Below are 72,089 nucleotides of genomic sequence, written 5' to 3'. Positions count from 1 at the left end.
ATGTATTACCCCTACGATATGAGGGAGGAAAGTTAGGTGCGGGCTGTTTTCTGTTCACACCGCCGAGAGTTGCGTTCGGATCAGCAAAAACCCCGCGGAAGGTGCGGGGAACGGGGCAGCGCACAAGCGCATCCCGCGGGGAGCGGCTGGCCCGGAGCGCGTTAGGAAACCCTGCCGGGCACCGCCGGGGCGAACCGGGGGGGTCCCCGCGGCCACCGCGAACTCGGGGGGGGGCTCCTCGGGGCCCTCGGTGGCCACCGCAGGGGACACCTCGGCCAAGGCAGCGCCGCAGCCGCCGCCGCCACCGGCCCCGACGGCCGCGCTCCCCCGGCCGGGCGCTGAGCCTGCAAAGACGACACGAGACCGGTTCCTGGGTAAATGGTTTATGTAAGTAATAAAATATTTACTATAACATAAATAGAAACGTACCCTCGCAGTCTACATTGGTTTTGCAATAAGAGATACAAACAAAAAAAAAACCGAAACCCCAGGGGGATGGACCGGACTGAACCCACCAACGGGAGGGTGCGAGCTCCGCGCACGGTTAGAAATAAATAGAGACGGGCCGGGAAATGGTTTCGAAGCGTCCCCCCGGGCGGACCGGGCCGGGCAGAGCGGGAGGGGCCGAGCCGGGGGCGCCGCCGCCTCCCGGCCGCGCGAGGAAGGGAATAAATTAGAGATCGCAAACCTTTGGCTACTGCTGCGGCGGCCGCTGCGGCTCCGGCGGGCGAATAAATAGAGCGCGGGGCGCGGAGCGGGCGGCCGGGCCAGTCTGAGAATAAATTAAAACGCGTCCCCCGCTGCCCGCGCCCGCTGCGCCGCCGTCGGGGCCGCGGGGGGCCGGGCAGTCACTGCACGGCGCCGGGCAGCGCATGGTGCAGCGGCGAAGTGTCCGCCTGTGCGTAAACGTCCTCCATGGGGGGATGCGGGACCCCGGCCGGCGTCATCCGCTTCTCCTTCTGCCGCCGGTTGCAGAACCAGACCCGCACCACCTCTTTCTCCAGCTGCAGGGAGTCCGCCAGGGAGGTGATCTCGTGCGCCGAGGGCTTGGGGCACTTGAGGAAGTGATTCTCCAGGGCGCCCTTGACGCCCACCTCGATGGACGTCCGCTTCTTGCGCTTCCGGCCCTGCGCCGCAATCTTGTCCAGGTTGGTGGGGCTGCCCGTGCTGGAGTCCGTCTCCTCCAGCCACTTGTTGAGCAGCGGCTTCAGCTTGCACATGTTCTTGAAGCTCAGCTGCAGCGCCTCGAACCGGCAGATGGTGGTCTGCGAGAAGACGTTCCCGTACAGGGTGCCCAGCGCCAGCCCCACGTCGGCCTGCGTGAAGCCCAGCTTGATCCGCCGCTGCTTGAACTGCTTGGCGAACTGCTCCAGGTCGTCGGAGCTGGGCGCGTCCTCGTCCGACGGCTCGGGCGGCCCCAGCGGCGGCGGCGATGCCGCCAGCTCGTGGCCTCCCGCCTCCTCGGCGCCCAGCGGGTCGCGCAGCCCGTGGTGCAGCGCTGGCGCCGGCGGGCCCAGCATCCCGTTGAGGCCCGCGTAGGGCTGCGCGTAGAGCAGCGGCTGCCCCGACGGCGGGGACATGGGCGGCAGGTGGTGCGCACCGCCCTGCGCCCAGCCGCCCGCCGCGCCGCCCGCCGCCGGCTGGTGCACCAGGTGCGGCCGGTGGTGGAAGGCGGCGGCGGACAGCTCTTCGCGGGCGCCCGGCGGGCCGCCCTTGGCGTGCTCGGCGGGCGGAAGGTGCGCGCCCCCTCCGCCCCCACCGCTACCCCAGTCCGTGCCGGCGCTGGGCAGCCACTGGTGGTGCGCCAGCCCGACGGCGTGCCCGGCGGCGGGGGCCAGTCCCTGCAGGTACTCGTGGTGCATCATCTTCTGCACCTCGCGGTACGTGGTGCCCTGGTGCAGGCGGTCGCCGTCGGGGTGCATGAGCGCGGCGGAGCGCGGCAGGTACTGCGCGGCGGCGGCCATCGCGTGTGCGCCGCGCCGGCTGCGCCGCGCTTTAGAGCCGCGCGCCGGGGCGCGGGGCCGCCGCGCGCCCGCCCCGCCCCCGCGCCCCATTGGCCCGCCCGCCGCCGCGGGTGGCGCGCGCCGCCCCGCCATAGGGCGCCGCCGGCGGGAGGGGGAGGGGGGGCGCTGCCCCGCTCTCCCATCTCGCCATTGGCCGGCGGCCGCCGGGCGCTGCCCACGGGATTGGCCGGCGGCGGGCGAGGGGCGGGGCCACCCGCGGCGGAGCGGCCGCCGATTGGAGGAGCGCGGTTCATTCATGCGGAGCCGCCGCCGGCCGCGCCGGGCCGGGCCGGGCGCGGGGGCGGCGCGGACCTGGCTGCCCCTCGGATTTTGGCTGCGCCAAGGCAGGTGGGGAACCTGCAGCCCGTGTGTGAGGGTGCCCACTGGTGCTTAGCCACTGGACTGCGACGTAATCGAGACCGAGTTGGGACGTTAAAAGTCGTGATTGAGCTTTTTTGGCAAACTTGAGCCCTGGAAAGGTGGGAGCTCCTTCCTAAACGCTCCATAGGATAGAGCAGCAAGAGCCAAGAAATGAGGATCAAGAGCCAAGAAATGAGGGTCTGAGATTGTTTGGGCATCATGGGAAATGTGCGTCTTGGATGCTGCCTCAGAGGCAAGTCTCTGAGCCGGTTTGAGGGTTGGCACAGGATAAAGGGTGGAGGAATTTGTGGGAGAAGACAATGACAACAAGAAGCAGACATGTCTGGCAGTGCTGGGAGAGGGCAAGGGATGTCTTAATTAAGCCAGCTCCAGACTTCATCTGGGGCTTGAGGCCCGAAGTGAATCAGAGTGGGCACCAGGAGCATTCATCACTTCTAAAAATTAATCTTTGTCCGTGTGCTCCATCTCTAAGATGGGAGCAGAGACAGTGACCTTTGCCAAGGGCTTGGGTGAACAATGAACCGTTGGATCAATATGTGTACGAGGGTAACATGTCAATGGCCGCACACAGATGCCCTGCACTCTCCTCGGCTGGGCAGCGTGGCTTGCTGCTCTTAAGGACATTAGCTGCAGCCTCCTGAAAGGCTTTTTGCGAGGTGTGCCACATCCCTTCCCTGTGCGTTGGAGGCACTTTGTCATTTTGGTGTACTAAAGCACTGGTTTGGACTTGGGTCCTCCAGCCCTGCGTGCTGGGACTGTTGCAGCCAGCAGACAGAAGAACCGGTTTTGGCTTCTGGTTTTGGGGAGCCGAGCAGGGCTGCTGCAACACCCCACACTGGCACACGTGCAGAACAGTGCAGTGCCCACCTCCCTTCACTGGCCCTTGGTCCTGGTGGCCCTGTGGGCTGCGACGGTGCCACAGGGTGAAAGTGCTGCCCACAACCACCCTGTGATGACTCTGATTTGGCACATACTGACCCTCCTCCTGCTTCACCCAGCTCCTGGAGCAGCTGCCTGGGTGGGATCAGGGCTGGAAAAGTCCGTCCCCTCCTCCAGGCTTGCTGTGGGCGGGTGGCAACACCCAGAGCCACAGAACCACTCCTGCCTTTCAGCAGCCCAGGGCCAAACCTGCAGCCACGGGCTTGGTGCTGGTCCATGGTGGGAGCTCAGCATCCCATCAGGGGCCTGGGGGCTGCTGGGCCTTGTTCTGCTGAATCATGGAAGGAGCAGCTTCAGGAGTGACACACCTTGCTGCTGGTAGTCTCAGCTATCCACTGTCTTTGGCGACAAGTTTGGGACTGCACTGTGCATTTTTTGCTGTGGAATTACCTGGAATTAGTTCCTTTCACTGAACCCCGTGTCTCTTCTCAGGTATACAGCCCTAGAGAAAGGCTGGACTTTGTAGGAAAGATGGGTACTGGTAGATCATGGAACATATTTCATTAGGAGAATAATTTATCTTTCTTATTTTCCTGAGGAATCCTTTGCACACACTGCATACATTTGTAATGAATAGAAGCCTTTCAAATGATTCAGTGACATGCTGTAAAATATCATACTTGGTTAAGCATTTTCTGTGTATTTTTTCCGACCTAGACTCATATTCATGTCAACTCTCCATGATGCAGTGCTATAATATTAAAATTTTTGGTAGCCAATTGCTTTTGATATTTATATCCATTTTTAAGGGAATCACAATGAATAAATGTGCCCAGCTCTAACTTTATGCAAAATAAGCTGTGTATAAATCAGTAAATCATTAGTAGAATGAATCATTTCCAAAAGCTGAAGACTGGATTGCATTTCAAACTTTCATCTGTTCTATATGTTTCAGAAATTACCTGAAGAGAAAACATCGTGTGTGATAACTGAGGTCCCCATCACAGACTGTTTACACAGTAGTGCTGGTTTATGTTTGATCAAATGATCTTTGTAAACCAAGGCGTTGTGCACTGATTGTGCTTTGGGCTTGTTCTGCTTAATAGAAGTACAATTTAAAAACTGAGAACAGCGAACAGCAGAGGAAGATGTGAAATTCCCATTTAACTCCTCCCTCAGAGATTCCCAGCTCCAGAAGTCAGAGCCAGGTGGCAAAATTCTCTCTTTTATTAAACGACATGAAGGAGATAAAAGCAAAGGAGAGGGTGCTGACCCTAAGTGAAGAGGACAGGAAGGATTAAGGTGCCTGTATAAGCATTAACTTCAAGAGCCAGCCCCACATACTTGTGTTCCTGGTATCCCTGTCTTCACTGAGGTCTGGGACTGAGGAGTTGTGCAGCTTGAAAGACCCTGCCAAGATTTCATTATGTTGAAAGTGTCTTCCCATTTTTTTAAAAAGTAATTTTTATTATATCTATTCTTATTTTTACATAGCTTTTCAGAGCCATACCATCCAGCAAATCTCTGTAGGAGGGCATCCAGGTTTCCTAGCAAAAGCTAGTTCCTTCATTAAGCCTTGCCAGGGATATTGGCATGCAGTCCATTCCCTCTTCAAGGAATAAACAACCCCATGGGCAATGTTCGATATGATTCATTCTCTGTGTGACTGTGACAGCATCAGAACCTGCCTAATGCAGCTGGCTCTGAGGCTGGTGGGAGGACTGAAATAACGAGGAGGTTCAGCAGGGAGGGAGCAGAGCTGGGGCTGCTGTGCACAGCCAGGGACCTGCAGCAGTGCTGCCCTGCCCCGAGCAGCCCCCGGGCACGGGAGGCTCTGCAGTGCCTGGGAAGGGTCTGTGATGAGGAGCTGAGCTGTGTCAGGACATGTGGCCACGGGGAAACTGCCTCACATCTGGGCCTCCTGCACCGAGGGAACAGCTGCTGCTCCTGTCTGGGCCCATCTCAGACACCAGTGGAACAACTGGATGGAACATTGGAGCAGGGGCTCTGCACCGTTTCTGCATCAAGGAGAGGCACCAGCATTACCTGCCAGCTGAGAGGAGGCCAAGAGTCAATTCTCCAAGTAGAATCTGCCTGTAAGTGTGAAACTGCCCGGAGAAGAGGCAGCATTTCCCAGAATTTTTAGCATGTTGCCTTAAATGTCTTTCATCTAGGACATCTAGGAGCACAGATAAGAAATTCCTACAACTTTTTGAGTGGCTATACCTTTTTTCCAGAATTCTTAATTTGGTGAGTGACAGTTAACAAGTTACTGGCTAGGACAATAGTGAATTTAGCCGTAGAATTAGAGAGGAAGAGAACTACACAATGAATGACAGAGAACAGTTAATACAAACATTCGAGGTATGCTCACCATGATTAGCTGTAGTCATATACAGTCCTGTAATTAGTTGAAAATTGTCCAGGAATATATTCTCATGATACCAAAACGAATGCAAAAAATGCTGTTGTGATCTTTTATTGAATCGATGAAATTTAGATTCGGCAGTCACTAAATTCCTATTTACACAACAGGCCTTAATGGCTCCAAAGGAAGCACTCAAATGTAGTCGACGAATAATCCCTATTTAGGAAAGCCCCATAATATGCATTTGCATAATCCCCACTTTAAAAAGCTATATCAGCTCTAAAGTCCTTCAGCTCACAGATATGCCCCAGGGGATTAAAATGAATAAACAAAACAAAGGCAAAAAGATGTACACACACATCCACCAACGTGCACCACAGCCTTTAGGATTATCACACGCAGGAGCAGGCAGGGATAACCCAGCAGCTCTGCTCATCCCACTGCACCTCCAGCAGGGTCTGTGCATGTGCACAGGGATGGATATTGCACAGGGATGGATATTGCACAGGGATGGGTATTGCACAGGGATGGATATTGCACAGGGATGGATATTGCACGGGGATGGATATTGCACAGGGATGGATATTGCACAGGGATGGATGTTGCACAGGGATGGATATTGCACAGGGATGGATATTGCACGGGGATGGATATTGCACAGGGATGGATATTGCACAGGGATGGATGTTGCACAGGGATGGATGTTGCACAGGGATGGATGTTGCACAGGGATGGATATTCCACATTCCCAGCTCCACAAGTGTCTCTGCAGGCTTGGAGCACGTGTGGCACTGCAGTGTCTCTCTGCTTTACGTCTCTCCTGCCTTTCCTGGTCTGTCTTCACAAATACAATATTGGTTCATCCTGCGTGCCCAGGAAGTAGCACGGTGAAACAAACAGTCTGACTCGTGTTTTGAGGTGTGTTTGAGCAGCTTTAGAAAGCAGCTGATAGGACACAGAACTGGTGGGTTGTGCATTTAATTTGTACTCCATGACTGGACAGTTGCTGATATTCCCATGTGACAGACGTGGCATTTTGCTGTCGAGGTGCTGTCCTTGAGATAAGAGGACCTGCACCAAGAATGTTAATATTGCTGAAGGGTTTGAATTTTAAAAAAGCTGTTCTTTACTGTGGCAAACAAGCTGCTTCTGAAAAGCTAATTCTTTAGAAGAGTGAATTTTGGAGACTGATTTCTTACCTCCTGTAATTTTACCTTGTCTTTACAACTACCCATTGCTTAGGAACAAAATGTTATGAGTCTTGTCTGGTGAAGCCTGAGTTTTGCAAATCTTGTGCTTGGGTAAAATCTATATTTGATTCAGTAAAAGTAAGAAAGGGAAAATAGAATTAATTTCCAGCTTTAAACGTTTGCTGCCCATACATTCTGAATTCTCTGTGTGTCTTTTGCTTCAAACTCTTCAATTAGTGTTTATAGTATAAATGAGAACACAGAAGCACGGGAATATTGGTATTTTCCCTCAGTGAATGCCAGCTTTCAAGTGCTGTGGAGTTTTTTGTGCACAAAACTCATCCTTGCCCAGAGCTCCCATGTGGTCACCCAGCTGTGGCAATGCTGCAGGCAGAAATGAGGGTGATGGCTGGTGTGCAGCTGCATGGCCTGGCCTCCTCCCATCTGGCCCAGCCCTTCTCCAAAAGCCAAATGGGATTTTTCTGGTTTGTTGGGGTAGGGCAGGGTCCAGTGTCCCCTCTTCCCCTTTGCTGCTGCTGCTGTCCCTGCCCACCACCCCTGGAGAACTCTGCTCCCCTCACCTGGTGAATTCTCTCCTATCTCTGCATAATGGTCAGGAAAAAATCTTCACCTTAAACCCAGACTCATTCCTGAGTGAGGTCAGGAGTAACAGGAGGGCTTAGCACCAGGCTGCACCAGCTGCCCCAGGCACTAAGTGTTTCTTCCCAAAAGAACACTGGAGGTTGATAATTTCACTCTCTGTGTTCCCAGCTCGGTCCCACCTTTATAATGAAGCTTTTTGGTTTCCATTTAATGAGGATCTTTGCAGTTTACATAAAGCAACTGCATGAATAAATACCTAGTTTAGAACAGATAAGACCTGGGGGTGAGTTTGGTGGGGGTTCAGCAAGAAAGATTCTGCACTCAGCAGATAAAAGTGTCTATGGTTGTGGCATCACTTGATCTTGTCAATCTAATATCAACTCGAACAGAGCAGAAGCTGCTGTTATTTCACTGGAGTGCAGTAACAGGATCTCAGGAATCACCTCACCTGCACCTGGTCAGACTCAGGACCTCTCTTGGGTTTCTCCCTCTGCAGCCAGCACAGCAATCTGCAAAGACCGATTGCTGAGGAAAGGGAATTGTACAGAGAATGGTTAATTTTTACTTTTTCCAATCATATTTGGTGTAGGACCTGAGTATTCCTTTATTCACCCCATTTGACATTGATTACTCTAATGATCCACAGTTCCAGAGCTGTCTGTCCATATTGACAGGCCACACTTCCCAGGTTGGCTTCCCAAACTGAGATGTTTTGAGAAATATACAGATACAGAAAAACAGGGAGGCAGAAATTTTCTTTGTAGCAAGGCTGAGGTGCAAGTGTTGGGAGATGAAGGGATGAATCCCTGTAATTTTGCTGTTACTACAAATTATTCCTTGTTTAAACTCTCCATCTCAGCCTTTGATCTGCTGTATTGGTCCTAATCCATATGTTTATCTTTTACCAGTATGGATTTAAAGCAGTTTAATTCAAGTTATTGTCAAGACCAAGAGTACTTCCTATCTTCTGATAGGAAGACTGGCAGCCTGAACTGTCGCTGTGTCATAATTGTTGCACTTTTGGTGATTTTTTTTCAGCCCTTTTGTGATAACTGAGGCAGAAGGTAAGTTCAGAAGGAAAGATAACATCAATTTTTAATGAAATTAACTTCTCAGGTGATGATGTGGTTCTGGAGAAGAGGAATCAGGCACCAGCCTTCAGATGACTTTGCTTCTCCTGCACATGGAGTACCCCCTGAACCTGGCTCTTCTCACACTGGGAACAGGATCCTGCAGTTCAGCTGTAGGGAGCTGATGCTGCTGGTGGCTCTTCACTGATCCCATTCCCTTCAGAGAAAGGGAAGTGGTGAGCACCTAGGGTGGAAGATAATGCCCAGGACAGCATCTCTCAAAGTGCTCTTTTGTAACAACGATGCCACCAAAAAATTTCATTTCTTCATCTCTTTTTGAGCCAAGCTCAATGATGAAAATATCAAACCTTGCCAGTTCTGAGGCTCATCTTTGACCAACTCACCCAGTAACTTCTCTTCATGTGTTGCTTCTCAGCAGCCTACAAGTTTCTGCCCTCCCTTTGGCCATTTCATTTAAATAGTTCATTTGATCATTTAAATAGTTCTGTATATCTGTACTTCCTTCAGTCCCACAGAGAGACTTATGGGGGGTCAGCACCATGGAAACATCAAAACATAGCTGGATGTGTAGGGTCTCATCTGGAAGACAAAGTTTTCTGCAAACAGACAGCATTGCAGTGAGTGGGAAGAGCAGGAGCTGTAAGGGATAAACCTTTCCAGCCACACTGCTGGACAAATTCACTCTGCTGCTGTTGGGACAGGAGGAGCTGAGGATGAGGAGCCTGCTTGGTGCTCTGCTGTGTGTTCTATCTGTGAGTCACAGCTCTACAGGAGTCGAACCAGCCCCTTGGCCAGACAAGCTTTGCCTTCATTAACTCTTTCCTGTAGGAGACATAGAAGCCAATTAATTACAACTTGGACTTTATTCCATTAAACTCCTCTGAGCTCCAGGGGAAGAGCCTTAAGATTCTACTCTGATCCTGTTGCCACTGACGCCTGTAAAATCTCTCCACAGACTTGGATGGGAAGAGACATTAATTCCATGTTTGCTTTCAGCCTGGAGCATGGCCAGTGCCAAGGGAGCTGTGCCTCTGGATGCAGCCCCTCTTCCCAGTCAGCCCCTGCCACAGGGAGATGCATTGTCTTCAGAGAACAGTTTCTGCTGGTTCCAGTCACTATGGACCAAGTGGCCATTCACATCCACTGTAATTAATATCAAATTAATATCAAAACCTTGCTCCCCTGCCTGATCTCAAACTTCCATTCTGCTGCTTCCTTTAAAGACAAACCCTGAGCTGCTCACCTTTCCAACTGAACCGACTTTAGTTAATTGAATTTTCAAAGAGGGATCCTCACATCTGAAATGAGAGCTATCACACAGTTTTGCTTCTAGAAGAGAAATCTTCACAGGCAGAGACTCTTACAGCTCCACAAAGCTGGCAAGTGGGCAAGTCTTAGAAAAGAACTGTTCCTCAATCTCCTTCTCATAAACTATTTGTGCTTCAAAGAAAGCAGAGGACTAAATGTAGGTTCTTTGTCCCACTGGACTGCACTGTTGACGAGGCAGGAGAGGTTCCTGCTGTGTTACAGGAACAAATGCCTGGTGCAACACTACTGACATCTCTCTGCATGGGTTCTGAAGCCATGAGCCATTGTGCTCTGCACAAGCAGCTAGTATTTTACTCACAGGCAGATTGCTTGGGTATTTGGTGTGGAATGGGTACAAGGTGATGAAATTATTTGTACAGCATTTGAAAGTGCAACTGTTCTGTGTGCAGTTTTGGTCACTTCAGTATAAGAAAGATAGTAAGCTATTAAGGAATGTCCAAAGGAGGGCAGTGAAGAAGGTGAAGGGCCTTGGGGGAAGCTGTATGAGGAGCAACTGAAGGCACTTGGTCTGTTCAGCTGGAGGAGACTGAGGGGAGACTCATCCCAGTTGCAGCTTTCTTGTGAGGGGAAAAGGAGGGGCAGGTACTGATCTCTCTGGTGACCAGTGACAGACCTGAGGGAACGGCCTGAAGTTGTGTCAGGGGGGTTTTGGTTGGATATTAGGAAAAGGTTCTTCCCCAGGGGGTGGTTGGGCACTGGAACAGCCAACCCAGGGCAGTGGTCACAGCAGCAAACGTGACAGAGTTCAAGAAGTGTTTGGACAATGCTCATGGTGTGGCTCTTGGGGATGGTCCTGTGCAGGACCAGGAGCTGGACTCGATGATCCTTGTGAGTCCCTTCCAACTCAGCTTATTCTGTTATTCTGATTGTGCATGTAGGACAGCAGAGTTCAAAGTCAAATTTCTCTTTGTTCCTGTGTGCTGCAAGTAGCTTACTGGCACGGGCCCAGGACTTCTCAGACTGGTTACAGGACTGTCTCATCCACGCTCTGATCAGTGCCACAACTCGTATTTCTTGTATTTTGTTTAACTGTACTGTGGGCCATCAAACTCCCACTGCAGTCAACAGGCCCTCAGGATCTGGTCTTTCTCTCCAGTCATGGTGCAATGATGTGTCATCTCTTCACTCTGACTACTGTTCTGAACTCTTTTCTTCCCAGTCCCACTTATTTGGGTCAACATTTTCTACAACCTCCTCAACAAAATTGCAACACAGAAGACTTGCTTCCTACCTGCTGTAGTTGGCAGCTTGGATGTGTCCCAGTCTGTGATTGTCAGGAAGTGCTGATTATAGCAACACAGCCTTCCCAGTGGAAATGATACTGCACTGGCTTTTCTGACACCTGTGTATCCCAAAAATCATGGGTTCAGGGTCTCTGCCTGTTCCTGAGAGCACAGTGAGCACTTCCCTGCAAGCCTGTGCTGTTAACAGCTGCACCCCCACTATTGGCAAGGCTGGACTATGGGCAGGTTTAGACACCTGTTACAGTTCTTATCTGGGTGAGGCAAGGCTCACAAAACGGTCCTACAGACCTCAGCTGCCTCAGACAAAACAGCTGTTTATTCCAGAGTCAGCACACAGGGTGGGTGGAGCCCAGTGACATTATTAGAAGAATTTTCTTTCTGTACTAGGCAGTGGAACTGACTTTTGCTAGAATGTGTTCTTTTTTCTTTCAAAAGTTAAGTACAGTAACTTAAAGGTAGAACATTAGGGAGTGCACTGGTTGGGAGCTTGTGTGCCCCCTTTGCACTGCTTCAGAGCTGCCCCCCAACACTGCACAGTATTTTCATTAGATTCCCGACCTCTGGTTTTGATTAAATAACTTGTATAATTAGATTGAGACATCTGCTTATCCCTGGGGAAAGAAATCCCTTTCAGCACTGGACTAAGTTTGATTTGGTTAATTACCTTAGCAGTGCTCTATTAATACATAGTTTCTTGATGGCAAGGAACTGTGGTATTAGGTTTATTCCTCCTTGCTTTCACAATACCACAGTAAAACAGTTTAGGGATTAGGAATCAGGCACTGAGCCCAGTATTTCCCTCCTCTTTTCACTCATGTCAACACTCTCCCTCATTTTACTCTTTAAATATTCCCTGGTTTACCTGCCTGTGAACACAGTTTCCAGGTTCTTTGTTGAACACATAAGGATGATCTATTCCCAGTGACTGCTCAAAGCAATGCATCCTGTGGTACTTGTGAGTAATTAAAATTCTCGGGGTTCTTTAGCAATGTGAATTAATTTCTCTCTACAAATGATTATTACCATTGGCACTGCTATTTTCCAGTTCAGCCCCCAGAAGCAGAGCAGTCCACATGCAGATGGACAAGGTGGAGCATGGGGACAGCAATGTGGGGATGCTCTTGGGTTTGCAGATTCTGTCCTTTTCCTCCTGCCTCTTCTGAAGATGGTTTTTTCAAGATTGGATAAAAATCCCAGTTGCTTCTTTTTCAGCATGTGTTTATTCAGTTTTGGTCAAGCTTGACCAAAAGACAGAATCTGGGTTTCTTGCCATTGCAGGCGAGTTTTGCAGTGCAGTTGCCCACAGATGTTCAACCTTGCAGGTGCCAGAGGAAAAGGACAGCATCTGCAAACCCAAGTGCATCCCCACATTGCTCTCCCCATGCTTCAAAGAACCTGGAAATTGTATTCACAGGCAGGTAAAAGAGGGAATATTTAAAGAGTAAGGCCCTCCCTGCACACCCACCAATCTGCACCTCAAAATCTGAGCTGATTATTTAAATAACCTGGTCTGGGGGCCCAAAAGCACTTCTGGCAGTGGTGAGAGATGAAGCAGAAGCAGCAGGAACGTTATGCAATAGAACCTTTTTCTATCCACAGATGGAAATATCTAATATGATATAAATAATCTATTTGATAACCAAGCCATTATAGAATTAGAGATTCAGACTTCCCAGGGAAAATGAAATTCTCAGAACCAATAGTATTTACTGTTTATATGATTTGCCAGCTTATCTAAAGGCTTATCCTTTTCAGAATGCTCTATGGGTAGCCAGAAGGTGCTTTCAGAAAGAATTGTCCAGATGCTTTTCAAAGTAAAAAATATATTTAGTGCAGAATTTAATTGTAACACTAAATCTGTGATTTTTAGAAAATGGTAATCAGGCTGGAAATCATGGGTGAGGAGAGGCACAGGAACATAACATCAAATGCCCACAGGAGGTCAGAGGAAAAATCCTCTGTCCAGGAGCAGTGGTGTAGGGAGGACTGTCAGGACAGCACAAAGCTCTGCAGAATAGTCCCAGGGCCTGACAGCTTGCAGAGATCTCCCATGACACAAGTGAGGTTTGTTATTCAATAGCCACTAGCCTTTTTTAACTCTTCCATAACTTTGTCTGGTTTATTTATTTTTTTTCTATTTATGCAAACCTTCAGCATGCATTGCATTCTGCAGCAAAGATTTCTGCAGGTAAATGACACACTGTGCAAAGAGCCACCTTCTTCTGTTTGAAGAACCAGAACCAAGGAACAAGTCACTTCTGGGTGACTTTTTCATGCTACTCACAATTCCAGAGACTGCTCACAGTCCTGCAGTCACATCTTCTCATGCTGAGGAATCACAGTCTGTGGAGCTGTGCCTCCTGTGGATGCTGTTCTATACCCCACATCAACCTTGATGCATATTTCTGAATATTTTCAACTAGGACAGAGAAAGAATTGAACAATTTAACTAGATTTCTGTGACCTGTGTTCCCAAGACTACTGGGCCACCCAAAGCAGCAGTCAGGAGAGAAGTGCCTCTCAGGGGCTGACACTGCTGTGGGGCAAATACATTCCATTTGAAAATATTTAAAGGCAACAAAACTGAACAGTCTGGTTTTTGTTAGCATCTAAACTAGCCCTTTGCTGGGCAAATGGTATCAATAAGCTTTCTCACATTCCTTCTGAGCAAACCAGCAGGGGGGTGGGCAGGACTGTGAAGGAGGCAGAAGCAGCAGAGTGTTCATCACAGCCCCCCCAGCACATTCTCCTACCACACCAGCTCCAGTTTATGCCAAGGAACTTTTTGCCTCTTATTTTTAGGACAGAACGGGAGTACAGGTTGAATTTTATCCTGGGTACTTTTCATTCCTTGTAACTTTCACATGGAAGCATGAAATATAGCCGGATACATTTCAAGCAAAGCAATGGATTACCTTGTACCGACATGCAGGCCCAAGGTGTCCATTATTTATAGACCTCATTTTCTTGTAGCAAATTTGCATAGATGAGCTCCCAGTGGATGACAGGCCAGAGCTGTGAGGCTCAGAAGTCAGCACAGTTCCAGGGACTGGGATAATCCAGCAGCCAGGCATCACTTCGTGTTATGTTGCACCAAGACTGAACCAGCCTGGCCACAGGTTGTGGAAGAATCTGGAAAAAAAGAGACAGAGGAAAATTTTGCCAGGAAGCTGAGGCTGCTGAATTCTGGAGGCGATCTGTCGTGATTCCTCACATCACTTTGCCGTTATGACTGCTTAGCAAGTCTGGTGACCACATCCAGATCTGCCAGTGCTGTGCAGCATTATATCAAACAATGTGTTTGGGGGATTCAGGCCCTCTCAGGGGGCTGAGGTCTCATGTTGTCACTTGGGGTAACTTTCAGCTCGAGAGAAAGCAAACTGCTTTGTCAGAAGCTCCACAAACACTCCTAAACCAGACTGGAAACAGAGGCTGCCAGGTGTCAGCTGGGTGGATTGCTGCTGTTGTCATCAAATGAATTAAAGTATTGATCTGCCAGGAGCCAGAATGTCAAGGGAGACTTGTTTTTTTCCCTCAGTGGTGGCAGCTCAAAAATGGTCCTCTGGGGATGAGGCTTAGCAGTGCAAGGGGTAGGAGAAGGGTCTGGTCCCTGCCTGCAGCTCAGCTCTGAAGCCAGGGAGCCACCACTGCAAGGGAAAAGTGATCCCAGTGTTTACCTGTTCCTGAGAGAAAAGTGTCACAGCAGCCATATGAAGCCTGCAGCTCATGGGAAGGGGTCAGTGGCTCATGTTCACTTCTGAGAGTTTCTGCAGAGAGAAATCCTGCAGAGAGAAGAGAGCACGCTGTGGGAGGGAAGCGTTGGGCTGGCACAAACCGTGCCCTGCTGCCCTGTTCTGGCATTCCTGCTCCTGAGCAGGTTACACCAGGGTGGGACCCCACTCCTCTCCCTGCTCCCTGCTCCCTGCTCCCTGCTCCCTGCTCCCTGCCAGCTGCAGCACAGCCCTGTCACCAGGGAGAGTCTGAGCCGTGTTAGATCCAATTGCACAAAGCTGGATCATGTACCACAAAACCAGATTTGCTTAGCTAATCCTTTGATTGATTTTAAGGCTTTGCTGAGACTAAAAGACTATTAAGAGATTTGTGCTGGGGACACCTCCCAGCACAAGAACCTGATGTTTCCTGGCCATGGCCTGAGACCCTTCCCAGCACAGATGAGTCCTTAGCTCCCCAGTTTAAACTCTATCACCCTTCTCCTTGCCGAGGCTCTATCTGGAGGATGAGCACTCATGCACAGAGACCTCATAGGGTGCCAAGTCCCAGCCCAGCTCTGCAGGCACTGGCTGCAGCTGGGCATCCCACAGAGACACCCAGTCTGGTGTGGGATGCTGGCCCTGCCACTGAGGGGGCAGAGGGTCTCTCATCACAGCCCTCAGGAATTTCAGCCCCATGTGCTTGGCTTTTTCCCTATAATTTTCCTCTTGATCTTTGAATCTCACTGTTAGCAAATTCCCTTCCCCATCTCACAGAGCCTTGGTGTTGCCTTGTGCTCAGTCTGGCAGAAGCCCTGCAGCACTCCTTATTGTTCCCTGTTTCCCTTCTTCAACATCCCCAGCCCAGTTTGGATGGAGTACAATGTGCTGAGTGTGCAGACCTGAAACACTTGCTCTTGCCTTTGACTACTCATGTGCCTGCCTGTTTTTCCCAGCACCTGCCTCCTCATGTCCAGATTCAAACTCCAGATAATGTAGCCTGGCTAGCCTCCTGGGCAGGGCTGTGTATACTGGGAGAAATGCTGGCCTTGAAAATTGGGTGTGAGCCTGTGGGATTCCTCAGATACTTTCTGCCACTGGGATTGTCTGGAAGATGCTGAAGTCAGACTCTCCATTCCAGATATCTCAAGTTTACACCAGGAATTATACCCAGTGCCTGGCAGGCCACTGTCCTAGACATGGTACACCAAGACACAAGCAGGGATGTCACAGAAGCTCTCCAAGGAGAATTTTTAAGTAGCTCTGGTCACTGCTCCACTCCAGACTTTGCCCAGGGCTTGGGGGCCCTGCTGAGCCCCAGCAGGAAGAGCCACCCAGCAGAAACCACCTTCAGCACAGGATGGTGCTGGGCACAGATGCTGATGAATAGAATCTGGATATGCTTGGCTGTGGTGGACTAATCCTCAGGGAGACAGAAAAAGCAGATCCCAGCCCTCTCCCTGGTGCTGGCAGAGTGCTGCCCTGTGGCCCTGGCCCCAGCCTGGCATACAGGGCCAGGCTGTAAGTGAAGCAGGGAGATGCAGCCTCCTTGGCTATGCTCCAGCTGCAGACATGGAAGTGTTGGGCTGCATCCAGTTCATGGAGTCCTGAGCATCACCACCCAGTGTGCTCACCAGGCTCAAACAAAAACCAAAGAATGGTGCTGCACAGCTCCAGCAGAGCAGCCTGGTGGCATGTGGGGCACGAAGCTTTCAGTCACTCAGATGCTGCTGCCAGATCCACTCAGTGCTGCAGCCCAGCACGGGCCAGCAGCCTCTCAGCCTGCCATGTGTGCCAGGTGATGCCTGTCCCAGTCCCAGGGCACACCTGTGCACAGTGCAGGAGACCCACCACAGACTGCAAGCTGAGCCAGCTGAAAAGGAGGTTTTTAACAGCACCTTGAAAGAGGATGAAAAGCTCAGGGGAGGGCTTGTGAAGTGCCAGAGGCAAATGAAAAGATCCCAAACCAAGACATGATTCTAAAGAACCAAACTCTTTTTCTGGCTCCAATGCCACTTTTCTTCCCCTGCTACAGGGCTGAGAAGCATCACAGATCTGGTGGCTTTTGTTGATGTGACTTAAAGAGCAGTGCACATACTGAAAAGAAGAGCACAGAATGGGGATGAAGGTCTGGTAAGATTCCCAGAACTCCAGCACAAGCTTTTAGGGTTTTTCAAGGAGCACATGAAGCAACTTTGCTGCTTGTGAGGATGCTCAGGAAAGGGAGAAGCAAGAGATTGCAAACATTTCCTGCTGGTATCAGTTCCACGTTACACAGTGGAGTAAACAGTGTGAAACACCTGTGTAACAGGAGCCTAGTGAAAGTACGTTGTGCCAAACAATTCCAAAATACTGTTTCATCCGAGACAATGACTTTGCAGTTGCTAGGATTAATTTTTATTGCAATAAAACAGTTGATATAATGCTGCATAATGAGCTTAAAGCAGGGGACTCAGAGCACAGTTCCCAAAGGGCAGAGCAGCAGGGGCTGGTGAGCAGCAGGAGCCCAGGCTCACCATCAGGGGCTGCCTGCCCTGAGAGCTGGCAGTGCCCAGCCCCTGGTGGGGTGCAAACTGAACCCACAGACACATTCCCCTTGTGGGGCAGAGAGAGACAGCAGGGTTTGGGGAGCCTCTAACTTCAAAAGCTCGCTGGCCATGGCAGGCAGAGAATCTGCTGGGATCATACAAGCTGCCTTGTTCCTGCTGTTTTAAATAGTATGAGAATTGTGAAGCTGCAAGACAGGAATGTGGGCAGAGACCTGACGGATCCCTGTAGCTCAGCTGAGCAAAGCCCTGTTAATAACCTGAAACCCCCGAGGGAGGGAGGGACAGCCAGTTCTGGTTTTGCTTAACCAGGGTCTCCTGCCATTACAACATTATAATATCAAAGAACTTTGTGTTGAGAACTAGATACAACAGCAAGTGCACCCCCAAAAGGACCAGTCCTTAAGATCTCAGTGAAGTTTGCTGCAGGAGGGTAGAATTCAAATCATCGTTTGGAGAAGCAAAGACTCAGAGGACAGGATCAGTCCCTAATTAGCTCGCAGTTAATGTGAATATGCAGGAGGATGAGGAGAGGGAGGGACAGGAGACACAAGCATGAGAAGCAATGCTGTGGAGCTAGGGAAGGGAAAGTTTAGGTTAGATGCAAGGAGGAAAGAAAGGCCTTAAAAAACGACTGATGTAAGACATTCCTACAGGCAGCAGGCTAAAAATGTAGTCACAAGAAATATTTACATAAAAGTCAGATGCAGTTTGAGCAGGGAAGTTGCTGTGAATGATTCAGTGAAGGGCCTGGCTCAGGGTTCTGGCAGGACCCATGGGTCCAGCCCAGTCCACCCTGGGCAGGCACTGCTGTGCCTTCCAGGCAGCTCTGGGTGCTCAGTGCCTCTACTGGGAAAAGGAGTGGGCTCTGATCATGTAACCAAGAAACCATTTTCAGCAAGAATTCTTAGGACATTTAACATACTAATATTTTAAAAAGAACAGAGATGTGTCTTTTAGAAAACAGTCCAGAGTGCTAACTCTCTCTTTTTGCAGGAAAATTGTATTTGCAGCAAGCACCAGGTGCTGCTGTGTTTTAATCTAAGAGACTCCTGTTGGAGCTCCAGTACTGATTGCTGTCCATAAATCATGCTCAGCCTCACATCCCCTCCATCATATCAAGGAACCCCTCCATGAGCACATCCAGTCAGACATCCATCCACTCCATTGATCATGTTCACTCAGACTTCCACTCAGCCCAGCCCAGCCCAGCCAGCCTTCAGCTGCATTATGCTCCAGATGTTTACAGCTTTTATTTCCTATCATCTCAGCCTGCAAACAGAAGGTGGTTCCTAGATATGACAGATGAAATAATGTAGAAAAAGCAAATTCTGTGACCCAAACCCCAAGTAACAAAAGACGTGCTGAAATAAAAAAATGTTAATATAGAACCTTTTGCGTAATTAGGAATAAACTTATTAATAATTTGAATATTTTCCAATGAATTGTCTAGCCTATCTTCATGAGACTAACTTCAAACAGTTTGAGAATTAGAGCTTGGCTGCACTTTTTATGGATGGAGCCAGACAAGAACAAGTAAACCAAACAGTAACATGAATTTCAGTGAAAGCATGATTCTACTCTGTTAGTGACTGAATGGTTTTGGCTGAGAATGTACCAGAATGTCCCTTTGTACATAATGAGTCAAATCCAATTTCCTATCATCAAACTTGTAGATGGCTGCAAAGAAAAGTGTTCAATTGAGTTGAACTTCAATACTGAATTTTTAAGTTTGCTGATTGGGGATTGTTTCACTGCCCAGGTTTCTCCCCTAGTCTGAGGTCTTACTTCTGCATTTCAGGAATTAAACAAGATGCACATCTAGCAAACAGGTTATTTTGAAGGAGACTACACAGAAATAATTGAAGGAATTTGGAACTGGCCTAAAATCTCTGAGATTGGAGCCTCCTTTTCCTCACAGGATACAGAGAGCAGTGCTTCCATATTTATTTAACAGTGAGAATATATCAGTTTGTTCAAAAATATGGAAGTTCTAATAATCCCAAGGTTACACTTACAGCTGTGGTAGGCTTTAATGAGAAGCACTGTGTCCCATGGGAGATGAACTAGTGGTTCCAGCCACAGCAGTCTGATAAAAACTCCCACTAAAAATAAATATCTTATCTTTCCACCTGACCTTGTACTTAGCTACTTCCTAAAAGAACTGTGTAAAGTCAGGAGGACCTGCTTTGGACTCACAGCTCAACTTTGAGTTTCGGGAGTGGGGCTGTCCACAGCTGAGGAGAGTCTTCTGGTTCCTTCCCACCAAAAAACTTGTTTATTGTAGCCTCAGATGAATCTTTCCTATAACTGTGGTTAACCTCTTCCTATAGTTAGGCTTCTTATGATTCACCTATGCTAAGTATTTTGCAATTAAACTCCCCCATAGAGCAAACCAAGCCTTTATTACAGCTGCAGAAGGCTTCTTTGTCTGGCTGAACCGGGTCTTCTGCTTCTGTTCCCATGACTTTTTCCTAAGAAGTTTGCAAGCTCTCATCCCTGGATTGCTGCTGGGACCATGAGCTTTCATGAGATGGTTTTAAAGTACAGACAGAAAAGGTCGTGGTGCTGGTGATGGGGGGAGGTCTTTCAGTCTATTTCATAAAGGTCTCTATTCTTTGAGGTTGGTAATTTGTTCTTTGGTGAAAAACAATGATTTTATGGGATGGGTGAATTATACATTTCATTTTCCTCTTGCAAAATGAGCCCCCGAAGAAGAGCAAGGTACATATCTCAGGATGCAGCTAAAATCCCAAACAAGCAACTGGCAAAAAAAAGGACATCTATCTCAGTGGAAAAAAAAAAAATCTGTGCCATGCCAACAGCTCCAAAAATAAATGTGGGAAAACAAGGTCTGAAATGTTATGTCACAGTGAAAGACACTTCTGAGTAAAAAAATCAGTATTGACAATATCTAATTATTGGTGAAATCTATTAGGAAAACATTTTCTGTTCTGAAAGACTACTCACAGTTCAATAACAATCCCTCAGGTTTTCTATATGATGGCTTAAAAGCTTTTCAATAAATTCAGGGGAAGAAAAGAATGGTTTACTTCCAAGTCTAAGCCAAAGTTTGCTGTGTAGTTAAAAAGAGTAAATGAACTTGTGGATGTGACTCCTCTGTTTCCTTCTCACACAGTGTCTTCTACACTTGAATGACAGAGCACAGAACCTGAACACGAAGGCTTCATGTTTTATTAATGGTGTCCAATTCATTTCCTGTTTTCATGCTGATAACCTACTGAGGGAGAGGAAGGGAACTCAGGTGGCAAGACCTCGGATCCATTTTTCTTATACCCATGAACAGTTCACAAGTGGGTATTTCACTAGAAAAATCTCTTTATTGCATGTATTACTGCATTCTCTGGGAAGCCTCACTCGGACGGCTTCTCTGCTGCTGGCATACACCTCTGAAAGAATAAATGGTTTTGAGGCAAGTTCTCCTCAAGGTGAAAGCTTTTAGGCTTTTAGTTCAGTCAGTGCCCAGTTATTTTCACTCCTGTCCTTTCTACAGGACTAACCTCATAATGCACCAAATGACTACCCTGGCAGAAATCTCCTCGTAAAACAAAATCCTCATTAGCAATGCTGTTCTCTGTTTCCAGAAATGCCAATTTATCCCCCATTAAGACAAAGCAGCACAGTGGTCAGCACCATAGATACTCACAGAGATTTTTAAACTAAAATAATGTTACCAGTCCTGCAGAATGAAGACATCAGTGCTCAAGAAAGAATCCATGGTATCCTATTTCTCAATATATTCCTATTTCTGATAATACAACAAAGGCCTGAGTCTCATGAAACACTCCTGCAGTTAACATACAATAAATTCAGAGAAGTAAAACTCAAAATTCCCCAGTGATCCTTGTAGTGGCCAGAGATGCCCCAGTCTGTCTCAAAGTTTCTCATTCCCTCAGAGCAGCAAATGTTTGAACAGCAATGACTTGCCTCCAAGCAGCTGCTTCCTATAACATCCCTTGGCCACTTTCCCAAGGAGCAGAAATCCCTTTTCTGCACAGCCTGTGAGCTGCCAGTGTGGTCATGCTCCATGGCCGGGGGTGGGGCTCCACCACTGAGCTCCTGGGGTTTCTTTCAGGACATTTTTCTTTGAAAGATAACCAGAAGTGCAGTGAGATTGTAACCTCTGCTTCGTTGGCAGGCAGACGTGTGCCTGGAGGTGCAAGTGCAAGTGTGTGGTCTTGGGTGTGGGGAAGAAAGGAGAAGGGTGGTGACCTGAATGTTGGAATGGAGTTCAGAGCAGACTTTTTTTGGCTTCCTTTTTGGGGTTTTTTTTGTTTGTTTTTTGGTTGGGTTTTTTTTTTTTTTCATTTTTTGTTGGCTTTTTTTTTCCTTTTGTTTTGCCTTTTCTTGCATTGGGAACCCCAAGCATGCAAATGCAGGAGTTCCCTGTCCCAGCAATAATGGAATGAAAGCACACCAGTGATGTGTCCCCTTCTGCTTTAGGAGCCTCCTGGCTGGGGACAGCCACACTTTTAACCCTTCCTCTGAAACCATGACTAGAAATAGCATTATTTTTTTCAGTGAGAATGGGGATTCTCATGTAAGTGAGGACTTGTGGAGCTAGAACATACAGGGCTATCCAAATGCTGCAATAATAGTTTTAAAATATGAAAACTGGCAGCCTGATTTTCCTGCTATAAACATTGAGCTTGGACCTAATACACACAAACCTGTATGTCCCACTTGAGACTCAGTGCTAAATTTTTATGTGTCTCAATTATATAGACCTGGGATTCCAGGGCTGAAAGAGAGAGAGGACTGAGAGGACTCTTAAACAACAGGATTTTTTACATGTTGCCAATCTCCAGTGACAGAGATTCCACATGTTTTCATGTTTTCTATTTAGTCATCATTCCTGCTCGTTTCCAGATGCACAGCAGCTGGAAAAAGTCTCCCAGTTTTCACTGAAACAGTGGCTACTGTTCAGTGGAGTGTACAAATTACTTTGTGCTTTCAAATGATTCTCATGCTTGGACATCTGAGTACAGAATTTGATTTTTTTTTTCCAAAATCTAAATGAAAGCTTAGATTGAATTTTCAAGCAATGAAACCAAAGTGTTAGGCAGTGCACAGCACTGAAGGTCTGAGTGGGCACAAAGACAAGAAGCCACATTCCCATCTCTAGCACTAAGATATCAATTGAACATAAAACTTTGTGAGTGGTTGGCTCACCCAAGCCAGCTGGCATTGCTGACAGTTTTGTTCACTTTTTGAAGTTTTAGGTAATGATCATTTCCCCAGAGAGGTGCCTGGCACTGTATTTAAACACTGCAGACCTGTGGCTGTTGACTCCCCACCCTCACTGTGGGTTCAACATCAGCAAACAATGATGTCCTTTGTGGAGGCAGCACATACAATAATAGTAAAAGTAATAATTGGTAGGAGAAGTTTTCTGACTGAGGAGGAAAATTAATCAGTTTGGAATCGCTGACCTTTCTTTACAGTCGTCTGCCACTTTGAATGCTGATTATTCTCATGTTGGGCTGTAAGAGGGTGGATATTTACTCCTGAAAAGAGAAGAGCTACCAACTCTTAAGGCATCACCAGGTTCTGCAGACAGGTATTGTCATAGGGTGGCATGTTATGTAAGAACTCCTTAAATGCAAGTAACTCTACATTCTTGGCAGCAGACCACATAAAATTTCCCTTCAGATGTTGATGGGCTAAAAAAAAAAATTAAAAGAAAAAAAAAATATGTATGAAAATCACCTTATCATTTACAATGCAAATCTTGGAATGAAAGTTAGTAAATTAAACTAGAGATTCACCTAAATGAAGCTGGCATTCTGTTCTGGTGCTTCAAACTCTGAAAACATTGCTGTCTGACAAAACAAGCCCTGAATGATTAGCAAAAACCCTCCTTCAGAGGCAGCAGACGAGCAATCCCTTTGAACCTTCACAGCACATCATAAACGCTCAGCAGAGTTACAGTGTGGCAGTCCCAGTGCTATCAATTATTTACCCTTTTTCTGTTTACCTTCAGGCAGCAAGTAATTATTTTTAAATATTAATTTAGTTGTGTCATGTACAGTTTGTGGTTTAGCCCTGAGATCTGAGATATAGAAAAGCAAACTGCATCTCAAATCACATTTAGCTGGTGACGCATTGAGAGCTGGGTCCCCACTTCAGCTACTCAGCAGCTGCACTCAACTTCTCCCATCGTTAGAAACACAACTCTGTTCGTTGCAGGAAAGTGAAAGCCATTTTCTTAATAGGAAAAGACACTTTTTAAAGCCTAAAAGTATCAGAAATTGAAAAATCTATTTTATTTTAAAATATTTGGTTTTTTCAGATGAAGATTTTTTCTCTCTCCCTTTTGTTTCCCTCGGAATTTTCCCCAGAGTGTTTCTTTTTTCCTTATCCTCACCTAATTTAGGCTACAAAGAAGTTGGCTGTTGTTTCTTCAGCCCCAAGAGAAAAAGGTCTTGGAGACAAGGCTCACCTTCCTGCACTGAAATCACCACTCCTTGGAACCTGAAAAGAGAGGCTGCTGCTCGTCAGCTCATATGGACGCCTCTCCGCAGGGGACTGGTTCTTTCTTTTTAAAAGTTTATACTAGAAAAACAAATACTCATTTCGATGTCTCTGCATGAAGGCACAGATGTGCCCACGGAGAAATCAATGCAGTATCGAGTTCAGAGCAAACTGCTGCTTCCACTGATGACAGCAAGATTGGGATCTTCCTGAGGAAAAACATTTCTGAACTTCAGAGCGCTTTGGTTTGCACTTTCAGATTTTTCTGAGCCTAAGTTCTTGCAAAAAGCCTTGATTTGAGCTGTTTCTGAGACGGAATCGAGGAGAACTGGAACTGTGACAATCAAACTTGTGTAACATCACAGGCATTGCTGGTGTTCTGGTGGCACTTGTCAGCCCCAGCCACGCGTTTCCCATCCTGCCACATTCCTCAGGATTCCATCAACAGCTCCTGACAAAGAACAGGCACTCACAGCTTGAACTGAGGTGCTGCACCGAAAAACAAAAATGAGAGAAACCAAAAGAGGATTCAGGAACAAGTTGAGGTGTAACACCATTCCAGTGAAGGAATGCTTGTAGGATTATCTGGTGAATATTAATGTTCCATGAAGGGAAAATACACTTCTGTTGAAACCAAAGTGTCACAAAAGAAGTCATCAAACCTGCAGCAAAATCCTGAAAACAGAAACAGAAATTTAGTGTTAACTATTAAGGCAAATATGCTTGAAACTGTGAGGAGATCAGCTGTAGAATTCACTTCAGCCATGTGGTAAACAGTGTGGGCTTGTCACAACCTGTACTTTATTTTGCCTGTCTGTAGATGCCTCTACAACAACATGATACAAACTGGAGAGTTTGTGAGGCTCCTGACCATTATTTAAATTAATGAACTTCCATAATTTCTATCTGATCCATGGGCACTGTGTCAGTGTTTGCAAACATCTCTGAGCCAGAGAAATAACTTTAATTTTTTTTTGGCTTGTCTCCCATTTACCTCAGAAGCAGCAGTGACCAAAAGCTGCCTGGGCAGATGCCAAATTTCTCTTAGTCCTGGTGAAGACATTTAGATCACATCATTTAACTGAATCACTTGTCCAAGGTGAGTGAGGATAATGGCTGAAGAAGCAATTTGTGTGTTAAGGGTAACGATGGTGAGTCTGCTCTTCTCACCAGGTGCACCCTGTTCTTGAAACAGGCAGAAAACCACAGATCTCCAAAGTGAATCTGTTCTTTCAAAAGTATGAGCTGAAGCTGAAGCACCGTGGACCTGGAAGCTGCAAGGAGTATGAAATACCAGTCCTGTGTAATTTCTGAGTGTAACATACCTTATACATTGCCTGCAGTGTAAGTGCAGCAATCAGACACCTTGGTTTTATCAATTCAAGTTCTGTAGGAGCTTGATAAGACCCAAACATCCCTAACATCCCAATTCAGACTTCAGCCCAGCTCTCTTCTTTTCACAGAGTGAATCTCACCATTCGTTGATGTGATGTCATTGTGAAGCAAACAGGAATGCCTGTGATGCTTTGTAAGTTTTACGTGGTCACCTGCTATTATTGACACAACTTTCCACAGGCAATTCAAGCAGATGGAGGCAGAAAAACTTTCGTGCCCGAGAGCTCCTCAATTTCTTCATCTTTTAAGAGTAATTCACACATGTGAAGCTGTTCTGCTGTGTGTGAATTTGGTTGGTACCCAAAGCAGAGGAGGGCTGAGGAGGAGGAGGATGGAGGCTGAGGAAGGTTGAGGAGGAGGATGAGGGCTGAGGAAGGCCGAGGAGGAGAAAGGTTGAGGAGGAGGATGAGGAAGATGGGGCCTGAGGAGGAAGGCTGAGGAAGATGAGGATGGAGCTGAGGAAGGTGAGGAAGATGAGGATGGGGCTGAGGAAGGGCTGAGGAAGGCTGAGGAGGATGAGGATAAGGATGATGATGAGGCTGAGGATGAGAAGGATGAGGCTGAGGATGATGATGAGGCTGAGGAGGCTGAGGCTGAGGATGAGGATGATGATGCTGAGGATGATGAGGCTGAGGATGATGATGATGATGAGGCCGAGGAAGGGCCGGGCGCTGCCGGCGCTGTCCGCGGTGCTGAAGGCCGCCCCGACCCCCGGCCGCCGTCGCTCGGCCCCGGGCGCTCGGAGCCCGCGGGGACCGGGGCCGGAGTGGCCTCGGTTATGGCAGTGAAAGCGAGCCCTGCACTGGGTTAGGTAACAACGAGTTCTCTCTTTCAGTTTTTTTTTTTTTTTTGTTCAAGATGAATTCTGATTCCCACCGACGATTTTGAGGGACAATCAGGGCAGCCAAGAAAACAGTGACATGCAGAAATGGCTGATAAAATGACGATGAAACGTCTGTTGACATTGATTTTGAGCCTGCGGGCAGAGATGAATGATTGAAACACTAGACTTGTTATAGCTAGAATGCTTTTGATTTTTCTTCTCTGTGCTGAACGAGATTTAGCTGGAGGGAAGTTAACAATCTGCTAATTGACATTGAATTAAGCATGAAATGCAGTATAACTACTTCTCTTCTGAAATACTCTTCAACAATGTTTAAACAAGGCTTTTAATTATTGATTATTTCTTATAACACACAGTAGATCTTTTATTTGTTTTTAAATCTCATGTCCTTCAAAGGTATCAGCTTGAGTGCTCTGTAGTTCACCCATCTCCTAATGGGAACCAAACAAATAGTCAAAGAAAAACTGTAACTTCTTTCTGGCAAAGCATCACAGTGTAACACATCAGTTATCTGGGTCAGGTGAAGGAACAGATACTCCATAAGAATTTTAGGAAGTCCACTGCATCCCTCAGCAAAGGCAAAGGAAATTGAGCGAGAACTGTGGTGCATTTACAGAGAATCCACTGAACTGATGCTGCCTTTGGGACAGGCTGTGGTTCAGCCTTGGCAGGCAGCTCAGCCCCGTGCCACAGCTTGCTCACTTTGCCACAGTGAGATGGGGGAAACAATCAGAAGAGCAGAAATGTGAAAACTCATGTGTTGAGATAACAACAGCTTAAGAGGTAAAGCAAAAACTGTGTGTGCAAGCAAAACAAACCCAGGAATTCATTCCCCACTTGCCATGGGCGGGCAGGTATTTGCAATCCCCAGGACAGTAGGGCTCTGGCACACCTCAGAGTGGCTTGGGAACACAAACACAATTTCTCTGAATGTCCCCCCTTCTTCCTGCTTCCCCACAGCTTTTATTGCAGATGTTATGATGTTATATATTGTGGGATTTCTCTTTGGTCAGTTGGAGTCAGCTGTGCCCCCTCTCAGCTTCTCCTTTGCCTCCAGCCTCCTCATGGAGGAGGAGAATCTGAGAGGCAGAAAAGGCCTCGATGCTGTGTAAGCAATATTTGGCAATAACTAAAACATCAGTGTGTTATCAGCACTCTTTTCATCTCAACTGCAAAAAGCAGCACCATGTGAGCTACTATGAAAAAAATTAACTCTAGTCCCACCAGAACTGGTACAGAACAGTAACAACACTTGAAGAACTATCACATGCATGAGCAAAAAAAGAAGAAATGCTCATTTGCTGCATCTGAGAACCAGGAATGGTACTGACAACAGTGGGCACCATCACTGCCAGTGCAGCTGCATGTGCTGCATGTCAGGAAGAGCACAGTTACTGCTCAGCACACTCTGGGGTACAGAGGTGGCAAAATCTAGGTTGCTGCTTGCTGAGCAGAGTGTGAGAGGTTCCTCAGAGAATTATATTGAGTGCATCAGTACAATGATCAGGAAAACATTGATAGAAACCAAATACAAGAAAAGAATGATATTTGTGTGTTTATAAGAACTTACTGTTGTGGCAGTCGACATCTCTCCTTAAGGTAGCTGGTGTCTCACATGGGGGGTGCTCTCATTTCTTTAGAGAGGCACAGAAGCTTGGGGAAATCAGTGTCTTCAAAGAGATCTCTACCCTGTCAGCGACTTTAAGACAGTGGTCCTTCCATCTCTTATCTTCTTGGTCTTGTTTATCCAAAAACCCTCCCTTGACACTGAGATATCATCACAGTCAAATTTCTGTCACCACAGGAGCGTGCTCAGCGCCACTATCAACACCAAAACTTTTTGTAAAAGGGAAGTGCCCAGAGGTTTCATAGTGACAGCAAGGCACGAGGTGCTGGGCTGCGAGGAGGAGGCTGAGCCAGATGGGGCCTTGTGGAGAAATCACTGAGCACAGACAGGTGAGTGTGCACACAGAGTGTGAGCAATCTGTCACTGAGCACACACAGGTGAGTGTGCACACAGCAGTGGGCAATCTGTCACTGTGCACAGACAGGTGAGTGTGCACACAGCAGAGTGAGCAATCTGTCAGTGAGCACACACAGGTGAGTGTGCACACAGCAGGGAGCAATCTGTCACTGAGCACACACAGGTGAGTGTGCACACAGCAGGGAGCAATGTGTCAGTGAGCACACACAGGTGAGTGTGCACACAGCAGAGTGAGCAGTCTGTCACTGGGCACACACAGGTGAGTGTGCACACAGCAGTGAGCAATGTGTCACTGCACAGACAGGTGAGTGTGCACACAGCAGGGAGCAATGTGTCAGTGAGCACACACAGGTGAGTGTGCACACAGCAGAGTGAGCAATGTGTCACTGCACACACAGGTGAGTGTGCACACAGCAGTGAGCAATCTGTCACTGAGCACAGACAGGTGAGTGTGCACACAGAGTGTGAGCAATCTGTCACTGAGCACAGACAGGTGAGTGTGCACACAGAGTGTGAGCAATGTGTCACTGTGCACACACAGGTGAGTGTGCACACAGAGTGTGAGCAATCTGTCACTGAGCACACACAGGTGAGTGTGCACACAGCAGAGTGAGCAATCTGTCACTGTGCACAGACAGGTGAGTGTGCACACAGCAGTGAGCAATCTGTCACTGCACAGACAGGTGAGTGTGCACACAGAGTGTGAGCAATGTGTCACTGTGCACACACAGGTGAGTGTGCACACAGCAGCAGCTAAAAGCACTTGTGGGAATTTCTCTCCCAGCTCACTATAAATGGGACAAAGAAAATCTTTCCAGTGGCTCTCAATATCTCTAGCAGATTGCCCTGCCCACAGACTTTAACTCTCTGAGGGGCAATCTGTGACACTGTGCTCCCTTTCTGTCCTCCAGTGCTGCACTGCTTTCCTGCTATGCTCATTAATAGCCAGGAAATAAGTTTAAGGGTTTTTTTTAAAAAAAATCAAACCTAAGTTTTAGAGCACAATTAATCAAGCAAGAAACACTGCCTAGAGGGGGTGGAGTGCTGAAAAAGGGAGAGAGACAGTATTACTTCAAGCTCTGAGTTCACACAAAGCATTCCCATTCAGCAGGTGTAGACATCAGAATAAATAGCCTTCTGGCAATCTTCCAGATGGCCTAAAACTCCAGGCATATTTAGCTTGATTACCTTAGATTTTTTTCAGGCTTGCTGTCTCTGCACTTACTTGTTCTACATCCCTTGCCAGCTAAAGAGAACCAGCTGTGTCTGGCCTATTGTGTGAACATCTGGTTCTGTCATATCCAGCTGTGAGTCTTCTGCAACATAATTCCATTACCTACTAGTATAGACAAGTGCAAAATGATGAACATTGGAAGAAACGATTTTTAACTACTCACTCACAGAAAAGAGGGTCTAAATAAGTTGAGGCTTCTCAAAACCATGTCCAAGTATAAATCACCAAAACAGGGAGAATATTGGGCAGGTACTGTGAGGTGCAGCAGCCAGACACAGTTATGTACTGCAAGGACAGGGTGACTGTTATTCCCTTGTCAAATGACTGTTTTAATCTTTAATTTGCTTCAGCCTATTTTGCTGGATGTCATGTAGATGTATATCGTTGTTTGCAGCAATTGCTATTAGCAGTCACCAGTGACGTGCTACCTTTCTGAATCCTGAGCCCAGTTTCAGGCACTTTAATAGAAAATCAAGCCTCAAGGAAGCCTGTGAATGACAAGGAAAGCTGGAGACACGAGTTCATCTCCCACAGGCAAGCCTAGGAGACTCAGGCAGCCTGGGCAGGTGAGAAGTGCTTCAATTGCCTGTGCTAAGTGGCTGCTGCTGCTGCAGCATAACAGAGAGCCATGGGCCCTGTGCAGGAGGAGAAAGAGGGAGAGGGGAATTTCATACGTGTGGTATCACATGTGCTCACTGGAATCATTGGTCTGGGCCAGACTGTTCTCAGCTGTTCCCCAGTGAGGACAGGTATGAGTTTGGAAGGAAGAAGATGAAAGAAGAGACCAAGAATATCAATATTTTCCTGCATGCCTTTGGCCCTATTGAAGGGGCAGTCAGTTTTCTAATCTCCTCAGCTCATGGGTGTCATTCATAGCACACAGGGTCTACACTGCCACAGGAGAACTTAGAAAACATTCCCATGACAATATAAACCTGGAAGAAATGAATGTTTACCAAAGCACCCTGTAAGAAAGATGGAATGGGAATCTTGTGCCTCACATATCAATACAATTGCTAAGCACACAGTAGGATAAAGCCTCAACCTGTGCATCTCCATTGCAAGAACTTAATTTTATGCTACACTTTCATTTTAGCTACTGATCCTGGTACAACTACCACGTCCTGTCTCTCTACCCAGGGTACACCCTTGGTATTGGTAGAATCTGTTCCATATTCTCTGGAGGCCAATCCCTGTGAGAGATGCTCCATTATCTGCTCCATTCTCTCTTCAGAGAGCTGTACACACTGTGCTGTACATTATGGTGCTGTTTGGCCTCAGTGCTCCTGTACAAGCAGACAGAGCTGGAGGCAGTGCTGCTCTTACCTGCCCTTCCAGCTGTAGCACTGTTTCTCTCCTGGGGGAAAATTACAGGTTCTTCTCAAAGAGGATTAGTTCTCATTTCCCATACATTTCTTAGCTGCCCATGCAGGCTGCTGGTCTCATGGGGAAAGTGTTCCTAGCACACCACTCCTCACTGTTCACTTTGGCTGATGGAACTATGGGTTCCACAGATTCCTCCATCCCCCAGTCTCCTCTTCTGGATGCATTTACTTGTCAAGACCTGGGAATGTAATTAGAGGGAACAGGTCCCAGGATGCTTCTCCCACTTATGGCAGCTGACAGAAGGTGTGAGCTCAGCACAGCTGAATTCCACAGCTCAGTCACACCCTTTGGAAACTCTGCAGTACATCCATTGTACCAATAGGTCACAGTGCCAGCCACGGTGACCACCTACAGTACCGGGTCATGGAGCTGAAAAGGACAGCACTCCCATTTTATTATCCTCAAAGAAGAGTCTCCCTTACTTGCCATCAGTGGCACTTCCATTTCTCCCTGCCTATTAGCAGCAAACACTGACTAGAGTCTTCCCCTCTAGGGTTTTCTTTTGGATGAGTGGGTTTTAAGGCAGGCTTGGACAGTTGAAGGCTTTCCCAGTCTTGATTTTTTGGTTGGCTCTTTTTGTTTCTAAGAAGCTTTCAGACTACACTGAGATGGTCTCCTTCACTGATCATTCCTGATAGCCCAACAGGTTCCCATTGTACTATTTACTCTCAATATTAATATTAGAATGTTACATATAACATAGAAAAAAGGATCACAAATGGATCTGAGAGCAGTAAGTGTTTCAATAGGTTACAATGTTGTGAGTTGTTTTTTCTTTCACAGGTTTTCTGCCAACTGGGAATTTTCCTGAAGGAAGTTTCAAAAACCTTTTCAGCCTCTAGGAAACTATTTGTTTGGCACAGTTAACTTAGAAGCTCTTAAAATTTTGTCAAACACATCAAACCAAATGGCCTCCAGGTAAAGATCTTGCATAGCAAGTTTCAACCCACACAAACTTCTAGTGCTAGCTTGTGAACCCCTGGAAACCCAGGCCTACAAAGGACCCTGCAAACACAGGGGGACCCGCTAAAGGCTTTGATCTTCTATCAAAAATGAGCAGAAGTATTTTCCTTTACTTCAGCAGATCTGGTGCACTGGTTGTGTGGTACCTGTTCATCCATTTGTTTTGAATTTCTCTGTAAGTCTTTGAGGCCCAGACTGTCAGTCCTTGTAACAAAGCCCTTTATGAAATGGGGACCTAGTCCTGCCTGGAAGCTGCTTTAACATGGTTCATCATCATAACCAGCCTCAAGCCTTGGCTGTCTGTCCTCTTCTCCCCCCAGGCTTTACAAAGTGGTGAGCAATCTTCCTGCATGCACCTTTCCAGAGCTCTGTCTCGTGGTACAGCAATCATACCCACTGCTCTCAACAGGCTCCTGCAGGAAGCTCTGGGCAGAGGATGTCCAGACCCATGGGAAGCAGGCTCACTTCCAAAGGCTGCTGGTGCAGAATGGATTATTGCACACCCAGCCTCTGTACCAGGCCACATTCAACACAGATGAGAATACTGTGATCAAACCAAATAAAATGAATTTCTATAGATGCTACGTATAGTCCAAGATGAAAGTTCCAATTTTTAATTATACAGAAAAATGGAAGTAAATGAATTAATTACTCAAGACACAAGTGTGTCTTTACATAGGTTGGTGCCCTTGACACTTGCAGATGTCTTTGTCACATTTACAGTGCAGGGTGAGCTTGTAAGAGTGTTTTCAGGCTTTTGCACCACTAATTAGTGGTTTGTCATCAGTCTCATCTGTTTCTGTTCAGAGTCAGGATTATTAGAAAGGCAATCGAGCTGGATTCTTGTGCTCAGACTTGGATGTTTATTATATCTTATCAAAATTTACACAAAGCATAGCAGCACTTCTAGCTCCTTGCTTCCTACTTCTGTAGGAAAAATGGCACTAAGTTGAACCTGTTTCAAGGCCTTTTAAGCTAAACACGAAAATAAAAGTTTAACACCTATATTATTTAGACTTTTGATCCCATAATAGATTCCCATGACCCTCAGAGTGACTTTCAACTGACCAATCCAAAGGTTACTACCTAAGTTCTGTGAAGAAGAAGGAAGAGAAGATGAACAAGAAGAAAGACATCACCCAAAATTCTCCATCTTGTCCCCTAACTACAGTAAACTGTAAAAACCTCACATTTAAAACCCATCACCCAGTGAAAACACACACATCTAACCCACCACACATTTGTGATTTCTAACTCATTATTCAGATTTACAAGTCTTCTCCAAGGTTTCAGCTCCAGAGCAGTGTTTTCCAGGGGATCTGTGTCTGAAACCACAGAGAGCTCAAAAACTCCAGATTCCTGAGATCCAACATGAGCTCAGGTAAATCCAAGGACAAAGATAATGCAGAGACACAGAGCTCCATGTCATGGCCTCACCAATGTCCATGTGAGTCTTCTTCCACTGCACCTAATAAAGCTCAAATGACAAAAGGTGACATACTGTATGTGTTTTATCTCATTATTAATTAAGCATATTTATCTCTTAAATCAGATGTGACTTGCACCACAACATCAGTAATTAAATTAAATATTGATGTGTGGTGGTTGTGTGCTGAGGCTGTATGGGTAAGTGGAATTGCCATATCTAATTAACATCGTGCAGAAGTAGCCCCATTAGGTTTCTTAGTTAAATCTCAAAATAGTAATAGTAACAAAATTGTAACAACACTTAACACTAATTAATAGGAGCCTCATCAGGTTTGATGAATATCTTCACCCTCTTTTGAAGGCTGTTGACTAGACTTTTGTTGTATTACTGTGAGGCTGTGGACGATTTAGAACTGGTAATTCTGCTGTGCTTTAACTTCAACTTTGTGTGGCAAGGCTCTTATTTGCTCCTTTGAAGAAGCAGCCCCTAGGATGACCCTCCCTGCCAGTATTCCAGCGAGGGATCAGCCTTCCTTCTTCTCAGGAGAACATTGCATTGCATGAGGGAGTCTGTGTCTGGAGAACCCACTTGCCCCATCCCAAACATGCAAGGTTGGGTGGTGCCCTGGGTTTTGAAGTGTTCCTTTCTGCCTTGTTATATAGAGCAATTTCTCCTTGGAGAAGACTACAAGGATTTATTTTGTTTTTATTTAACACTCATTAAATTCCAGTGCCTTATAAGCAGTTCAGTGATGATATCACCATTCTGATTACCATTCTACTGTATGTAGAACTGAGAATACAAAATTACTCCACCTGGGATTAGATATAGGTTCCAGACAGGATTTCAGGGTGAAGTCAAATAATATCACTACTTGCAAAACATAATTCAAATAGCAGTTTTTACATAATCTGGGTAAGTTACATCATTTGAAGTGATTAATACTAATATTCATTTAACTACTACAGATGCTATGCTCAGCTGTAACAAAAAAAAACAAGTGCATTATGAGACTGTTCTCCAATATGTCTCTCAAATCCAGCTAAACTTCCCAAGAGTCAGAGAAAATAATTTTCCAATAACAAGAGTAGTTTTGCTACTCTTAGAAGTAAATGCAAATACAAGACATAATGTTTGACCAGGTGTCTCAGGGCTGCTGCCACACCATCTTGAGCTTCTGGCAACAAGAAGAGAGTCAAACACCAATTTTCTTCCCTTCTTTCTGCTCACAGCATACCTGGTTTAATGATGTTTGTTATTCTCTATAATGAAATGGTACAAGCAGTATTTCTTATTCCATTTACCACCAGGTCTATTTGCCCTTCTTACTGCTGTTTCTTCTGCAAAAATTTTCCTTTCCAATTTTATTTACCTTCCCACATGCTCACAGAGCAAGTAACAATTTGGATTTTGAAATGCTGTAAAAATTTGATTAGAAAAATTTTGGATATTTTGACTTAGACATGCTAGTTCAACAGCTCAGAACTGAGCAGAATCAGAACAAAAAGAGTTTGCTAAGTGGAAAAAAAAACAGAGAAGAAACACACACCTGCATGCAGACAGACTGATATTTAAAAAGTAGCAAATATTCCTGGTAATGGAAACAGTCAGAATTTGTCCTGGTCTTTATATCTTCACATAATCTCCAGGATCAGCTGTTAAGTAACCCTAGAGATGATAATTTGGCTGTGCAAGTATCTGTTAAAAAAATCTGTGTCTGCTGGGAGCCCAGAGCTCGTGGACAGAGTTTTACAATGTATGGCTCTTACAAACACAGGTCTGGCACCACCACCACCACAGGACACTTCAATGTAAACCATCAATCAGCAGCAACCAGGTTCTGCCCAGCATCTTCTGCTTTTATTTCCATCACCCCATCTGTGCTGCATATTGTGGTCTTGTCTGGTCACTTGGCCTGACAGAGTGTGCCAGGCACTCTGGACAGGCTGAGGTTGCACAGAAAAGGCTTTTTGGCTTTTTGGAGCCCAGCTGGCAAGAAGAGTTTGAAGGGAAATAGAAAAGGTGGGACCTCATTTTGGCAGATACTGATCTCAGGCAGCACAGCACCCAGCCAGTGGGGAGAGACTTCTTTTGGTCAGGCCCAAATGCTACCTGGGCCGGTTTAGCAGGAATAAGAAAGCTTAGAAGTTCTCTACATGCAGATAATAAATGCAAATGTTACCTGTGACAAGTGCAAACATATTGCTCATGTTAGAGTGAAGTAGCAGAACAAGCTCTCCTATTTTTTTTTTTTACAGAGCAGATTCATACCTGCTTAGAGGATGAATCTCCCAAAGCACTTTGGGATGCAGTTTTGGCTGTTTTTTTCCTAATACACTAAGGGCCAAATGAATTATCCCTTTTTCTAACCAATGAGGCTGCCTGTCAGATTTACTGATATTCCAAGCACTGCCTTAAATTAATTTTTAGAAGCATGTACAGTAGCTAAGTAGCAAACGTTACCATTCTTTAAATATCTGTGTACATTGCTTGAGGAACCTGACCTTCATTTTATATTTAGGACTTTTTTCTTCTCTACTACACAGCCATATTCTTGATTGAATTCTGAGTATTAATATATTATCATAATTCAAATGTTCCAACAGATTTTTGGCTAGTTCTCTTTGAAGGATGTAATTTCCTTTATTAAGATCCAGAGGAATTCCAAAACAGATAGCTAAAGGTGGATCCATTGCAAATAATCTCCTACAAGCAAACCTTGAGACACATAAAGTGAAACAAACTTCATCGTGCATGTAAGAAATCACATTGTTTTTCAGTTTCTCACCTTTCACCCTTTATATTTTTATCTATGAATATGTTACATACTTACTAATATTTTAAGGATATATTGTTTTAATGTGCTGTGTGTGGGCGCTGTTACCTTACTCACCCAAATCCAAGCCACAATCATAATTCAACCTAAGTAAGAATTCTCCCTGTGTGCAGATATTTCCCTCTGAGATGAGTTTCCTGCCAAGAACTCTCATTTTATGGTTGGTTTTGGCCCAGTGAGGCAGAATTGCTCCTGGCTGCCAGTGGACACTCATATCTTTGGTCTTGCTCATGCCTGGTTTCTCAGGGCCATGACCAGAAACTCACACAAACCATGTTGCACACACTCATGAGACTATTATGCCCATTGTAGTGGTTAATTATGTGAATACAGATATTTCATAATGCCAGTGGTCACTGCTGATGGTATTAGTTTTAGGGAGGGCACAAAAACAACCTAAAAAGAAGAGAACAGGGCAAAGAACAAGCCTGGACTGTAACAGAGAGGATCTTGCAGCAGAGGAACAACAGAGATGAGAAATTTTAGTGGAAACAACTCCCATTTCAAACCAGCCCAGGACCCTGAGTTATTGCCAGACAAGTCTGCTCCCTAAAAATGCCAGCACCAGGCTCTGCCAGGGCTTGCCAGGTCCTCCATCATTTCCCCCTGCTCCCATGGCCACTCGCTCATTCCAGGAACGTTGAGCTCTTGTTTCCCTCTCCAAGCCAAATGAACGTTGATAGCAGTGTAACCATCCAGATTTCATGCTTTTAAATAGCACATGCTGCATTCAATGAATTTCAAAGACACGCTAAGCCCAAATTACTGCTATCCATGAATCTTGAGAAGCTTTTATAAATGGCTGCATTACAGTGTAGTACAAAGCAGTGATTTCCATAATGCTTGTCTAATGTATAGAGCATTTTACATAGAACAGGTCCTGTTTCATCTTGAAATGCTTTTTAATTAATTCAATTCATTAATACTGCTTGTCATGGATAAACTCTTGAGACTTAACAAAAACTTTACTTCAGCAGTTGTCAACACATTTCATTAAAACATATGTTTTTGAATGCTTTCTGATAACATCACTATTCTTCATATGCAGAGTGCAGTACTTAAATGTATTAAACAGAAGGGGGCTAACAAAAATCTTTGTATTGACAGTGCTGCATTTGGACATGAGAGATGGGTGGGCAATCTGGGCCTCATTCTTTTCATGAGCCCTAAATTAACCAAAGTGAAACCTGCTCCCCAGTGTCTGTGGAGCATTCTGTTCACAGAATCCAGAAATGGTTTGAGTTGGAAACAACCTTAAAAATCATCCAGTTCCAACTCCCAGTTCCAACATTCTACCAGACCAGGTTGTTTGAAACCTGGCCTTGACCACTTCCAGGGATGGGACTGTCACTGGTTGGGGTTTTTGGGGTCCCTTTGGGATCCCTGAGGCTGCTCCTGCAGCCCTCAGTGATGGAGCAAATTCCTGAGCCTTGCCCAGATGGAATTCTGGCTCTCAGTGAGCTCTCAGACCAGCGGGGTAAAGAAACCAGCACATGCAGAGAGGCACAAATCCATGGTTTATTCTATGAAGGCATCCTGTCTACATATACCTACGGCTGTTGTTTTACAGGGTTTTTATCTTTTTTGAGGGTTTTACAATTTGCACCAATTACCAAGGGAATTCTACTTTCTGACCAATCCCTGAGGGATTTTAGATTCAAAGCTGGCCTATGGATACTAAAAGAGAATGAACCACTAATATTGAACATAGATAAGAGGGTCTTCCAAATGGGGGGAAGCTAAATTCCTTTTGTATTCATCATTTCACAGCCATTTCTTATCTCTAAGCTCTGGTTTTCCAAGCAGCTTGTTCTGAGGATGCAGGGAAACTTTCTTCTGTGTTTTCTGCTCCCTCCACATGGGACATTCACAATTTCTTTGTGAAACCTGTTCCAGTGCTGATGAAAGGTGTACCTGCCCATGAGAGCAGTGTCTGACTGGATGATCTTCAAAGGTCCCTTCCAACACAAACCATGGTTCAACAAAAAATAGAAAACATTATTGTTCTAGAGAAAATTAAGGAAGGTTTTTTATGGACTCCAATTTGTAGCAATCTGTAATTGTATTTGGACTGACCCAGGGATGTGTTCATCATGAGGAAATGTTCTCTTCATAATCCTACAAGGCAGCCCACATGCTTTCAAGCTCTGCTTCCATCTCAAAATACATTTCCCTTTTGTTTTATCACCTCTGAGATACACGGTGACACAGCTGGTACAGGAAGGAAAGTGCTCTTTCCCCCAGGCAACCAAAGTCTTGCAATCCTTACAACAAGTTCCATGGAAGCAAACCACCCAAGACAAGGTGACAGCCATAAACTACTGGTCAAGAGTTCAGAACATTTGACATTTAAACTGCATACCTGGACAGTGGGATGCCCTTATGATCTGCATGTCCTTAACCAGAGGAATACTCTGCTCTACAGAAGGAAGGGAGAGAGGGATCACCCTGAATGTTGTGTCCTGGATCACAGACAAGATTTCCTTCAAACACATCAAACCTGCCCTGTAACTCCTCCTGGCAATCCATGTCTGTGTCTTCTCTGCATGGAAATGCACTGGACAAGGAACAAGACTGGAGAACTGGCCTTCTCTTGATGTATGAATTACAAAAACACCTTTATTTTAAAGAGTGGGGAAAAAAATAGTCAAAAGTCAGGGTTTGTTTGGTTTTTTTTGAAGGCCAAATTCTGTCCCAGGAGAGATTTGTTAAATGGCAGAATAATGCAAAATATTGGAAACTCTTTCTATAACATTTCCACTGATTATTTAGTGTGTCCTGCTTATATCCCAGGCCTTGCTGTCAATCTGTATTTTAAGACACCTTTCTGTCTTGCTGGCTATGGTCTCTAATGCTTTTTAATGCTGTCTCCTGTGTGTGTTTTGTGTAGTGGAATACTTTACAAATCAAAATGTTATTGGGGAATAAGCCTGTGATCTCCTGTGTAACATTTCCTGGCTCTACTGCACACACATCTATTGTTTGATATTGAATTGGTCCCAAGAAGCAGCAGAGCATGTGAAAGCTGCTATGAATTTTGCAAAGTGGCTTCAGGGCAGTAGAGCACGTCAGGGCACGTCAGAAGAATAAAGTGCAAAATCTGAAAGTCCAAATTTAGGAGTCTCAGTCAATATTGAAGGCCAAGAATAAGTAAATGCCCTTGGTAAAGGTTTTGTCCTTTTATCCTGTGACATTCCTAGGATAGTTGAAAGGAGCACGCTTAGCCAAGATACAAAATAAACCAAATTATTAAATAGGTTTATGTGTAATTAAACTGCTAGACTTTACTTAACACTACATATGATTAATTTTCTTAGCCCTTTCCCCCCCCATAGTTGTTGCATTCCCTTTCTGCTCAGTGGTTTTTACCTCTCTTACACTCTGCCTTCTGTTAAATCCTCAGCAAACTGGGCTGGTTTGGAAGGTGCAATGCATTTCTATTGGAGCTAACTCAATTGTGGCCACTCCTAGGCCAGTGTGAAGAGTTTTTTCATTGACATATCAAAACAAAACTTCCCAAACTGGCACATTCTGTTGGAAGAAGACGACTGAGTGAACATGCTTTTATTTCTGCTCATCTACAAGATTTCCCTCAAAAATTCCAAGAGAGATTTCAACCAACTCTCCCATGGGTGCTTTCCCAGAGGCTGCTCCAGCCAGGGGGGTCCTGTGGCCAAATGCCAAGGGACAAACGTGCCACTGCTCTTGGCATCAAGTCCCTTTGTTGTGAGTGAGATCCTGCTCACACTCTCAGAAGAAGTAGGATCCTTTTCTACATATGACAGCTTTTTTGGCTTGTTTCCTTCTTCCAAAGCTACAGTGTACTATGAGACTAAATTGAATATCTGATTGGGCTGAATTAATTGTGTACTTATAATTATGTATTAAAAATCTTATAAGGAAAATACTATATTTAAGTATATACAGTAAGTTTCTGCTTTGCTGAGACCATTTTTTTTTGGAGAAAAATTACATGTGTCATCCCAATCTACTTAAGTCTGTACAAAACAGTAACATGTGGAAACAAAAAGTAACCGGGAATTCTTTATTTAAAATTCCCTGAAATGAACCAAAGTTGCCATGTTTACTGAGAGACAGAATTCCTCAAGGACACTGTTCAGAGAATTACACTGATAAAACAGATATGAATTATAGAGAGAAGCATATGTGTGGGGAAAAAAGAATCTTTTATGTGTAACTAAGCACAAGAAATGGTAAAAAATAAAAACCAGTAACAAGAAACTATTTCCAAATTTATTATGTATGCATGCAGCATATAGCCTAATGCAAAGTTATATGTTGCAGTTATTTAATATCTTTCTTCAAAGGTTTTGTTAATACATCAATGACTGAACATATAAAGGGGAAAACATATTTCTCTTTATAGTTTTAGATAATTGTCCCTGAAAAAAACCCAAACCTTTAATTACACCTCAAATGAAGAAAGCTTGATTTGTGTGCTGTGCCCAAATGCTGAGGAGTCGGATGTAAAATATTTGTAATATTTAGGGAACCCTGAGTTTTACATAAAAGTAAACAGCATTGCCTGAAGGCACAATTTCCAGCAACACAATAAAATGTGCAGTGAATTTATGGCGGCCATCCATTAGCTCTTACCAAGGCAACGTCGCCCATATCTGTCGTCCATCATTATAATAGAGGGTTAATGCACCGAATTTACATAAAAAAGTCATATTGTCTGCATGAATTATTTACACTCTCAGCTGTTTTTACAGCTTGGTTTCAAGCTGGATTCTGGGAGAGATTCAGCCAGTAAATTACTCTGTGGAGACCTAACTGTATAACTACAAACAGAGCCTGCAAAGAAAGGAAAAGGGGAATGTAGGAGCCAGTGGTTGTAATGGGAGAACAAGCTGTGGCTTTTCTTTCACTTGCATGGGAAGAAAAGGAGGGCAGGGAAGCTCACCTGAAAAGTTCTGTACATGCAACTGCACATTAACATCTCCTCACAGCTGCACACATCGGTGGGGTTCTGTTGTAGAAATGTTTAATAATTCCCAGGCATAAATTCACAGATCAGCACATTCTGCCTTTGCGAAATGATGTGCTGTTGAAAAAAGCACATCTCACACAACATCCTCCCTCATCCCCATCCTGATCTGTTTATTGTGCAGCAACACCAGTCAGTACAACTGGGTGTGGGTTGCCTCAGGACATGGGAACATCAGCCCTGTCCTGCTACAAGGACAACAAGACATGCCTGTTATATTCATAGAGTGATGTGGAAATTTTCTTGGATAAGCAATGACATCCAGTAATCTCTGTACCATGATTATTTGATGGCAGCCACTAAATGTCACCTGAAACTATTAAAGCCACAGGGTCATGAAAGGTTTATTATTACTAGGAAATCCACTTTCTCCTTGTAAAAAAAGAAAGAATCTGAAATGTTACTTTAGGATCTATTTGAAATAGCTTGTTTGCAACCCACTCTATAGTTGATCAAAGCTGGGATACTCCAATCCAGACTTACTAAGAACTTCCACAATCATTACCTGGCTTCTTGCTCTGCTATTCCACAGTAATCAAGCATCATAGTTACCATGGCAACTGACATTAACTGATGGGAAGGTATTAACTACGATGTCACACATTTGGGATGAGTCCTGCTGTTCTAGATCAGGGAACACTCTCCAAACTTAGGCAGGACAGTGTCCATGACTCCTCAGTGACACCTCTGCCCCCTCCCCAGTGCCTGCCATTGCCCAGAAGAGAATCCTGCAGTATTGTCACCCTGGTCCCACAGCTCCTGCCACCACCTTTCCCCTGGGGATGCTGAGGAAGGCTTTGTGACCCAGCCATGCTCTGAGAAAGCTCTGTGCAGCATGTGGCACCACCAAATCACAAATAGACTGGGCCAGTATTGGTAGTTCTTCCTCCTGATTGTTTGCACCTTTTAAATATTTGTGGACTTATGCACCATGCTGCAGGTGAGCCAAGCTATACATATTTATCTCACTTAATCTTCCTTCTTAAATCAATCTTTCCAGTCAATCTCTTCACTCTCTAATTATTTTTGTTGCTCTTCTCTGAACTCCCTCCAATGTGTCAATCAATACCTTCTTGGTAATGAAGTGCTCTGTAAAGAGCACAGTATTCCAGAGGCAGCTGTGTACAGTGCAACAATGCAACCAGTATGGATTTTCAGTCTTCACAGGAAGGTTGATCTCATGGTAAGGGCACCAGACTCGGGTTTTGAAGACCCAGGCTCATGTTGTTACTCTGAGGGACTCTTTGTGTGACTTTGGGCCAGTAATTCAGTCTCTCCTTTAGTTAAGCATCCATAAACACTGTGTTGTTTGGTACACACACAAAGTGAAATTAGATGGTGTGTGTGACAGAGTAAGAATCTGCCTGTGTAGATGGGAAACTTGAATTCTCTACCAAATTGCAGCCTTGTAGTGTAGTTCATTCACTACTGATCTGCAAGGACATGCAGCTCTTCCCTGGCACAGTGCTGTTAAACACCACCAGACAGCAGTGGCTTGCCAGTTATTGTTTGTGTTTTAACATTTGCTATATTGTGACCATATAATTTTGTTCTACTTTTAGCTAGTCTCACTTACTGCATATCCACTCAAATACCAGGACCAGTTTCTGTTGCATCTTCCAAAAAAAAAAAGCTATTTGAAATCTGTAAACTTCTGTTTCCCAATGGCTGAGTTGGAGATTTCCTTTATTGGGCACAGTGGGATGCAAAACAGAGTCTTAACACAGCTGTGAGTACATTCCTGTGCTCCAGTATCGGGTCTACAGGGGGCTCTAGGGCTTGATCTGCTGCCTCAAGGCACCAGTGAGCAATAGCATGTTAAAGCATTCAGCACTGTGTGCAGGAGGACCTCGTTTCCCACATCTCACACCTTGCACAGGTGACTTCCCCAGCACATGCACAGAGGCTGACCTGGGTTGATGACTCAGGTCTTACAGCAGTAAAAAAGCAGCACGAGACTCTCTGAAATGGTTCACTCTGTTATTTTTCCATAAACTGCACATATAGGGACATGTAATTAATGCATGATTAAAACTTGTCTAACTAAATTGTTTTAAGCTTTTCTTTAATGAATCTCATGCTCTTTTCCTTTCTCTTTTAGAAGTGAAGGTTAGGAATATCAGAAAGCAAAGATGCCTGAGAATTGCAGTTATGATTCATCAAGCTTCCAGGAATGCATTATAATGTCCTATAGGCTGTAACACTAGAAATTATTCCCCATTGAAATGGTATTCACACAGCTTTTGCTGTACTGAAGTGTACATCGTAATATAATCATAATAACTAAAGTAAGTTTCCCTTGGGGATTATACCTCTGTGTGATTTAATCCTTAAATTTGTTTTGCTTTCATCCCCAGGAGAAGAGAGATTTCTGTTATAAAGTATTCTTCCTGGAAATATCAGACACTGCACATGCATTCATAATCTGCACTTACATTTACAAAGCCCAGGCCAGGAGGTAAGCAGAATTAAGAGTGTAAGTGTTACCATTTTGTTTAAAGAAACATGATTTGTTTTTCAAAAAAAAGAAGGGCACAGGTGTGGATGAGTCCTGCTTATCCCAGAAAGTTCCCCACAGGTGACAGAGGAAATTATTTACTTTCAAGAGAAGGCTGTCACTCAGAGTGTCTGAAAACATACAGATCAGACAGAAAGGGGTTTTCATGATAACTAATGAAGTGTGGAATTAAGTGGAAACTTGCTGTAAAAACTTACTGAACTTCTGTGCAATTATGGGTCTTAGTTCATGTTTTAAAATGACAGTGTGGCCACTTCAGAGGTTGTGTCACAGGAACGTTCTTATCATGAAATGTGAGAAGAAAAGCAGTCGTCAGCATATTGAAAATGCAAGTCAAAGTGTGATCTCTCTATTCTGTTGTTAAGACTGTTCTTAAACACAGTAGTTCTTTGCTGAGTGATTTTATCCAAGAACAGTGATTTTGCCAACACATTAATCATCATTCAGTCTCTAGCACACCATGTTTTTCTTCTGAATGAGTTTGTTCCCAACACATTTCTATAACATTTAGTGGAATGTATGTTCTTCAGCTGGCATGCAGTGTGTTCACGTTTAAAAATAAAATTATATATTTTATATACAATATATATACACACACACACTTTCAAAAAGACACTCCTGAAGCACAGACTAATCTGATCACAAGTCAAGGCTTATCTAGCAACAAAGTAAAAAGTTTGCATTATGTTACAGCTTTTTCACCTTTTGGGAAAATTGCTAAAATAATTTTCTTCACATGACAGTCCATGGAAACTGCTCCAAGTACTAATTTGAGAAATACAATTCTTAATTAACCACTTTCAGTAGACAGTAAACCACTACACTCCTATTTTGAAACATCTACTAGGGAACAAAACAATGTAGTCATCTAGTGGAAATAATGAATGCCCTGCCATATGAGCAATTTAAAAATAGCCTGAGAAAAAAAAAAAAAGAGACAGAAAGACCCAGTTTGAATCATAAATATACTATTAAAGATGAATTACACGTGCAGCTGGTATGCATAGCTAGGTACAGGCATCAGCTGCAGCTGATGTGTAACATATCCCAGTGTTTCACACAAGGAACTTGTTTCAGATGATGATGCTTGAGGAAAACACAGCAGCAATGGTCACAGGATAAATCCCCTCGATTTTTAAAGACTCGTTTGTTTATACTACACCTTCAAAACCAACAGTCAACTACTAAGATATTCCCAGTTCTATTGCAAACAATGCCAAAGTAAAACCACTCTCATGATCTCTGAAGTCGGGACATAAAGGAACTCCCCCCAGCTTTCTTTTCCTTTTTATTTGGCTGTCTAGCATCAGAAGGAAGAGCAAGCTCGAGGGCTCTGCCGTTGTTTTTGCCCCTCCCAAAAGTGCCCCTGACTCTCCAGGTTGGATATCAAAGCTGTGCCAGGAGCTTGTGAAGCCCTAGAAGAAGGAAGTCCCAGCATGAAAATAAGTCCTAGCTGGTTTCTCCAAGACACTAAATCATATTGTGTGTGTAGGAGCATCAAACCAAGCTTGTGTTTCTACTTCCTCATTGTGATGAGGTTACAGTTAAGCAAGATGGAATTTTCTGACATGAAAATCACCTGGCAGGAAGTCAGTTGTGTACAGATATGCACGGACTTCTCAGACCCCTGTGTGAGTGCAATGCCTTGCAGGGGAGAAGGTATCTGTCCAGCAATCACAAACTCCCCAGGGGCCACTGGCAGAGCTGGAAAGCTCAGACAGATGTTGCTAAAGCTTTATGGGATTTACTTAAGGGAGGCAAAGCAAAGGACAAATGCCTTCTTGTTAGAGTGCATTAAGGTGGCTCCTTGCACAGACAGCTCCTCACCACCCACTGGGTTCACAGCAATGCATTGGTGTAACTGCATGCAGCATCCCCTCCTAGCTCTCAGTGTGACAGTCTGAGAGCACATTGCCCAAGATCTGGGATCCAACATCACCTTTAAAAGCTCTACAGCACTGGGTTTCCATGTATTTGTCTGGGCTCTTAGAATTCACTGCTCAGAGGATGTGTCTCGGTTTGGAGACAAGTTTGGGAGAAAAACACTCATTCCAGAGTGTTTCCTCTGAAAAATAGGGTTCCAGCAATCTCTTTCCCCCAATAAGAAATGAATACTAGTGGATGAAAGTGAAAAAAAAACAACTATTTATTGACAGAATGCCCACACACCATGGGAAAAAAAAAGGTAAATAACCCTGCACACACACTGGAACAAAAAACCAAAACACCAGGGAAAGAAAAAAAAAACCACAAAGGCCAGCCACATGGTGGGGAGAAAGATGGTGCTGGCTCCTGTCTCAGGGAGAAAAAAAACCCAAAAAACAAAAGGTTCTTGCAGCAGCTCAGGCAAACAGATGGGAACGTGGTAAATCTCTGGTGTTGGTCCCTTCTTCCCAGCAGGTGAAGCTGCTGTGTTTGGTGTGCTTTTCTCTCGCTGGCTCAGCTTTTTCTGAGACCCAGGACCAAAATGGAGAGGACCCTCGCCTTTCCCAAGGTCTCTGACCTTGGACCAAAACCAAATTGTCCAGTTCACTTCAAAAAAGCCACTGAAAGATTGCTGCTGCAGCCTCTCCAAGACCACGGAAAGTGAAAAAAACCCTTCTTGCCTAAGCTCACAAAAAGCCAAGCTAGCCAAGCAAAAAAACCCAGACCACAGAGCACACTGGATGCCTCGAGGCTTTGAAAAACACAAGTATCCCCCCAGACCCACCTTCAACCTACAGCAACCACTTTTGGGATAAAGCAGATGATCAGGGAATAGACTAATCATCACAAAATCACCCCAAGACAGGTTTTATTTTGTGATACTGTCTCAGGGTACATATGTTTAATAACATGGATATAATGTCACACCAAGACACTGCCTTTGGCAGTCTGCAAAAAATAACCCAAGATAAGAGGATATGGAGCCACAACTGCATCAGTTGTACAGCACCAGTCAACATGAGAAGTAGCCTGGAAAACCATGGATGTGCAATTGCAGCTCTCTTGGTGGCTGGATGGGGAGAACTTTCCCCAGCTCAAAGCTGCTGCTCTTTGTGGCCAAGTGACAGTGAAAGGTCCCAGCCCATGCCCAGGGACTGTCCCCTCTGCCCTGACCACTTGCCAAGGGCGCTGCTGCAGCCTGGGCCATTTGCAGAGCACACCCATCCTAGAGCAGGACTCAGGTTTGTGCACACCAAGGAAGAATGTCCCACTGCCAGCCATGCAACCTTCTGGTCTAAAGCAGCAGAGCAAGGCTCTGAAAGCTGCTCCATGAGCAGCTGCCACTTTACTCACTCTTACTGCTTCTCTCAGCCAACACCTAAGTAGGAATTTTCCAAAACAAAAAACCTCAGGTGAAAGATTTCAGCAAACATTGCTAATCAATTTTAAACTGAAAGATGCTACAGAATGTGAGACGTAATGTGAGTTGCAACTCAAAAGCAGAAATTAGGAAAGCTTTAAAATAATGGTGATGCAATCCTATAGTAATTTGAAGAGAAAGTTTCCTGCACACTTCTAGCATTTCTAAAATTCTTCAAGTTCAAATCAGTTTTGCCAGCACCACACCCAGCTTGGTTTGTCTTTGTGACAAGGGTTCTCAGGTTCAATAAATGCTTCAGTGGAGAACTAAACCCCAGGTCTGGTTACAGCCATGGTTTTGAGGAAATTACTCTCTTTCTATAATAGGTTGTGGGGCTGTTCTGAGGTGATGCACAGTATGAAGTTACTACACTTTAGCTGTATTATTAATAGCACAGCTCTATCGATCCCATAAAACTTTCTCTAAGTATAGGGTGATGTGAATTAATAGCTTTTCCCTAGTGCTAGGGGGCATGCAGACACGCTATAAATTAGACAGTGCCTGACCCGAAGTGCTCACAAACCAGATTAGAACAAGATGCAGCAGGTGGAGGAGACGGACTCCCGGGGAGGGAGGAGGAGGAAGTGGAAAGGCAAGCAGCATCACCCATGAAGAACTCTCTGCTCAGCAACAGCCAGGCAGTGCCAGCTGGCAGGGATCTGCAGGCATCAAAGATGAGTCTACTGAGGCCCTTAATGAAGGTTAAGGAAGTGACTGTTTTAAGGGAGTTTCCCTTATGTATGTACAAGAAATAGCCTGTGGGTAAAGCATGTGGTGCTTGTGGGTGAAGCAGACTATTAGGCAGCTCTGTCCTCCCAGGGGCTGGGTGCTACTGCTGGTCTACTGGGTCAAGAAAATTACCTTGTGCAGTGTACCTGACTGTCTTCCATTCACTCAGATACTCCTCTCTGTGAATTTCTACCGGAAGATAGTGAAATAGTCTTTAGAGGTGCTAATGATGTCATTATAAAAACGCACAAAAGACATCTCGGCACGTCAAGATAAATTCAAGCCAAGTGCACTGCCAACATGCCACACTCCATGGTTCCCCTTTGAAATAAATGGCTTTATGCACTTCAAAGAGGGCTTTGTTTCACTTGTTTAGCACAAGATGCAAATACCTTGTCAGACCCAGCAGAAGAGAAAATGCACTTTGCACATGGGGAGCAGAAATACCCAAGCAGACACTTTAATGAGAATGGTCTCAGCTTTGGGAGGCACAGCAGGCAGAGGAGGACTAGATTTCTTCTATCTTGTCTATTCCATTTTTAATTAAAATTATTTCCAAAATTGAATCACCTTGCCACAAGAACAGCAGAGATATTTAGAAATTTTCTGAAAGAACTTCCCTTGCACATTGAAAGCCAGACTAGGAGAGCTGAACACAGAAATGGGAACGTGGCCATGACACAGCCTTCGTAGTCTAAGAGCTCAGATATTTCTATGTTTCTGGAAAAGAGTAACACTTTTTTAACACAACTTTTTCAACTGACACATGGGACAAGATCTTCTAATACTCCCTTGGTAAAGGGTGACATGTTCCTTCCCCTTCCAAGCGTTGTTCCAGGAGAGGTAACATTTTGGGCACAGCATCTGCCCTGAACTTGGGATGAGCTGTTCTAGCAGAGAACTCGTGTCCAGGCTGCTGGGAGGGTGCAAGCACAGCTCAGGCTCCTCACAGCAGCTCTTGGGTAGAAACATCTCACATCTCCTTCCCATCTCAATGTGAGATACAGCTGAGGTAGATCACATCAAATCTGTGCCAGAGAGAATATTATTTTGTCTGGCAAAAATTAACCATTACCTCAGAGCTCTACAGTTAACTTAAGCAGTGTTTCTGAAAAGTTGACTGATCAGCTTGCTCATTAGCAAGAATGCTTGGCCCTCATCAGGAATTGCTCTCTGAGCCGAGGTCTCAGCCTTGACCACACAGAACTGCAAATGCAAATTAGCTTTGATGCTGACCAGAGCAGGGAGAGGGGACGGACAGACCCTTTAGAGGACACAAGACACTGGGGGCTGCTCTTCCCTGGCCTCTCCTTTGAGGTGGAGGTCTGAAAATGGGATGGGAAGAAAACAAGACAAAATTCACCTTCTTCCTTACTTCTCACAGGTACTAAGAAGTTGTCTTCCTTAAAAAAGGAAAAAATCTTTCTGTTCTGACTCTGGACCTGTTTCAGCAGAGGTTGTCCAAGTTGGGAATTAAAACAGAATCACAACAGAATCACACAGTAGTGTGATAATATGGCAATATTTTAGGGAGTTATACAATGGAGACCCTTGAGGAGGAGATGTCTTTGAATAGCAGCTGATGAACTTAATGCAGGTAAGAAAGAAAAAAATTACACTCATTTGAGCAGGACATCCACTAACACAAAGAAAAGCTGGAGGTTGGCTTTTCCCTTTACTTGCCAGTTCTTCAGGGCATGTAAGAGAGATCAAGATTGAGACACTTCACAGTTGGAAGAAGTTACACCATCCCGAAATTGATTTACTCCTGATCTGGCATCTGCTCCAACCACCTACTTTTGTCAGGGGTCCCTCCACCACAAGGCAGATATTTGAAATTGTTATTAACTTTCCTGAGCAAAGCAGAGTTGCTTGCAGGATTCCAAAAATTTTAATCTGGGGCTGTCTGAAGAGAGACTGAAGGGGTTGAGACCTTTCATCTTAAATTTAATAAGGTAGTGGCTAGGGTTGGCACTGCCTATCCTCTCGACTCTCCAGGCATTTCAATCCACACCTACAATTTACTGGAGTTGTTCAACAGGCTTCGCTTTTCCCAGGCACACAGGTGGTATAACTGAGAGGACAGAGAAAAAGAACTTGGTATTGTTTTGGAAACACTCCCAGTCCAAACAGCAGTTTCATTCCCCAGCTGCCCTCCCCGTGATGCAGTGGCCACTGCACATGAACTGCAATTGTGTCAGAGCACCATGCCTGGGCTGCCTCACCTCACATGCACTCGGGCTCAGGAATGTTCCAACAGCAGCAGCTTCCCTCCACCTGCTCAAACTTGGCACCCCTGTCACTTCTATCCCAGAACAGGACAGGGAAGCTCTCATGTATTCCTTCCCAGACATTATCTGGCTCAGCAGAGTGATGACAGACCTGACTAAAGCTCTATTACGAAATATGGAAACATTTCAAACCTCCTGTTCCAATGCACACTTTAACGTGTGCATTATAGCTGCTGTAAGTACTCTGTTCGTCCTAATAGAGTTCTCTACTTATTGGTTCATCCAAAAATAAAATTATGAAAATGGTTTTAAAGAGAAAAATATATTTAATGTGTCTGTCTCTGCAGCCCTCTTCTCTGTAAGGAAAGGGCTGTGATTCTGACACTCTGTGGGAGGCTCAATAGCTGCACTTCAGTGCAGCTGCCAGAAAGGATATACTCAACATTAGAACTAAACCTTAACATTTCACCATTCTTCTTCCAGCCAAAAGCTTTCTGTGCATAATCGTGTGTGGCAGGTAAATGCTGCAAGTCAAGTTCCTGAGTCTGTATCTGGTGACTTACAGAGAGCCCCCAGAAACTTCCATTTCCTATTCACAACATCCATACAGCATAACCTCAGAGGATAACCCAAAGAGAAATGGGATCTAAAACCTGCTTGGTCCAAGTATCACTTGGCAGTTGATGTGAATGAAACACAGCTTTTTTTTCTCTGTTTCTTTATATAAATTTTAAAGTCCTTGTAATGGATGCTGAAAGGTGCATTAGGTGCCAGTCTGACAACTCAGGATCTACAGTTGTCTCTTTGCCCACAGGGCAAATAGCTTCTATGAACTCTTTCTCAAAATTCACACCCTTAATTGCAATTCTAGACATTGTTGATCTTGCAATTGTTCTGCAACACAATCAGCTTACAGTGGAACTGCAGAGACCTCAAAGTTTATTTATAAATAACAGCAGATGCGAAATTTGCATCAGAACGGTGAGAGGTTGATGCTGCTGTTGCTCATTTACTCAAAGCCATGTCAAAAGGATTTATCCAGCTACCTAAAGACTTCATTTCCTATTTCCCTTTACCTGTAAGCCAAGTCCTGGCCTGGAATGTCAGAGGTTCCCTCAAACAGAGTGCACAGATAGGGTGGCTGCAGGAATTCCAGGTTCCCAACTGGAACCTCCTGTCGGGAGGCTGAGGCCAGCTGCAGCCTTGTCAAATGGATGCTCACTGCAGCAGTAGGTAATTTATGAATATTTGGCTCCCTGAAGTGCATTTCTTGAATAAATAAGGTTATGGCCTGTGTCAGTGGGGGAAAAAAAAAGGGAAAGTTCCTACTGTATATTCTGAAAGATAGCATGACCTTGAGGACAATTTATTTCAAGAGGAAAAGCACAGTGAGACTTCTCAGAGAGTGCTCAAAGAAGCAGCCCCTGCTCGTTCCCCAAATATATTCAGAACAGAGGCAAACACCTCTCACTGCAATTCAAGGCTGCCTGAGTTTTCACCTGTAGATATGCAGATAAACTTATATCATCAGCTTCCAGCTTTCTGTGGGCTGGAATGTCAGCAACAGCTACAGTGATTTAGTGCAGCAGCTCCAAATGGATTAAATCAGAGTAATTTGAATTTTACCCAGGCTTGTCATATAAATCTCAGAAACCACTGTCTTGCATAAAAACTTCCTCTCGACACTCCTGAGGAGTCATGACATAAAAATTTGGTTGAAAATGAGAAACAAAGATTTTTAGCATGGAAAACAGAGGCAGCATGAACAGCACATTGGGCTGAAAAATCTTACTTGCTTTAAGGCAGCAATTTTTTGTATTTTATGAAGTATATTTTCCCCATTTTTTATATATTATCATGCATCTTACTGTGTATTTTTAAAAACTTAATTCAGTTTTAATTTGAGTGATTTCCACTCAAATGGAATAATCTTCAAATATTCCACTCTTTAAAAAAGAATGTTACTACATGACAGTCTGGAATATTTTAGTAAGTACAATACCACTACAATGTTCCCTCTGCACAATCAAATATTTTTTCTATTTAGAGAAGCTCCTCCTAAGAGTGGCAGAGCAAAAGGAAATTTGCTACTGGCTTCACTGATGTCAGATTTTGGGTTCTATCTTGAGTGATACAAATGATCTGGGATTTTATAGTCCCCAAAATTTAACTATATTTTGCATTTATCTCAGCACTGCCTGCGTAAGGATATTTGAATCAGCTCAGTAAAAGGACTGTTATTGTTTGTTTAAAAACAAATTCCAATTACTCAGCACAATAATGTATCTGATGAGTGCACATTTCTTCATCTGTGTAGGATTTAGGCAGAGAGACAGATCTATCTACAAGTGGTTCCAGGTTTCTAACGATGTTACAACACCCTCTGTTGTAAATGTTGGATTATATTTATTCTCTGGTCCACAAGTAAAGCTGCCATTTGTTTCACATGAGTCGTGTCATCATTCCTGATCCCATTTCTCTGTAAGTTATTAGACATCAAACGATTCCAGGTCCAAATGTTTCCTGAAAAGGCATTTCAGCTTCACTTTTGCAAGTATTGGACATGGACTGAAGATCATTTTTCCTGTAAAAACTCGTATTCCCAAAAGGACTGCAAAACCTTTGTAAGTCAAATACATCAAAGAAAACCTTGGTTTTTTTACAGGTATCTGTAACTTTTTACCCAGCAGCATTTACTCAACTTTCAATTTTTTTCTGAAAAATCTCAAAAAAAAACCCCAAAACACAAATTCTTTTTGCTTAGTTAATTCTACAATTCACTCTCTCCTGTATTCAGACCAGGTTGCTGCTGCAGCTGCTCCCTTTGAGGAATGAATGAGAGCATTCTAAGGATTCATTTCTTATTTCTTCTGACTTTTTCCATCAGGAACGACCAGGGCAGGAGCTCTTCACAGCAAGTCCGTGCTTCTGTCTGGTGTGTCACCAGCTGAGCTGTGACTGATGCCCAGATCACAAAACCAGGGGAGGCAGCAGCCACCTCACACTGCCCCTCTGCAGGGCCTGGGGAGCAGCACACCCTACAACAGCCATGAAAATAAATCAAGCCACAAACCCATTCCTTATTGAGTGCTCTCCCTAGGCAGAGCCCTTTCAGCTTGGACGTGGGACAGAGCTTGACTAAGCACAGTCTGACAGGCTGGACCCACTCACCTGCCACTTTAGTCTGGGGTTTTCTTCTGAATCTTATTGCACATCCCAAAAGTTGTTAACAGAAATAGAAATAAATGTTAGTAGAAAGAGTTAACAGCAGCTCACAGCAGAGCTTAGCCAGTCTCAGGACAAACAAGGCTGCTAAATGCAGCTGCTTTTATTTCAGGGAGACCAACTAGGGAGGAGAAACTCGGGCATAGGCTTGACTTGATCTCATGGTGAAGGCAGCTCCTCAGCAGAACGATGCTCAGGTGCAGGAATTGCCTTTCTGTCACCCCTTCCAGGGGGCTGCTCACCCTCCCTGCACTTGCACTGACTTCAGAAGGTCAGCAAGGCAATGAACACACATCAGGTGCTTGTTTATAGTGAAAATACACTGGAATAAGCATGTGCTCTCTTTTCTTTGGTTTTTGAGGTGGATATGGTAGTACCTAGAGGAGATACTCATCTGTCTACCTAACAATCAGAAATACCTTACAAAATATGTCTGAAATTAATCCATTGTGAAAGTGAGAAGGGAAACATAAATACTCTCATTAATTCATATGTACATACACCAAACTTTACATAACATATAGAGTAGTTGGAAAGATGCCTGCAGATCTAATTGCATTTCTGTGTGAAAAGCATTTACACTCTCTCATCTCTGCTTTCTCCATTCATTTTAGTAATTACATGTAGAGAAGCAGCTAACACACTTGTAATTAAAACCAGCAGTGAAGGATTTTTAGGTGTTTTAATACAAGAGAATTGACATGGAAAGCAAGCAGAGTCAGGAGTGGATTACAGTCACATAAAACAATGCAAGCCCCAGGAGGAGCCTGTGCTAGAGTGCCCACAAGGAGCTCATGAAGCCAGGGATGTGTGCAGGCAATGGCAAAGTTCAGACCATGAATATTCTCCACATTCGGTGTTTGCTAAAAGATATTTGATCACAAGACCTGGAACTGTGTTCTGCTGCTGGGAACCTCTTGTTTCTGACCACCAAACAGTGGATTTAAAACAATTGCTTCATACAACCTATGGTGCTTCATTTTTTATCCATTGCATTTGGCATTTTATTGGCAAAGGCTATAACAGTAATTTCGGTTTGATGAGTGGAGTTCCTATGAAACTCCAGATCTTTTCATTTAGATGATGAATATTCATAACTCAAGCAATCTGAACCAGGCAGACTTTGTTGTCTTTTCTTTCCCTTCCCTACTACCCAAGCTGTGCACAGAGTTATAAGTGATGTGCAAATAATATTCTCACAGAATCACAGGATATTCTGAGTTCTCTTTCATTTTAAAGTGGAAACTGGACAATATGTAAGCTCAGTCTGGGAGGTCCTGAACTGAACTAAAAGATGGCATGCTTGCAGCCCAAGTATCAGCAACTCACACAAGGACTGGTCTGATGGCAGAAAGTGGGAGCAGTCATTGAGGAGTCAAATCTTTCCCTGAGAGCTTTCACCTCAATGCAGTCCAGAAACTAACTTTTATAAATATGTTTTCTCAGGCAATTTACAAAAAATAAAAACAAACAACCAAAACCAAACCAAGCTGTATTTCTAGGCTGTTTGTATGGCCACCTGATCAGCTTTGCATTTTCCTGCAAACTAAACAGGGAAAAACCTAAATCCCATTAATACTTAGTATTATTTCAGCAAGAACAGAAGCATTCATTTCAGAAGAGACATACTTGACCAATGGATGACCAATACCATGGTGAGGCATTAAGATTTGGGTTTATTTCTCATTATTCTACTCTGATTTGATTGGTAGTAAATCAAACTCAATGCCCCAAGCTGAGTCTGTGTTACCTATGACAATAATTGCTGAGCAATCTCTCCCTGTCCTTGAGCTCTTCATTTTATTGTCTCTCCCCTACCCAGCTTTGATGGGCACCAGGTTCAATCCATCACAATACTTGGCAATTTTAGAAAAAAACTCAAAACCAGCCAACCCACTGTCTTGGGGTGACTGTATGATGCCTATACCCCCAAATCGTCTGTTCTGTTGGTGTTGAATATTAAATTCTGCAACTTTAAGACTGGTTCCAGGAGTGAAAGCGGGGGGAAGAATAATAAACAGTTGAATAAACAGTTTTCTTTTTCTTTTTCCACTTCTCTCCATTTTTTTTTCTCTTTTTCTAGAGGGACCTCATTCAGAAGTTTCCTTCCAAATTTGTCCTAAACCAGGACACGCACCCAACAAAAAAAAAAAAAAAAAAAAAAAAAAAAAAAAAAAAAAAAAAAAAAAAAAAAAGAGAGAGACAGAGAGAAAATGAAGATCAGTTTTGGTGCAGTGCAAACAAGTGGCCCGTGGCTCGGGGAGCAGTGTGACTTGCACACATGCAGCCCCACACGTAGGGACAGGCAGCAGCACCTGCCAAAGCTCATCCATCCCATGTGCCAGCGCTCAGCAGATTCCCAGATAGCGCCACGGATAAACCCGGCTGCAACTCAGCAGCCCTCAGTGCAACCTGCCTGGGCAACCTGCCCGCTCTGGGGGGCCAGCGCCCTCCTGAGCCAGGTGCCACCTGCAGCCAGGTGCCACCAGGACACCTGCAGCCTGTCCTGTCAGCCACAGCCACTGCTGAGCCCCACGGGGGAAGGTGGCCCTGGGCTGGCCACTGCTGGCCACGGACTGTGCGGGCCAGAGAGGAGGGGTGGGAAGGAAGGGGAAGGGGAAGGGAAAGGGAAAGGGGAAGGGGAAGGGAAAGGGAAAGGGAAAGGGAAAGGGAAAGGGAAAGGGAAAGGGAAAGGGAAAGGGAAAGGGAAAGGGAAAGGGAAAGGGAAAGGGAAAGGGGAAGGGGAAGGGGAAGGGGAAGGGGAAGGGAAAGGGAAGGGGAAGGGAAAGGGGAAGGGAAAGGGGAAGGGAGGAAGGATTCCAGGGAGGAAGGAAGGGAGGAAGGGAGGAAGGGAGGAAGGGAGGGAGGAAGGAAGGAAGGAAGGAAGGAAGGAAGGAAGGAAGGAAGGAAGGAAGGAAGGAAGGAAGGAAGGAAGGAAGGAAGGAAGGAAGGAAGGAAGGAAGGAAGGAAGGAAGGAAGGAAGGAAGGAAGGAAGGAAGGAAGGAAGGAAGGAAGGAAGGAAGGAAGGAAGGAAGGAAGGAAGGAAGGAAGGAAGGAAGGAAGGAAGGAAGGAAGGAAGGAAGGAAGGAAGGAAGGAAGGAAGGAAGGAAGGAAGGAAGGAAGGAAGGAAGGAAGGAAGGAAGGAAGGAAGGAAGGAAGGAAGGAAGGAAGGAAGGAAGGATTCATTCCATGAATTGACAGTGTCCATGTGAGCCCCGGGCTCCCACAGCTCCCAGGCTTGTATTGTGACGAGAGCTGCTGTTAAAAGAGAAGTGGAGCAAGAGTGGAGGCAGAGCGGAGCTGTGCCCAGGGCAGCACGGCAGGAAAGCAGCAGCAGAGTCTCCCGGGAGTTTTGCAGTGCAGCCTCCCCCTCCCAGGAGACACATCAAAGGCACATGAGCAGATCCTGCTGCAGCCCGCTTGCTCAGCACGGCAAAATTAATTAAGAGGGTGGGAGAAAGAGCCAATCCGAGTCTGATTCTGTCGGGGAGCACTGACAAACGGGGAATGCTAATTCAGGAGTTTTTCGTTTCTTTCACACCTGCCAAAGAGGGAAACAGGAGCGTGATTCAGATTTGAAAGACACTAGATTTGGATATCCCTGACATGGCACATGGCACTACATCCACCAGTGCTGCCTGGAAGCCTGCAAAAACTGACTCAAAATAACCTCAGCCCCTGTGAGACATGCTGGAAAAAAAGCACATCAGTGTTTTGGTTGCTGCTGGTTCAGAGAACAAAGCAGAGGTGAGGCCTCACACAGAAGAGGAGAAGCCACAAACAGGGACCTCTTACCCTGCTATCATTGAGCATCTCACTAGAACAAGATAGGCATAACCAACAGACAATTCAGGAGAAATTAATTCAATTGTAGTTGACATAATGAGCACTAAGACATTTTCTATCTGCTGAACACTACAGGGTTGGAGATCTGAGACCCAAAGTTGCAGGAAGAAAAAAAAAAAAGAAGTGGAAAACTCTTAAAATGCAGGATTTCCAGGCATTCAGGTGCTGTAGTAGGGAGTCCCTGGAAATGCTCATAAATTAATTAAATTAAAGATGTACAGCCCTCACTCCAGGGGTATTGTTAGTCTGCTATTTTTTCTTGCTCATAATTCAAACATGAGATGAAGCATCTGAGCCAAATTTGGGACTAATAATTTCCAAGTAAAAGATAAATATATTGAGGTTTCATAAATAGAAAGAAGAGCATGACATTATAAATAAGTTTTAATATCTGTGTTATTGTAAAGTTTATCTGTTCAAGCTCCTGCCCTTTGCAGATTGCTCCTATTCATTATGTATTCAGACGCATTAAAAATTCCTTGGAAAAGTGATTTTCTTTGTGCAAGAAGAACTCCTGAACCACTGTTTATGGAGTGGTCTGCAGCCCTGAGGCACAGCTCCACTGAATCAATTGCCTGTGAATATTTAGAAAACAGCCACTGTGCTGCATCTGCTCTGAGTGGGTTTTTTGGACCACACGAGAGGTACATTAATCTTTGTATTCCCTTCTCTTTTTTTTTTATTCCTGATCATGGATATTCCAATCACAGCTCTCAAAACTACACCATGCAGTTAGTCTGAAGAGTTCCACAATGCCTTTTAAACTTATGTCCAAAGATGTGAGAATGACATTCCAACAGCTGCACAGAGGCACAGAGACACAGCCCAAGAAACTGGTCCACAACATTTTCTAGGGGTAGGTGAATGACTATCAGTCATCTGCCCAGTAGTTAAACAAAGTAGTGCCTATTTAATCTAGAGCATAAAAGGTGCTTTGTTCAAGTCGAATAGAATCACGTATCAGCAATGTACATTAATAACTGATAACATAAATATCCAGTGCATTTAATATTATCAAACTAATTATGTGTTGGTTTGCCAGGAATAAAGGTGAGCTTTAAAAATCCAAGATGATATGATTACCACTGAGAAAGACATTCTTGCTCATCCTGCACACACACTAAAAGCATAGGTGACTGAGACAAGTCACCAGGCTGGAAGCCAACCTTATTTCATGCACTGAATTTGCAATGAAAATTCTAATGAACCCATCTTGACAAGTTAAAGCAGTGCTGCTCTGGCCAGAGGTCTCCAGCTCACTCTGAGGTAGATGTGAAAGTATTAATTTGTTGAAGGGTCATTCAATGCATGCAACATGAATTCCTTCTAGAGCCAGCATTGCAAAAAATGTTGACTGATATAAAAATTTTGCTGTCCAGATGCAAAAGAAAAAAAAAATTTACTTGCCACCCTTACTATAATGGTACTGAAGAAAGAGCTTATTTAACACATGTACCTGCTCCACTCAGGCAGAGAAGTTCTTCTCTGAGCCTGAAACATTGCATGTACCAACCTCTGTGAGAGAGCTGGTGTTAAATGGGGTCAGAGCTACATTTGCTCTGGGGAGAAGAAAGGCTCACTTTGAAGACAGGCTGGTTACCCTGTTTTTCTTCCTACACCACAGCTTTCAAATTGCAGCTAGAACTTGAAGGGAGTTGTTCCCACAAGCTCTCCAGCCCAATGTCTCCACCCAAGAGGCTTGAGTAAATAGCAGAAGCTCTGGATATGAATCAGATGGAAAAGATTCATCCCTCTCTGCTAGGTCTGAGTTCAAAGGCATCCAGGGCTGAAAAGCTAAATCAAGATCACTATCTGTATGTGAGGGCAGGATGGAGCGTTCAGCACCAATGAACTGCTCACCCTTACGTGCTCAGATGTAGTGCAGCAGGTTGTATGTACCATTCTACATCACACTGAGAGAGGTGAGGAACTGGGATTGTTTTGGGAGACTTTCTTTCCTCTGTTTCCTGTCCTTCAGCTTCTTCTAGCTGAAAATCTTGCACCTGCCCTCTCAGTGTAAGTAGTCAGCCTTGCAGCCAGAGGAAGACCACAGATGCTGCAGAATGTATGACAGAGCAGAGTGCTCAGCCTCAGGTCCATGGCAGACCTCCTTCTCCTTGTTTGTACCAAGACACAGAGCAGCCTCACATCAGGAGCAATGTGCGTGATCCATTCCTCCTGTGCACACCTCAGACCTCAGTTCTGGCACATGACATTTTGCTCCAACGCACAGGTCACATCTCTGCAGCCATCGTGCCCCGGGCAGGTACAGCCCATGCTGCAAACACACCTGTGGGAAGCCATGGCTAGCTTATGTATAAATGGCCACAAATGAGAAATGAAAAGGATGCACAAGGGCACGGATGTGTGCACAGACAATGGAGTGTCAGTGTCACTGCACAGGTGCCTCTGAAGACCAACTGCTCAGTGACAAGTCTGTTCACATGTGACACCTGTGCAGGTCATAGCATCCGTGTCTGTGCTCCCTTGTATGTGCAGGCATAGTCCTAACTGCTCAGCAGCACAGGTTCCCCACTTGTGAGCTGATGCTGGAATAGAGCTGGAGCCCACAGCTAGGGTGTGCCTGTACCTCCCTCTGTGAAGTTGTCTGGTTCATTATCTGTAAAACAGAACACCTGGGAAGATGAGCCAAGTAGTATTAGATATAATCAGATACTTTCTGTCTTCAGGTGCCACCCATGTGCACACCTTCCCTACCAGCTGTGGAGTGAACCTGCTAACAATTCTATTAATAACGAGCAGTATAAGTAGGTGAACTGGATGAACTTGTGTGAAAGCAAAACCCCAGAGGTAGATTGGTTGCTCTGTTCAAAGCAAACAGATAACTATCCCAGGCTTCAGGCAACTCTCCCCCTTTCCCACCTCCTCCTTTGGGGCATCTCCAGACATGTCCAGGGCGGTGCAGCCTGTCAAACAGACATTTAATTGGTGATGCATACATTTTAAAAGGGGATCACAAACCCACCAACAACCCTGCAAAATGCCAAGTGCCAGGACTTCCTCTGAGGACTCTCTTTTGTGCTCATCTTCACTGTGCAGGCTGCTGTTGGTACACTGAAGTAAAACTTTGTTCCTCACAGGGTTGTGTCCTCAGCTGCCTGGTGAAATCACATGGCAGGGACTGGCTGAGCACAGACAGCAAATGCCTACAGCACTCAGTCTTCTTCCAGGCAGAGCTCACCCCTGACCACAGGAGAGCACCACAGGAGCCCATTGCCAGGTGCCTGCTGATCCCTGGAGCCTTTCACTCCTGATGCAATGCCTGAGCTTTGTGTCAGTGCAGGGAAGAGCAAGGCACTGCCTCGGCATTGCAGGATTGTCGGTCAGTGACAGATCGGAGGCTCTTGGACACATTTTTGTACCCTTGACAATAATAAGAATCTGATGCTTTGAGGGTTATGATTGTCAAGGGGCCACAGCTCAGCAGCAGTGTGATGGGTAGGACACTTTCAGAGAGGCTTAGGGCCACGAGGACTGAGAAAGGACAATCTCCTCAGCAAGATTTTGGATACCTTGAGCTACCTGTGTGCATCTGAAATGCATTCTCTTCCCTTGCCTCTCCTCCCGTTTTCAGACCTAGGAACAGTATGCAGAGGTACAGGCAGGGCTGGCATTGTGCCTCATGTGAAATAGTTCAGTTAACTATCTTGAGGGTTGTAAAATAACTTTGAGGTGTTATATACTCATACTTGCAGTAACATCTGTGGGATAAAAAAACCCTTTCATTTTAATTTACTGATTTTTCAGAATGCAGATGGATTCAGGCCAAAAAGGATCTCCCACAAGTCCAGCTGGGTTCTCAGAGGGGCTTTTAAATTTTGTGTACTTGTCTATGTGAAATAAAGCAGTGTTCATTTCAGATTAACATGCATATGGCAGTCTTTTAGATTCTGGAGTTTTCTGCCTGTCATTACAGGAAAAATTTTCAACATATTTTAAAACAACTTCAAGTAGAATTTTGCAGTCAACAGCAAGGATTTTTGGAATCATCTGTGTAAAGTAAAGGTTTGATTCCTCTTGCCATTCAGTGGGGCTTCAGGTGCTCTGCCACTTAGCTGGCTTTCCAGCACCATTCCAAAATCAAGGAAAAGAAGTATTGACAATTTTTCAAATGATACAATAAATATTATTGCTGCTTACTGCATAAACTGGGAGCAACAAGAGAGAAGAGTGCAACAATCATAGGAGTGTAGATTAAAAACAAGTTCCTTTGCATTGTGAACTCTCAGAGAACAAGGAAAATGAAGGTAAAAGCAGAGGTGTCATTCCTCTGAGAAAAAAGGAGAAGTTAAGGAACCACGAAGAATTTTTCTGTACTACTGAGTGCATTAGCACAGGAAAGCAGGTGGAACCAGCATAAAGACTTGCCAAGGAATGCCTTGATACTCCAGTAAAGCAAACTGTCATTTGGTTTCTCCCTTGGGCGTGCAGTCCCCATCCTTAACTAACAGCACTTTCAGCTGCTGAAATGTTTGTGCTGCTGCAAGGAGGATGCTGAGCTTGCACAGGGATGTGTCAGTAAGGCTGACCAACCTCACATATCCCTCATGGTGGGACACTTGGTAACAGCACTCATACTGATTTTTCCACCTACACCAAACCCATCAAATCTCTTCTCAGTGCAGGGTTTAGATTTCTCTCTTTTGTTGGGAAATGATAGCTTTGGGCTCCATTGTCAGCGTTGTCCTGATTGCACCATGACATCACAACTCGGTGCTCTTACACTGCATGGAGCTGTGGTGCTGTCCTATGGCACGTTTGTCAGTGCTCAGGAAAAACACTTTGTTTGACTTTGTTTCTGTGCACAAAAAAAAAAAAAATTAAAAAATGGAAGGCTTTTGTGATTCTTCCTTTGTGTGAGGATATGATTCATGGATGGCATCTTTTATAAACACATCATGTCCTCCACCTAAAGGTGCTATGTGCTCCAAAAGAGCTAAATATATTAGCATTCTTTAACCATAACTTTTGAAGTCGACATTTGACTACTTTTGCATTTCTTCTAGGTTGTAGTTAGACAACTCCTAATTCTATGGGGAAAGCAAAGACTATAAAATGCCAGAGCTTCACTCTGCTGAAATAACATTAGTGAAATATCAAGTCCTTTATGATGTCATGAGGGATTCCTTAATATGACTATAGCCTCCTAATGACATCATAAAAAACAACTGCAACATCCGAAAACAGCCAAGGGTCATCAATCAGCCCATCCTCTCTCCTACTCACCAGGGGCAGCAGCCCAGCTTGCTCCTATCTGCTTTTTATGAGCAGTGCTGTCCTCTGAATAGCACACAGAGACGAGACTAATAATCATACAAATATCAGGGAGAGCAGTCAATCATCACCTGAAATGTTCAGTACACCTGAGGGAAATTCGGGTGCTGCAGCCTGAAGAGTCTGCAAGTTTAGCATGTAGAAGAGACAACATTACTGCAACACAAGTTGGTAATTCAGACTTTTTTAAAACGTGGGGACAATGAGGCTGAAAAATGAATTCTGTGGTTGCTCTCTCTAGCTGTAAGCAAAAGCTTTTTCCATGTTGCCCAGATATCCATCTGCACCTTCCACAGTACAGTGACCACACTGAAAGAGTTTGCATCTTCCAGTGGAAATGGGTGATGGTACAAATGAGATACAGCGACAGCCAAATCTTCTGGCAAGAAGGGAAACAGCCTCCTCCACTTTTGGAAACACAATGCCTCAGAGTTAGAGCCTCATTATACTCCTCCAGGAACACTTGGAAGTCTTCCAGGGTTGGGGACAACTCAAGGAGTTTCCAGACTGTCATTAAAAACCCCCATGTAATAATACAGTGATAGAGATGATACAGATATTGTGGTTTTGAGGCTCTTGGGGAGTGTTTAAAATGGAGCTTCTGCCAGCAGAGCAGTGACCATAGAAGGAGTTTTTTGTCAGGTAAGAAGGGGAAAGATCTGGTTTCTTACCTTGTTCCTCACAATTTTACAAATCTTCGTGCAGTGAACTCCTGAGTGGGCAGGCTGTTGGCAGGGTACTTCACAGTGGGCTGTAGAAAATCCCCACTTTTTGAGGTGTTGGGAAGGGGAATTTGTCACAGCTCTAAAATTAACTGAACCTGGAGATTGTGCCTTGGTTTAAGAGTGAGTGTGCCCTTGAGCTCTCTGTGCCTGCCCCTTCCAAGGGCACAGGGGCCAGAGCCATCTCCAGTTCTGTGCTCCACCTGCTCCCCTCCCTAAGCAGGGACAAGTCTGTTTGCACAGATGATTTCTGATGTGAAAGTTGTAGTTTGACTTTACTTCAGGGTTCCAGTGTCTCTAGCCAGCCTATGGGGAAGCACACAGCACCCTTCTCCCTTTCTACACCCTGCAGTTGTTGCAGAAACAATCTTAGGGTCAAACAACAGCTCAAAAACTGGTCACTCTGGGCTAGGGAATTATATCAATAGTAATGAAAATTTCCCCATTCCCGGGCAGGGGAGCAGCAGCTCCACTGCAGCCTTTTCCTGGGGCTCAGAAGTCTCTGTTGCTCTGGGAAGTTTCCATCACCTTCCTTGCTCCTCTGTTGGCCACCATCTGATGAGTCCCTGCCCATGCCAAATCCTCATCCTTGGTGAGTGCTGGCCCAGTCATTTCTGTGTACAGATTAGCTAACAGATACTAGACCACCCTCCCCTTTGATTTGTTTATTTCATAACATGAGGTTAAACCAATTTGTGTATTTTTTAAACACTGTTGAGGAGGTTGAAGGGAGCGAGTGTCTGACACAGACATGCAGAATGTGATCATGGCAGGACAGGGTCTTGGTTGGTGGATGTTCCCACACTCACCAGCATGGCAATTCCTGAAAATAGCAAGTCCAAATCTTGCCTTTTGAAGTGGACATTTGACTACTTTTGCATTTCTTCTAGGTTGTAGTTTGTAGTCTCCTAATTGTAATTCTATGGGGAAAGCAATGCCAGAGCTTCACTCTGCTGAAATAACATTACTGCAATATCAAGTCCTTTATGAGGAGGGATTCCTGAATACAACTGAAGCCTCCTGAGGGTAACCTGAGGGCAGCAGCTGTGACTTCCAACCTGCCCTGCTCAGGGTGTCCCACATGGATTTTGCTCCGTGGGCACTGTTGGATCTCAGGAATCTGGAGGTTTTGAGCTCTCTGTGCTTCCAGGCACAGATTACCTGGAAAACACTGCTCTGGACCTGAAACCTTAAAGAAAGCTTGTAAATATGAATAATGACTTAAAAATCACAAATGTGCAGTGGGTTAGATATGTATTTTCACTGGGTGATGGGTTTTAAATTTTAAGGTTTTATAGTATAATAGCAGATATGGGACAAAATGGAGAATTTTAGGTGGTGTCTTTTTCTTTGTTCATCTTCTTCCATCTTCTTCACAGAACTCAGGCAGTGACCTTTGGTTGGTCAAATGTCACTCTAAGGGTAGTGGGAATCTATTATTGGGTCAAAAGGATAAATAATGTAGGTGTTAAACTTCTATTGGTGTGTTTAGCTTTAAAAGGCCTTGGAGCAGGCTCAGCTGGGACCATTTTTCCCACTTCTAGCAAGGAGCTGGAGGTGCTGTTGTACTTTCTGTAATTTCTGATAAGATCTAATAAACATCCAAGCCCCAACACGAGAATCACCTCAGTGGTGTTTGCATTAATCCTATCTCTGAGGGAAACTAAACAAGACTGATGACAAACCACTCCTGAGGGGAGCAAAGCCCAGCTTAGACCCCCACAGGCACCAGGGCACCCCTGCTCTCAGCCCATGGGTCACAAAATCCCAGTTTGTGTCCCAGCTCCCAGTGGAGCCACTGGTCATGGGCTGACCCCTCCTTAGTCCAGCCCGAGGCACTGGCTGATCCCTGCTGTACCTCTTGACTCTTTTATTTTGTCAGGCCTTGCCGTTTGCATCCTCATCATTTCAGTCTTGTAGGACCAATGGAGCTGCCATCCCATAAAGCCTGACAAGGCCAAATATCCAGAACTGCTGCTGCACGGATTGTCCTCCCAGGGTTTCTTTCAGTTTCTCTTTCTTTTGTTCCAAACAGCAGTCCTGTGCTGAATGCTGATGTCAGTTCATTAATTTAAGGACACCAGAGCAGATCATTTACAAGTCAGCATGAAGCACAGAGGAAAGGAGGAGACAGTGCTGCTGGCATCTTTGATAAGCAAGATATTCAATAATTTTAATCTCAGTGTAACTCTGCTATATTTTCAGATTATATAATCCCACTCTTGGAAGAGGGTTATTTGAGCAGACTGTCACATTAAATAGACACATTTACTGCATATGTTAATTGCAGTGGAAAGCTGTTAAGCAAATAAGCTTGTTTCGTCAGAATGTTATTATTTTAGCAGGTCTGTTCCTTTCATGGATCTCCAATTCACAAGCCATGTTCTTCTAGATGCACGTTTCAGTTGAAGGCAAAGAAATGTGTTCACTGAACTGATCAATTTTTTTATCACGTTGACTTTTGTTCCAATTTTAAGGCGTGCTGTGCCACAGAAGGAAATTCTTTTAAACAGGTTTATTTCTACTGTAGGATATCAACAGAAAGGTCTGAATCTATATGTAAAGAAGGGTTCCCAGTGTATTTTCTTAACAGATATTAGCATTAATAAATCCTGCAATGTACTGCCTGACACACCACACACTAATACTACACATTTACTAAGTTGTCTTTATCACTTCAGGTAAAAAGCAACTGTGCACCATCTAAGCACAGATCATATTTATTGTTACTATTTCTTATGCAATAAAATCCCCTTAACTGCCTGTTATTTTTGAATAAAACCTAGGGGGTTGATCATGCATTTCTGAATCACTGAAAGCAAGAATATATATTATATGTTGCTTTTAAACTCCAACATTTTAATTTCTTCAGTCGAGCGAAGGAGGGTGAAAAGGAGGAGAAGCCTCTGCAAATTGGAACATACACAATCTCCTGACAAGCCCTTGGTCTGCATCTTTCTGCTGGGAAATCTGCTGACAGCTGGTTTGCTTTACAGGCAAGGCAGGAGCATCAGTGGTGGAGACAGAGAAGAGCTTGGGGATGCATTGGTTCTGAAGTGGTCACTGGTCTCCCTTCAGAGAGGCAAAGGATATCAGCTTTGCACATACAAAACAAAACACTAATTAATGTTTCCAAGCCCAGAGACTGGAACTGTGGGGGAGCTGGTGGCAATTTTCTAATAACCTCCAGTTTTTGAAAAGATGAATTTGGTCTTCCTAAGCTAACGTTTGCACATTCAAGTTGATGCCCAAATTTTTAAAATAAATAAGAAATGTGACCAGATTCACAGGCCGTAGGATTATTCATGGGTTCAGAAACAATTCAGAGGTGTCTGTATGTTCAGCACACATGTAAGAATTTCTGTGGCACTCCTGGCTGTAACAGCATCCTCAATCCACATTCACCAAAGTGTTGTTCCACCTGTCTCCTCAGCAAAACTCTCTCAGCTGTTTTTTGGTAAACTTATGCATCCATGTCATTTCATTTGCTTATCAGGATCTCAGTTACACTCATGCAGGGCTGTAAACCATATCCTGAAGGCACAGGAGTGCTTGAGGTATTCCTGCAATTGCAATTTACAGGGAAAAAAAAAATTACTGATGATGCATAAAATCTCAAATGTAATTCAGTCTCTCCAAGAGTAGCTGGGAAGACCATGCTGACAACAGTAACCATTCCACTAATGTCAGCAGCCCTCACTCTCATGGAGAAGAAGAGCCAAGTGAGGCCAGGTCAAATTCACATGATTATTTTTCAGAGCAGAAACACATTTTAAAAAAGCATATGCAAGCAGTTATAATTTCTTCTTCTGACCATTTCCCTGTACTAACAATGCACATTTCCACTTCATGTAAAAGTCAAGATAAACTGAATATAAAGAAACTACCCAAAGCAATCTCCTTTCACTAGCAATCTGCAGGAAAATGTTTTCTTAAAGTGCCAATAAATGAACCACATTGAGAAAATAAAGAACATTATCATCTGCAAAAGCTGTGTGCCTGCTAGCCATACACTGCTTGAGTACAGTATTCATAAAAGAGAAGTATAAAACCCCCTAAACAGCTTTAGGGAGTGCTGGAGCCAAGGCAGAGAGAATAAAAATGGGCTGAACTTGCAAGTGAGGAAGATACACGAGCTTCAAAAACTCAGCAAGGCATCTTAACAGGCAGCACTGTGTGGGCTGTGTGACACCAGACAAGGCATGAAGTGAACTAAAACTCAGTTCTGCTAAGTCTGAGTCTCTCTGCAGCTGATCTTACCTCAGTTAAAATCTTCTTATATAAAACCTGACAAGCTAAATGGCGAATTCCACTGACATATCATGAGAAAGACTGCAGGATTGTTACCCATACTGGGCACTGTTTGCCTCAGGCTACAGAATTTCATCTAAATTTATCTTCTCATAACTCCAGGTCTGGCCTTTCCATTACAGCCATGGATTTGGTTATGCTCCCTTGGTGTCTTGTAGTATAACCTAAACCCATCTGGTCAGAGTTGGTCATGCTTTGGCTGTGGGGTTAAACTAAATGTATCTAGAGGGCTTTTCCAATCTGAATTATCCTGCTTTTCATGATTCCAAGGTGGTTGAACACAGATGTTCCAGGAAAAGAAATGGACCAATTTGTCATGCTGGGCTGTTCCTTGCTCAAGGAGAAGTTTCCTCATGAACTAAGCTAATTATCAACTTACATTGGTAGTAAGTTATATTATCAACTTCTTATCAACTTATATTGATAATAAGTGCTCAGATAATGTATTAATTACGTGTTGGAAAGGACTCGTTACAACTTCATAAGTAGAAGGAAACTAGGAAGAATCTTAACACTAATCAATCATCTAAAATCCTGCTAACAACACTACAATTTACCAGAGTTCATCAGAAGGCAGAGATACCTGAATAAACAAAAGAATGTGAATAAGGGATGATGCATCTCCAGATGAGGAAAAAACCCACAATGCTAAAATGTGAAAAAGCATCTGAATATGAATTCCTGGTGAGAAATACATTTTTATTTATAGGAATAATATGTTGCAAAATCTTCTCTATTCTTCAGAACTCGTTTCCAGAGCAGCATGTGAGGCTCAGGATCATTAAAAGTTTCTGCCAGCGCTGGAACATCTCCTATTGAGGCACAAAATATAAATTGGTCTGTGACAGGAGGAGAGGCAGCAGGGAGTGAAGCAGACTGCTGCCTGTTTGAGGCTCATAGGTCCTGCAGCCTTCCTCTGTTCTTGACTTGCACCAACTTTCTAAGATTTTTTTTCCCTATGATTTCTCATTAGGTTTAGCATTATTTGTGTTGAGAATTAAAGAAGGAAAACTGAATGACAAACCCACAAAATATTTAATGTTCTTGTGCATACACAGGGGTGCAGAGGGTGCCAAGTCCTTCCATGCACCAGGTGAGCAGAATTAAGGCTGGACTGTGAATTTCCTCCAAGGTCCCACCTGCACAAACCCTGCCAGCTGCTTCTGCTCTACCTACAAAAAGGCACAATGCTCCTCGACTGCAGGAAAGATCAGACAACCACAGCTGTATATGGTTAGCCAGGATTTAAGGTCTATATATCTTAGACAAGAATGTATTTGGGGGATTTTTTTTCTCTGTGCTGCCACAAAAGGTTATTGCTGACAGTTCTATATGAGAAATTATAGTATGGGTAAGGACACCACATGAAATTGCATTACAGCTATGATGGCAATAAAAGCAACTCTTTTTTTTTTTTTTTTTTTTTTTTTGATGGAACCTATTACACGGGATTTCAAGCCATGTAAAAAAATATTGGCAGTTTTAGGTTTTCCTGTTGCTCGAACTGGTAGAAATCTAGCCAAACTAAAAAAATCAATGTGACAAGCAATCATGAAAGTTTGCTCTGAGAGGGACATTTGCATGGTTCTTGTAATGCATATTCACCTGCTCAAACCCCTTTGTTTGGTTTCTATGGTAGGTGGAAAAATAGGACATGTGATTAGAGCTGCCTTCCTTGCTTTCCGCTAAGTCAGATGTGAGTGAATTATAGGATCACACTCCCAACAGAGTGTGACACTCTCTGAGAGAGAACATTCCCAACAACTCTGCTGAGAATGTCTTCTCCTTGGAGAGCTTCCACTAGAAAGAGGAGTTGTGGGTCAGGAGAAAATCGATCTGGGTGAGCAATGTTCTGTTTCTGTTTCTCTGTGGTCTGGAGTAAATCCCTTATCACCTGGTGTTCCAGCTCCCCACTCCTGCTCACTTTGTCAACCTCTCACTCTGGGCAAACACAACACCCACTTCACCTCAAGGCATCAGTGCAATAGAAAATAAATATTAATAACAATTAATAGTGCTTGGACATGCAAGGCTAACTGTTGGGAGCAAGTGTTGCCAGTTTTCCCACAGGAACTGGAGCTGTGTAAAACTGCCATGACCACCACACACATTTATTGACAGCACAGTCATGCAGCAGCCTCATCCCTTTTCCAGACTGGTAAGTGTTGTCCCACCTTTGCAAGATGATTTATCTTCATGCACTTTGTTTTATTTGTTTAAAAACTGGCAAACATGCTGGTATAAAAGCTCTCCGTTAAACATATTGGTTTATATAAAGTAAAAACCTCTGAATTCATGCCAAATATAAAGTCGAAATTTCTAATGGAGATGTTAATAATTTGTGCATAGAAGTAAAGACTAAGGACATTTGCCTTTTATTGGTAAACAGTATCCACTGTATGCAAATGGAAAAGCCTTTATTTGATTCTTAGTGAGTGGAGATCGAGTACAGGCATCTTTTTCAAAGGACTATATAAAATTGTTGATACTGTCTGCCCTTTTCTCCCTATAAACATTTGTCAATTCACTTGCCATCTGCTGCTCTGTGTATACACATGCCCAAGCTAATGTTAGCTGAGGTTGCAATATAGCTGTGTTAAATAATTTTATCTGATTTGCTGGATGATGGTATTTCTAATGGGAAACAACATGGTAATTTCAGAATGTTACTGATTAGATGAAAATGATATTGCATCAAAGTTACTTCCTTAATTTATTCTGAAAAAAACAAGAAGGATTTCTCTGTTAAGATGCTTAATTAAAATCTATCTCTCTCCATACAAAATCTTTACTCCAGGTCCTGTATGTGATGTCTGAAAAGAACAAAGACTGATTAGCATCTTTTACACTCTGCTTTTCTTTTCGTCACTCAGCCCTTCACTGCAGCCAATTCTAGTCAGGTTTAGAAGGTGTGAGAGAAAGGGTAAACCTGGCACCTTTACAAGGAGGAACACCCACCAGGGGAGCCTCTTCAACTAGCACAGCCTGATCCTTCCCCTGTTCTCAAAGATCATAACTTAGGGGTTTGAATCCATAAAAATCATATTTCTATAAGCTCTTTTATTGTTCCCCACATTGTCAATAGTGTCATTTCCATTCATATCATTCTGTAGGGAAGTGAGAGGACGTGCACCAGACAGATCAGAGCTATAAATAAGATTCAGCTACCCTGTTCCAAGTGCAGATTCAACAGCATTCTTTTAAAAACCACAAAAGCACAGCTTGGGAATTATGGGAATTTTTCTACTTTCTGGAGTTCTGAGAGTAGCTTTTATGAGGTGGTGTAGTGGTTTAGATTTGCTAATTTTACCAAAAAAGTTCTTAAAAATAAAACTTCCATATATGCTTTCCTCTAACTATTAATTATTACAAAACCAGCACAGGTGGCCACCCTTTTACTACTGACTTTAGTGAATAAAATATGCTTTTGCTAAAAACTGGCCCCATGAGTTCAAACAGACTCACATTGCATGAACACATTATTACCTCATGCTTATGAGTAAGGGAACTCTAGAAGCACAGTATTCTTATCAAAAGATTCCACCTAGAATTTCTTCTTAATATGAAAAGTCTTTAGGTTAGAGATGGAAATCTCACAGCAAATGAATTACCATTGTTTTCTTATAGGCTTGCTGTGCAACATGAATGGCTGCTTGCACTGCAGCAAGGTGATGCTGAGCAATAGTGGCTGCCTTTATGGTGGATGCTGAAAAAAAACCACAGCTACAAAGTCCCTGGGCCGTTCTGATGGACTGACAGAGCTCTGCCAATACCAGCTTTATGTAAATCCTTTGGGACAAAACTGGGCAACGGGCTCTCTGTCAGGGACACACAGGCAGCAGCTTTTATCCATGTCTCCAGCAGCCTCACAGTGTCACCAGTGTCACCACAGTGTCACCAGTGTCACCACAGTGACACCCACATCACCCACAGTGTCACCCACAGTGTCACCACAGTGTCACCCACAGTGTCACCCACAGTGACACCCACAGTGTCACCACAGTGTCACCCACAATGTCACCACAGTGTCACCCACAGTGTCACCCACAGTGTCACCCACAGTGTCATCCACAGTGCCACCACAGTGACACCCACAGTGTCACCCACAGTGTCACCACAGTGTCACCACAGTGTCACCACAATGTCACCACAGTGTCACCACAGTGACACCCACAGTGTCACCACAGTGTCACCACAGTGTCACCCACAGTGTCACCCACAGTGTCACCACAGTGTCACCACAGTGTCACCACAATGTCACCACAGTGTCAACCACAGTGTCACCCACAGTGTCACCACAGTGTCACCACAATGTCACCACAGTGTCATCCACAGTGCCACCACAGTGACACCCACAGTGTCACCCACAGTGTCACCCACAGTGTCACCTAGAGTGTCACCACAGTGTCACCACAGTGTCACCCACAGTGTCACCCACAGTGTCACCCACATCACCCATAGTGTCACCCACAGTGTCACCCACAGTGTCACCACAGTGTCACCCAAACTCAGCCACCTGTGCAGTGGAGGGGAGGTGCTTATGCCTCCAAATACAACATTCAGGATGGGACTACCAAATGCTGATTTTTACAGATTTTTTCTTTTTTCTTCTCTATTTTCTCCATAATATCTTCTGGTTTATATCCATGTAAGATGTTGTTATCGTGTATTTTGTGTGTGCACATATAACCTTCAGCTGCAGCTACCCTGAAGAACATTCAGACCTGAGTAATTTGTCTGTAGACTACACCAGCTGAGTCACAGCCACAGCCTCCCAGAGGAAGAGGAGTAAGTTATTCATATCATTGTTCCAAACAGGAAAGAAAAGAAAAAAGAAAACAAAAAAAAAGAAAAAAGAAAAAAGAAATAAGAAAAAAGAAAAAAGAAAAAAGAAAAAAAGAAAAAAGAAAAAAGAAAAAAAGAAAAAAGAAAAAAAGAAAAAAAA

The 72,089-nt window shown here is 44.5% G+C and overlaps 1 protein-coding gene across 1 annotated transcript; it reads right to left on the bottom strand.

The window, feature by feature from the left end:
* Positions 1-367: 367 nt before the first annotated feature.
* Positions 368-1,964, bottom strand: POU3F1 (POU class 3 homeobox 1). Its single transcript, XM_014881251.2, has one exon. The coding sequence runs from the start codon at positions 1,962-1,964 to the stop codon at positions 849-851; it is 1,116 nt and encodes a 371-aa protein (XP_014736737.1). The 3' UTR covers positions 368-848.
* Positions 1,965-72,089: the final 70,125 nt, after the last annotated feature.

The sequence above is a fragment of the Sturnus vulgaris genome, chromosome 24 (genome assembly GCF_052056855.1).
Source record: "Sturnus vulgaris isolate bStuVul1 chromosome 24, bStuVul1.hap1, whole genome shotgun sequence".
NCBI lineage: Eukaryota > Metazoa > Chordata > Aves > Passeriformes > Sturnidae > Sturnus > Sturnus vulgaris.
The sequence above is the reverse complement of the archived record's forward strand: the minus strand, read 5'-3'. Positions and strand labels throughout refer to the sequence as shown.

What these genes read in the sequence shown, in the direction of transcription:
- POU3F1 (XM_014881251.2), bottom strand. Translation starts at nt 1,964, where the DNA reads ATGGCCGCCGCCGCGCAGTACCTGCCGCGCTCCGCCGCGCTCATGCAC.